The 60,948-nt window shown below is 33.4% G+C and overlaps 6 protein-coding genes and 1 pseudogene across 18 annotated transcripts; 4 read left to right on the top strand and 3 right to left on the bottom strand.

Annotated features, from left to right (window-relative positions):
- Positions 1-14,077: 14,077 nt before the first annotated feature.
- Positions 14,078-19,109, bottom strand: LOC112326917 (uncharacterized protein At5g49945-like; annotated as a pseudogene).
- On the top strand, positions 19,024-22,237 carry LOC18111180 (nifU-like protein 2, chloroplastic). The gene is made up of 4 exons (XM_006389484.3): positions 19,024-19,306; positions 19,391-19,502; positions 19,745-20,055; positions 21,882-22,237. Exons 1-4 carry the CDS (start codon positions 19,208-19,210, stop codon positions 22,068-22,070), a joined length of 711 nt encoding a protein of 236 aa, XP_006389546.3. The 5' UTR covers positions 19,024-19,207; the 3' UTR covers positions 22,071-22,237.
- Positions 22,238-22,623: 386 nt separating this feature from the next.
- LOC18111181 (WEB family protein At3g51220) lies at positions 22,624-23,772 on the top strand. The gene has a single exon (XM_024597529.2). The coding sequence runs from the start codon at positions 22,889-22,891 to the stop codon at positions 23,594-23,596; it is 708 nt and encodes a 235-aa protein (XP_024453297.2). The 5' UTR covers positions 22,624-22,888; the 3' UTR covers positions 23,597-23,772.
- A 529-nt stretch (positions 23,773-24,301) lies between these two features.
- LOC18111182 (uncharacterized) lies at positions 24,302-26,962 on the bottom strand. 6 transcript variants are annotated; one of them, XM_052451392.1, is made up of 5 exons: positions 26,847-26,962; positions 26,107-26,177; positions 25,270-25,382; positions 24,942-25,066; positions 24,302-24,836 (listed from the first exon to the last, which is right to left on the bottom strand). In XM_052451392.1, exons 3-5 carry the CDS (start codon positions 25,352-25,354, stop codon positions 24,597-24,599), a joined length of 450 nt encoding a protein of 149 aa, XP_052307352.1. In that variant the 5' UTR covers positions 25,355-25,382; positions 26,107-26,177; positions 26,847-26,962; the 3' UTR covers positions 24,302-24,596. The 6 variants fall into 6 exon arrangements, with proteins under 6 accessions (XP_052307352.1, XP_052307351.1, XP_006389548.1 ...); XM_052451391.1 differs by having other exon boundaries at positions 26,835-26,956; XM_006389486.3 differs by having other exon boundaries at positions 26,107-26,174; positions 26,847-26,934.
- Positions 26,963-27,952: 990 nt separating this feature from the next.
- Positions 27,953-36,950, top strand: LOC18111184 (ribosome biogenesis protein BOP1 homolog). 2 transcript variants are annotated; one of them, XR_002980654.2, is made up of 19 exons: positions 27,953-28,254; positions 28,572-28,655; positions 29,034-29,138; positions 29,255-29,409; positions 32,028-32,145; positions 32,267-32,368; positions 32,567-32,723; positions 32,810-32,918; positions 33,034-33,136; positions 33,242-33,392; positions 33,489-33,621; positions 33,707-33,813; positions 33,899-33,969; positions 34,090-34,150; positions 34,927-35,154; positions 35,249-35,333; positions 35,664-35,842; positions 36,296-36,490; positions 36,691-36,950. XR_002980654.2 is itself a non-coding variant. In XM_024596312.2 (18 exons), exons 1-18 carry the CDS (start codon positions 28,102-28,104, stop codon positions 36,379-36,381), a joined length of 2,187 nt encoding a protein of 728 aa, XP_024452080.2. In that variant the 5' UTR covers positions 27,953-28,101; the 3' UTR covers positions 36,382-36,664. The 2 variants fall into 2 exon arrangements, 1 of the variants encoding a protein (XP_024452080.2); XM_024596312.2 differs by lacking the exon at positions 36,691-36,950 and having other exon boundaries at positions 36,296-36,664.
- A 12,260-nt stretch (positions 36,951-49,210) lies between these two features.
- Positions 49,211-54,989, top strand: LOC18111185 (probable magnesium transporter NIPA4). Of its 5 annotated transcripts, XM_006389490.3 has the most exons (9): positions 49,212-49,748; positions 50,502-50,558; positions 50,835-50,925; positions 50,997-51,157; positions 51,273-51,400; positions 51,502-51,639; positions 53,513-53,605; positions 54,283-54,388; positions 54,570-54,989. In XM_006389490.3, the coding sequence occupies exons 1-9, from the start codon at positions 49,586-49,588 to the stop codon at positions 54,671-54,673; spliced, it is 1,041 nt and encodes a 346-aa protein (XP_006389552.1). In that variant the 5' UTR covers positions 49,212-49,585; the 3' UTR covers positions 54,674-54,989. The 5 variants fall into 5 exon arrangements, 4 of the variants coding, with proteins under 4 accessions (XP_024453214.1, XP_024453215.1, XP_024453216.1 ...); XR_002980925.2 differs by lacking the exons at positions 53,513-53,605; positions 54,283-54,388; positions 54,570-54,989 and adding exons at positions 52,143-52,239; positions 52,365-53,003 and having other exon boundaries at positions 49,211-49,748; XM_024597446.2 differs by lacking the exon at positions 50,835-50,925 and having other exon boundaries at positions 49,211-49,748; positions 50,972-51,157.
- A 304-nt stretch (positions 54,990-55,293) lies between these two features.
- On the bottom strand, positions 55,294-57,955 carry LOC18111186 (uncharacterized). Of its 3 annotated transcripts, XR_002980926.2 has the most exons (3): positions 57,747-57,891; positions 57,094-57,183; positions 55,916-56,057 (listed from the first exon to the last, which is right to left on the bottom strand). XR_002980926.2 is itself a non-coding variant. In XM_006389491.3 (2 exons), the coding sequence occupies exons 1-2, from the start codon at positions 57,830-57,832 to the stop codon at positions 55,952-55,954; spliced, it is 192 nt and encodes a 63-aa protein (XP_006389553.2). In that variant the 5' UTR covers positions 57,833-57,955; the 3' UTR covers positions 55,294-55,951. The 3 variants fall into 3 exon arrangements, 1 of the variants encoding a protein (XP_006389553.2); XM_006389491.3 differs by lacking the exon at positions 57,094-57,183 and having other exon boundaries at positions 55,294-56,057; positions 57,747-57,955; XR_002980927.2 differs by lacking the exons at positions 57,094-57,183; positions 57,747-57,891 and adding an exon at positions 56,731-57,087 and having other exon boundaries at positions 55,909-56,057.
- Between the last annotated feature and the right edge of the window lie 2,993 nt (positions 57,956-60,948).

Genomic DNA, 60,948 nt, shown 5'->3' on the forward strand with positions numbered 1-60,948 from the left:
TCACCTGATTCACATGTAACAACAACTCTGTTAGACTAAATTAGCCATCATCCAATGATGGTTTGCCCATGAACTTGACCCTTTTGTCCGTTGTGGCTAGACATGATGACACGCCATAATACACCTAATTCTTAATTAGAGTTCCGTTTGTCTAAAGCTTATAAGCCAGCTTTTTGGACAAAAAGCATCTTGCTTTTCCATCTTTTTTTTCCTTTTCAAAAATCACGTTAAAAAAAACCTTAGAAAAGCAGCTTCAGATGGTTTTTGAGATTGTGGTAACGGTTGCTTTTTAAAGTAGTTTTTATTCAGAAATGTATCAAAATAAAATTTTTATTTTTTAAAAATTATTTTTGATACAAACCCATCAAAATGATTTGAAAACACTAAAAAAAAATATTAATTTGAAGTAAAGAAAAAATAAAATAAAATTTAATTTAAAAAAAACGTTTTTAAAACACAAAAATAAATAGGACCAATGTACCAAAAGTTATCAAATCCGGCTAAGTCATGGGCAGGTAAATTAACTTGAAACCATTCAGAATGGTATTGTTTAAAGATTTTATTTTGAAAAAATTAAAACAATATTATTTGGAAAAAATCAAAACAAGTTTTGACTGGGTCAACTTGTAACTCAATCGAGTTGCGAGTTTCGTCGTCAAGTTAATCGAGTTTAATCAAATCAATTCCAACCTGAATTTATTTTTTAAAAATCTAATCTGAGCTTAATCTCAAGTCAATCGAGTCCTGGATCGAGTCACCAAGCAGCCATGTTTAATAATACCAATAATTACTTACCATAATCAAGCATTACCCACAATGTAAAACACAAAAAAGACCACAGAACTAAATATTCTTATATGTTTAGGCAACAACTTAGGTTGTTTGGATCATGTTTAAAATGATTAATTAATGAGATAGGAGCAGCTGTTCATTAAACTTCCAGTTTCCTAAGTCTGCTCGAAGATGTATGACACGTGTACAAAGAAAACTAATTGGTTATTTTTCCTAAATAATGTTACGAGCTTCGTGGTTGTTTGATGAATTGGATTTTTTTTAAATTAATTTGGTTGTTTGGTCGAGCTCGTGTGTACCTTGACTAATCTCACGGGTCCTGAAGTTAACGATCATGTAAGCCTCCAATGACCCTGAGGAGACTCGAACTCGTGATCATTGAAGAGTAAATCTAAAATCTGACTAGTTGAGCTACTCCTAAGGATTGATGAATTAGAGTTTTATGGATAAACACTACAAGATTTCATAGTTTTATCGACGGAAATATTCCGTCGGTGTGTGATTAGCATTTCATCGGTGATTTATTTACCGACGTCATCACCGACGGATTACGTTCGTCGGCTTTTCTTTCATCGGTGATTCCCCATTCCGTCGCTATATCGGTCGGCAAAACAAAAAAACCATTTGCCGATGGTTTTACAGACGGAATTTGCGCGCAAAAAAAAAGATTCCCGCTTGAAATATACCGATGGAGTTTTATTCCATCGGTGATATCGTGATTTACCGACGGCTATTTACCGTCGTTAAATCTGTCAGTGAGTGTATGAAATACCGACCGAATATATCCATCTGTGAATTCGTCGGTAAGTGTGGCAGCTACTGTCAAATGCCGACGGATTAAGTCCGTCAGTAAGGCTGTCAGTGAGTGTTTAAAATACCGACCGAATATATATCCTTCTGTAAATGCGTCGGGAATGCCGACGAATTAATTTCGTCGGTAAAACCCTTGGTAATATTTTCTAAAATTTTTTTTAAAAAATTATTTAGAATATATAATATAAAACTATATAAATTAATGGTAATAAAAACCAATTATGCAAATAAAATTTATATTAAACATCAAAAAAAAAATCAAAGTTAAATAATATTCATTACAAACTGAATATGTTTCAAAAAAAATATTAAATGAAGTTTTAAAGGTAAATAATGTTTATTACAAATTAATATAAAGGTGGAGCTGGAGGAGGAGCAGGAGATCCTGGAGGAGGAGGCTGGTGGTTATACGACCAAAAAGGATTAGGCGCACATGTTCCACTATGTGTTGCCATGTTCATGACCATTTCGCGAAGCTGGTCATAAGCAGCCTTTTGTTGTTCATAAGCCGCTTTTTGTTGTGCTTGAGACGCTTTGATTTGCTCAGACTCCGTTTTTTGCTGTGCATGAGACGCTTTGAGTTGTGCGTACTCCACTGATAGGTGGTCGTATTTGTCGGTGAGCTGAGCCGTGTGTTGCTGCAAGGCCACGAACTCCTTAAATTGGGAGCTCGATATTGATTGGGAGCTCCCAATGGTTGAAACACTATGGGCGCACATGTTCCACTATGTGTTGCCATGTTCATGACCATTTCGCGAAGCTGGTCATAAGTAGCCTTTTGTTGTTCATAAGCCGCTTTTTGTTGTGCTTGAGACGCTTTGATTTGCGCTTTGATTTGCTCAGACTCCGTTTTTTATTGTACATGAGACGCTTTGAGTTGTGCGTACTCCACTGATAGGTGGTCGTATTTGTCGGTGAGCTGAGCCGTGTGTTGCTGCAAGGCTACGAACACCTTAAATTGGGAGCTCGATATTGATTGGGAGCTCCCAATGGTTGAAACACTATGGGTCGACCGCAAGTTGTTGGCCGTAGTGTTGGAGAGCCCGTAAACCTGATTTTTATCGGGTCCACCTGACGATCCAACCTCCATCCACAAATCCGGATCGAATTCCGGATGGGTCAAAGTATCATCCCCGTATCTCTCCCTCAACCGATTATTATAGGTCTCCTGAAAATAAAATAAAAATCATCATATTCAATTCAATAAATATAATAACTTACAAAATAAAATGGTTGAACAAACATACCACGAAATATTGAGCATGGTTGTCAATGAACTATTGCGCCCCCTTCTGGCGGTCTTGACTCCGCACGTGCGTCTCCACAAACAGCTCCATCGGGCTCGGCTCACGTCCAAGAGACGCAGCCTATAATGAAAAAAGATATATTAACAACAACTTAAATTAACGATGTATTTCATTTAAATTAATCTTACCATCCGTTTCGCATGTGCAGCAAACGGAACGGAGCCGCCAGTGTGCGTTGTCACCGAGCCATGAATTGGCCGATTCTGGTTGCCAGCACCGGACTGTGAGCGTCGTGTGAATCGCTCAGACATCACGTGCTCAAGATAGTGCGGCCATATATCTTCCGGGATGTATACCGGTTTGAAATCCCTCCAAACCGCAACATCGTTCCAGCCTTGGAAACCCCTATGCCTCACGGTTTTTTTTGTCCTTTTTTGTGCTTCATTCCAAAAATCACGCAACCTACTTCACGCAACCAAAAATTACATTTCAAAACATAAATTTTTGTCTAAAAAATATCTTGTATTGTTTTCGATCTTACCTAGTTGCCGCGTGATTTTCCCACACCCTCCTCACAACAGTGTTATGCTCATTGTCCCAGCAGAATTTGTGCTGTGTATCAATAAACAAGTTTAAATAAAAATAATAATTTATTTACAATTATATTAATAATTTATTAGAAATACGCTGAAAATTATAAATTAACACCAACCTGAAATCTGTCAAACCATGCATTGATTTGAGGCATCCATTTAGGATGCTTGGATATCTGACTCCATTGAAACAATGGAATCTCCATCGACGATTTAAACACCGATGATATTACTCGGGCGGCCTCAATGTTTGTGAACCTGAAATAAATGAAATAAATTAAATAGTGATTACTTCATAAATTATGTTGTGATTTTTTTTAAAAAAATAAAACCTTAACCAACTTACATTGAAAGGTCGTCCTTCCACTGTGCCTCGTACTTGCGGGTAAATTGATTCCGTTGTGAAGGCACCCCGCCTCTACGCTGTGAAGAAACGCTGGAAGAGGCAGCATCGATTGACGGCGCAGGTGGTGTAGGTGCCTCTTCTTGAGAGGCACCTAAGGAAATATCATCATCGCTGCTAGACGAACTAGCTGCGACCGTACGTGAGCGACCAGCTCTGGTTTTCATTCTGCGCATCTCCATAATTTTATACAAATAATTATATAATTAAATTCAAATGTTAAAAAAAAATTCGACAGCACCTCCCCTATACTGGATACTACCCAAATCCACAAACCTGCACATATTAACAAAATCCACAACCAATTGACCCAATCTATACTAATTATTCCAACATATTCAATTACTAATCCTAAGGTAAATTCAACATTAAGAATTACAATTCAACAAATTATTCAATAATTATGCCAATACAACAATAAAATATATTCAATAAATAAAAAACAAACTGTAGACTAACAATTAAAATTAATGGAAAAAATTAAACATAAATCATGCAATAATAAAGTAAAATTAACAATTATTTCAAAATATACAATTACTAATACTAAGGTAAATTCAACATTAACAATTACAATTCAAAAAATTATTCAATAATTATGCCAATACAACAAAACAATAAATAAATAAAAACTCTAGAATAACAATCAAAATAAATGGAAAAAATTAAACACAAATCATGCAATAATAGAGTAAAATTAATAATTATTCCAACATATTCAATTACTAATTCTATGGTAAATTCAACATTAACAATAAATATTCAACAAATTAACTAATAATAATTATGCCAATACAACAATAAAAAATATTCAATAAATTCAAAAACAAAAATATAGACTTTAGCAATGAATTATGCAAAAAAAAACTATAGACTTTATCTACATTATAAAAAATACACCAAAACAAAAAACATAATAAAAAAAAATAGCAATAAAAAACCCTTAAAGTAAAATGAAATAGAAGAAACACATACCTTTAAACTGATGGAGATTCACGAGAAAAGTTGCTAGAGATTGCTGGTGAAACCTTTGAAGAATGGAGAGGAAAAGAATCGGTGAAAAACTAAGGAGAAGAAAAAATGAACTGAAGTGGCGGTCAGGGGAACTTATATGGCAGTTTTACCGACGGCTTCACCGACGGATATAAAATTAATTATTATTTTAATTTATTCCGTCGGTGACGTGTCAAAAATCCATCGGTAATTTTTGAATTTCACACCAAAATTTTTAATGACCCTCCATATTTTTAGTGGTCCGTCGGTAATTCTGTTGGCAAGATGACGCGGTCAGAGATGCATTTAATGCACAACCCTTTGGAATTCGCGCAGTCCGTCGGTAATGTTGTCGGTAAAATTGACCCGCCGACAACTTACCGACGGACCTATATCTGTCGGTATGGATGTCGGTGACGGTGGCATTTCAAGTAATTATTTTCGAACTCTCTGTGAAATGCCGACGGACTTACATCTGTCGGTATGGACGTCGGTGATTGTGACATTTCAAGTAATTATTTTTAAACTCTCTGTGAAATGACGACGGACTTACATCCGTCGGTATGGACGTCGGTGATTGTGGCTTTTCAAGTAATTAACTCTCTGTGAAGTGCCGACGAACTTATATCCGTCGGTATGGACGTCGGTGATTGTGGCATTTCAAGTAATATATCATCCATGATCTATAATTATTTCAAGTAATTATTTCGTGATTATGGCATTTCAAGTAATAAATATTTCGTGTTACAAAATATATCATCCATAATCTTAATTACATGAAAAAAAGGGTTTTACACAGGGCTTCATTTTGGTAGTTAGTCAGAATTTTCTTCTTCTTCATCATCAATTGAATTGTCATCACCTTTATCGCAATCTTCAATATGGATATCATCTTCTTCATCGACATTTGCTTGTCCGCTAGAGCTCAAAACAAAATTCAACTCCTATGCGTCAACATCAACGAGACTATCATTGAAAACACAAAAATTAAATTTTCTTCCAATTCAATCGAAGGAGCAACTCGATATGGTTCAACCAACTCACTAACTTGAAAGACTTCATCTCGCACACTTGTGTCTTCGTTCTCATCCTGAACAACCTCGACACGACCCCGGGGTTTTGTTTTTAAAACGGACAACCAATCCACTCTTGATCGATCCTTTCTAAATGAAGGGGTGTATGTGTAATAAACTTCTTGACATTGCTTTGCGAAAACAAAGACATCGTTTATGTTGCGGAGTCTAGCTTTTGAGTTGATTTCGACCAGACCATAGTGCGGATCAACTCTGATTCCTCTGTCAGTCGTGTCATACCAATAACATTTGAATAAAAACACTATATTCTGCTCGTTATGATATTACAGTTCGACGACCTCTTCTAATCTACCATAGTAGTCAACTTCTAACTCACTACTAGTGGATCCCTTAACACAAACACTGCTGTTGTATGTCTTTCTTCCTTGCCCGTATTCTTCAGTATGGAAAACATATCCATTGACAAAATACCCGTTGTAGCACTTACATTTTCTTTCAAGCCCAAGCTTAGTGAAGACAATGACTTAGGCGCACTCCTTCCCATTTGATAAACCTTGTATGTAATGTACATCAATAAACAGTAAATGAACGAGAGAATCTCATAATGACATACATACGTACAATAATTTTGCAAGTTAGAATGAGTTTGTGATAGTGCTTACATGTGTTCTGAACCACGTGGCAAACTGTTTATCTTGTAATTGAAAGATCTGAGATTCGGTCAGCTGTGAGTTATTGGAGAGCAAATATTGTCGATGTTGCCTATAAGTGATAATGAGTGTATGATATTACAATATATAATTAACAGTATATTACTAACAAAGTTTAATTAGTATAAACTTACTGAATAAAAGGTCTCAGCTCATCACAGTTAAATAGAACATAGTTGTGTGCTTGTTTAAACTCTATTTCCGATAAATATCTTCCTCTTACGGCATTTTTAGGTGTGGGTCATCCAGTATTGGAGAATATTGACAAGTTCCCACTGGAAGGCACTTCACCGCCATCATCATGCCGTGAAATACGATTGATTCTCGTTCTCAGATGAGGTTCGAAATAATACGAGATAAATGTTGAGATCTCCTCAACAATATAGGCTTCACATATCGAAGCCTCAACATGCACCTTGTTCTTAACCTTTTTCTTGAGATTAAACAAGTACTTGCATTGAAATATTAATCAAGTATTTTCAATTAAGAAAAACATATAAAATACTTTTATATATGAATTACATTGCAACTGTAATATCTAACCGTTCGAATCGGTACATCCATCTATATTGGACCAGTCCTCCAGCTTTTGCGTCGAACGGTAGATGTATAGGGAGATGCTCTATTGAGTCAAAAAATGATGGAGGGAATATCATCTCAAGTTTGCATAGTGTCTCGACGATATTCGTTTGAAGTCTCTCAATGTGATCAACATTCAACTTGCTGGAGCATATATCTCTGAAGAAATGACTGATCTCCGTGAGTGCATCCCATATTCCCTTTGGCAATAAATCACGAAAAGCTAATGGGATGAGTGTTTGCATAAACACGTGGCAGTCATGACTTTTCATTCCATACAATCTGCAATCCTCTATATTAACCAGCCTTGATATGTTCGATGCATGTCCATCCAGAAAACGCAGACTCTTAAGTCATTTGTAGACTAGCAGTTGCGAGTTTTTCTCTAACACGAAGCTTGCTCTTGGTTTTGCGACCCGTGACTCATCATAAACCAACTCTATATTTTTACGGTTACAGTATAAAGCTATATCCAATCTAGCATTGATGTTGTCCTTTGTCTTCCCCTTCACATCCATGACGGTGTTGAAAATGTTCTCAAACATGTTCTTTTCGATGTGCATGACGTCAAGGTTATGGCGGAGCAGATTGGTCTTCCAATAAGGAAGCTCGAAAAAGATACTTCGCTTTACCCAATTATGGGTCAAACCAAAACCAGAAAACTTTTGCTTACCTGATTGAAGGCCAAACACAATGTCACCGTACTCTGAGACAACATCATGCAATTCTTCACCAGAAAGACGCGGGGATGCAACATCTTTTTCAACTCTGCCAACAAAGAAATCTTTTATGTTCTTTCTGTACCTGTGATTAAGTGGCAAGAAGAGACGGTGACAGTAAAAAAAAGAAGCTTTACCTCCGTTTGCTAGCGTGAATGCCTTGTTGTTTTCCATACAGTATGAACATGCGAGTTTTCAATGCGTGCTCCAACCAGAAAGCATTCCATAAGCTGGAAAATCATTGATAGTCCACATCAAAGCCGCCCTTATAAGGAAATTTTGTTTCCTCGATATATCATAAGTCAGAGCTCCGGAGGACCACAACTACGCTAACTCATCAATCAACGGTCGAAGAAAAACATCTATATTACGCCCCGGGCTGCTTGGACCGGGTATGACAGTAAATAAAAACATGAACTCCGGCCTCATACACATTCCCGGTGGCAAGTTATAAACTGTGAGTATGACCGGCCAACAAGAATAAGGAGCAGCAAATGACCCAAATGGGTTGAATCCGTCTGTACACAACCCAAGACGCATATTCCTTGATTCAGCTGAAAAGTGAGGATGCACACTGTTAAAGAGTTTACACGCTTCGCCGTCAGAAGGATGCACCATCACTCCATCAACCGCATCATGTGCTTGGTGCCATGTCATGTGCTCAGCAGTCCTTGGTGACATAAATAACCTCTGCAGTCTAGGTGTGATCGGGAAGTATCTAAGTTTTTTATATGCCACTAGAGTCTTTTCCCTGCCAGTTCTAGGTTTGTAACGGGAATGCCCGCATGTCATGCACTCGGTCATCTCAGCATTTTCAAGGTAGTATAACATGCAGAAGTTAGGGCACATGTCAATTTTCTGGTATCCTAAACCGAGGGGTTTCATCATGGACTTCGCAACATAGAAGTTCTCTCTCAGCCTGTTCCTTTCAGGTAAAATGCTTCTTGCCCATTCAATAATCTTGTCATACCCGGCCTCACTCAACCCGTGATCTGACTTGATGGTGAACACCTGTGCTACGGCCGATAATTTACTGTGGTTCGTGCAGCCATCCCATAATGGTTCGTCAGAATCTTTCAACAAATCAAAAAACCTAGTTGCATCTGCATTAGGTTCTTCTTCTACGATTGGACATTGACTGACATTACCTTGATTCATTCTCATTGCATCCATAACCATATTTCTGTAAGGATTAGTGTTGTCATTTGCCGCTTCATGCACGTTGCTAGCACTAGAAGTAGACCCAACCACCGTTTCTTCCATTCTCCTCTTACTAACAAATACTTCTCCATGTGCATACCAACACTGGTAATTCTCTATAAACCCTTTATGTAGAAGATGCATCATTACAACATCTGGATGCAAATACTTTTTATTTTGACACTTCCTGCATGGACACCTAATACCGCCTCCAGTAAAATTTCTAGGAATAGATGTTGTGAAATTAATAAAACCCTGAACCCCGTTACAATAATCCATCATCTGCAATCCTTGGGGTGAATCTCGATACATCCATGAACGATCATCCATGACTTTTATCGAACCTCTATAAAATTATAATGACATCATATATTAATTAACTAAGTTAGGTAAATAAACTTGCAAAAATATTACTTTACCTCGAGATTATCCAACAAACCAATCACAACTTCTCATAAATATTAAATATTCATTATCATTTATCAACGTCCATACAAATTAAAATATATAAATTTACGGAAATTACCACTCCGCAATACCATTGATAAAACTTTAAACGGACCCATTAAGCAAGCTATTAATTATTTCAAAACAGCACATGTACTTCGGTAGTTCCATAAAGTTTTAACAATTTACAAACAAATACAATCTTACAAAATCTAAAACAAACCATAACATGTATAGAATTATACATTCATATACTACAAGTTTGTTTGAGAAATAATAATAAAACATGTACATCTACTAACAAAATACATATACTAAAAAAACAATAAAATTGACATTTAATTAAATGTTAAGATTTAAAAAGATAGAATTACTTACAAAAATTGATAAAATCCGTCGGTAAATCAGAACACGGATGCTGTGACCACAAAACTTCAAGAAATATAACTTGTCGTGCTGATATGAGGGAGATTTTTGTTTGGGAGGAGAGGGTCGGCAGAGCTGACATATATTAACTTTTTCCGACGGATTTTCCGTCGGTGATGCCGTCAGTGATTCTGACGGAAAAATAGACACGTCACCGTATGGATCTGCCATTTCAAATTCCTCGGTGATTCCATCGGCAATTTAAACGACGAACCGGTCACATCACTGTACGGGCTGTCGTTTTAAATCGGTCGGTGATTCCGTCGGAACAAATAACCCGCCAAAACCTCCACGTCAGCGATCCACCTTTTTTTTTTAATTCGGAAAATTTTCCGTCCGTAATTCACTCGGTAACTACCGACGGAAAGTTTCCGTCGGTAGTTACCGACTGAATTACGGACGGAAAAGTGTCCGTCGGTAATTTCAACCTCAAAGTACCGACAGAAATTTTCCGTCGGTAAATCCGTTGCTATTTAGCGAATTTCTGGTAGTGAAAGATGATGAGTTGTGAATTTGATTTTCAAAAATTATTTCTCTTAAACCTTTCCACCCAAAAGAAAATTTTTGATTTTTTATTATTACCGTGTTGTTTCAAGTTTGTTTTTTTAAAAATAAATCTAAAATAATATCATTTAAAAACAATTCAAAATAATACCATCTAATAAATCAGAGAGGAGTTGTTGACACCCAACATTTAGTTTGTGAATCATGTATATTAACATGTTTCAACTCAAATTATTTTTTTAAAAAATTATTTCTAACGATATTATTTAAAAAAAATCAAAATAAAGTTATTTTGACGTAAAATGATTACATTAAGAAAAATACAAAATGATTACATTAAAAAAAACATAAAATAATATAATTAAAAAAAATAAATTTTTATATCAACCGAATTAAATCAAACCTCAAGTCAATCAATTAACAGGTTAAAACAATGTTCATAGCTCCATGTGTGAATAAAACGCACAGGTCAAATTTAATAATTGCTCTCATTAATAAAGCTTGCCAGGAGGACTTGCTTTATGAAAACAGTTTTCCTTCTTTTCAGTTTTCACATTTTATCTTTCTCACGTTTTTCTAATGCATTACTTTAGTACGTAGACAGAGTTTGCAAAAAAAAAAAAAAAAGAGGTAGATGAGGTTTCTATCAAGAATTATCACATATATATATATAATAATTCCTAATTCATTTTTAAAACAATACTGTTGTCATAAAAACGAAACAAATATTACCAATAATTAACAAAAATCTATAGAATGAGAGGGTTTTATTGTACTCTCCTTGTAAAAACATTATTAATTTAAATATTGTTTTTTTTATGATTTTTTTATGATCTATTTTTTTTTAAAAAAAATATTAACTCTGTTGACTCGAGTTTTTTTTTTTCCAATTGATTTTTTTTTTCAATTTTAGTATTCAACATTGGGTTGATTGAGAATTAGCCTTCATGATTTGTTCTAGTTTGTTTTCTATGAGGTTATTCTCATCTCATGATTAGGTAATGAGTTTGATGGAGTAACTCAAGTTGATTCGAGTTTTTTTTTTGTGTTTTTTTAATTGATTTTTCAATTTCAATTCCATCTTTCAATATTTGGTTTATTGGGGATTGACTTACATAATTTTTTTTATTTACTTTTTAGGAGGTTATCCAAGTTTGATCACCCATACCATGGGTTAAATGAGTTAAATCGGTTGACTCAAGGTTTTTTTCTCATTTTTCTAATTGATTTTTTTCTCTTTTTTATCCTTTAACATTTGATTGATTGAAAATTAAGCTTTGTGATTTGTTTCGGAGTGCTTTCTACTATATTATCCTCGTCTTATAACTCGAGTCACAAGTTTAACGGATTAAACTGGATTGACTCAAGTCATTTTTTAGTGCCTTTTTTAAATAATGTTTTTCAATTTCATATTTAAACTTCAGGTTGATTGGAAATTAGGCTTCATAATTTATTTTAATTTTTTTCTATGTGGTTATCCTAACTGGCTAGGGTCAATTTTTTTTATTTTTTTAATTAATTTTTTTATTCAATTTCATCATTTAACATTGAGTTTATTGAAAATTAAACTTTATAATTTATTTTGATTTGCTTTCTATTGAGTTATTATAGTCTCATGAACTGTCACGCGGTTTGTAAGTTAACATGAGTTGACCTAAATTGATCCAATATATTACCGTCTCAATATTTATAAAAAAATAACATCTCGAATATTTATTTTGAGTCAAACTATATTTTTATTGGTCATTTGGGTTGCATTTGGAATTGCCAAGTCGACCAAATCACATCAAGTCAATCCTCATATGATTTAAATTTTTTTTATACTAGAAAAACGTTAGAAATGCTTGAATATTTTTTTTATATTAAAAATATTTTTGATCTGACCCACAATGTAGCGCAGACCAATAATAAAGTTATGTCTATACATTTTGTATTAGGCAACTTACTTGCGTTACGTTGTGGATAAGATTAAAAATTAATTTTTAAAGCAAAAAAATGAAGAAGAAGAAGAAAGAATGTGCACACGCTACAAATGTGTTTTCTAGCATTATAAAAGAAAATTTAATTTTGAGATGGAAATTTGATATGTGTATTTAATAAAATAAATAAATAATTATATACTTTAATAAATAAATAAAAATATTAATACTAACTAAAGCTAAATCAAGAAGCAAAGATCGATGAAAATTAAGATATTAATCTCGTGTCACCGTGAGTAATTTAAGAAGTTTTTATTTAATTATATGAGGATGAAATTGAATTTTTTGAAAGAAAATTAATAATTTAAAATCTATTAAAAAAAGTAATTTTCTAGTATAATCCCTCGTGTCCTTATTAATTTATTTGTTTCATAACAAATATAACTTTTTTAGATCTATGTAACATATTGGATAAAAACTCAAAGCAACTAAAATAAATATCCAAAAAAGTTTTTAGCAAATTAAAAAAAGTATTTTTTTAATTAAACTTTATATCTATCTTGTTAATTCACTCTTCTTTTTCAGACATTTTTTTTTTATCATAATCATTGTTTTTAAAAAAAACAACTTATCATAATCATAAAAGCAAGTTTTTATAAATAAAAAATAAATAATGTTGTCTTAACCTTAATTAACGTTGTTAAATATTTATTATGGTTATTTTTATGTTATTTTTAACCCCATTTCAATACCTAAATATTATTTTTGTACAAAAAATAATTCAGCCTCCCGATGATAAAGCATAACCATCAAAACTAGTATATAACAAATAAAGTTTATAACTAAAACATAAAATCCTCAAAACATGGTGACAAAAAAGTTTAAAGTAAAACCTTAAGAAACCAAGCTGTTTTTTTTTTATTTGCCCTCATAAACAGTAAAAATATAAAAAGTGTTGTTTTGTTTAGTGTCAAATATGATCCTGGTATTTTAATTTTTTATTCAATAAAATTAAATTTTTATTCTGTATAATTGAGCATGGATTCAATGTTAGAAATCTTTTTTTGACACTTGAAAACCTTATAGCATTGTAAAATAAAATAAATTATAAGACTTAAAACTCTATCAACGTAATGTAAGGGGATTGAGTTAAAAATAAATAAATTTAGTGACTGGAAGAGCAAGATTCGAGGAAAAAAAATAAAAATCACTTGGCTGCATTATTCGTATTCCAATTCACAACATAGCAGAGCGTGAATCTACAATAATTAACAGAGTGAAATCTTTAAGATTTTTAGTTTCTTTTTTAATTTAATTATGATTAAATAATTTATGAGGGTATTGGTGGATAAATACCTGAATATGTATCATATACAGAGTATGAGCTAATTCCAAAATAAATGTTCACTGGATAGATGGCCCCGCGTTGCTGCTGGTCGATTCATAAACAATATAAATAATTATTGTAATGATATATGGAAATTAGATTTGTGAACGTTTTAATATTATAATTAGACTTGGCAGCTTGTAAGGTCTATGCGTTTTGGGTATGACAAACATGTCAGACCTATGTTACTGTGGACTTTGCTAATCCCTAAGTTCAGACGCCTTGAGTCTGGCTTCGGACCCAAGTTATTTGCTGGCATGTTTGCAGATCCAAGGCGTCTGGGTCTGACAACCATGTCAAACTCAAGCGTCTTAGTTTGACAACCATGTCAGACCTACACGTCTAGTTCTGGCAACCACGACAGATTCAAGGCGCTTGATTCTGACAACCATACCAGATTCAAGGCGCTTGATTCTGACAACAATACCAGATCCAAGGCATCTGGGTGTGACAACCACATCAGACATAAGACGGGTGAGTTTGACAACCATGGGTCTTGCGCTAAACCTAAGCGTTTGGGTCTGGCAACCCCATATGATATTTACAATAAAACCATATGGAAATGACAAAAAATCCCTATATGCAACCTTGTTTCTCTTGAAACCCAAGAGTAATTTTGTATTTGAATTATTTCAATAAAAGAAAAGGATGAAAAAGCTCCTCAACACATTCATATTGTTCACCCCTTCAAGGACATGATTGTATCTTCACTGTTGATTTGTTTTGAAAAGATAAAAGAAGGCTTCAACCCAAAAGTTAAAATTTTGTGCCCATTAATTTGTTGTTCAAACTTTTTGTTACTCATCTCTAATCCTCCTACTTGAGTCTATCGTTGTTGCCATATCCAAGTAGTTTGGATCTGACGTGGTTCCCATACTCAAATTGCTTGAGCCTGAATGACTGCCAAACCCAAGTATCTTTCCTCTTGCCGATTCACTTTCATTCTCTTCAAGATCCGAGTTGTAAAATGTTAAAAGAAAAGGTGAGGGAAGAAGCAATGAATGAGAAGAAAAAGAAAGTCAAATAAACGTTTATCCGCACGTGAAAAAATAAGAAATTAAAATTGAAACTACTATTACAGTTCACAGTAAAATGTCTCTTAATCTACAGTAATTTTCCTACACCATTTAGCTTTTGTTATAATAAAGATTCTAATAATTTAGATTCTAGGAAAAATATATATTTCTTTAACCAAAAATTTATTTTAGTTATTCATTTCTTTTTAATTTTGATGAAAATATTTTTTTATCAAAAATATAGTTTTTAAAATAAAAAATTATCATAATCTGTATTGCAATCTTAAACCAGAAACAAAAAAATAATATTTCAATTGGTTTTATATGATTATATGAGAAAGTAAAGAATAATTCATTCATGGAAACAATATAAAAATAATAGATATCAATCAATGAGATATAGGCGTTAGGGATTGCGTTTGTAAATGCTTTTGGGTATTTTTTGAAAGTATTTTTAGCTTGAAAAAACATCAAGTTGATATAGTTTTGATGCGATGATATAAAAAAATATAAAAAATTTATTTTAATATATTTTTAAGTAAAAAAATATTTTGAAAAACACCTACATTACAGTTAACAAAAAGTTACCTCCCTAGAATAACTGACATAAAACGACATGGATAAAATAATTGTTTTTGCTTTGACGTTTCGACCACTATAATCTTTCCTTGGCAATTGCACAACAACTTTAGAGGTGTTTGAGAGTAAAGTAGCAGTTGCTTTTCAAAATATTTTTTGTTTGCAAATGCATCAAAATAATATATATTTTTTTAATTTTTTAAAAATTATTTTTGATATTAGCATATCAAAATGATCCAAAAACATAAAAAAACTAATTTTAAACAAAAAAAATTCAAAATTTGATAACTTCCGTTTAGAATGCACTACGAAACATGAGCTCAAAGCCACAACCCTTGGACCCAAAGACTAGTAACCTAACACTAGACATAAATTATCTGACTGGAAAAAGGATTTACGAGAACAAAATGTCAAAGTCTAGTAGGGGTGTTCACGGTCCGGTTTTAACCCAAAAATTCAACCGAACCGGAAAATAGTATTCCTTGTTAATATAACCCAGATTGAACCAAGAACCGGTTCAAACCGAACCAATTTTGTTTGGTTCGGGTTGATTTTTTAGCATTAAAAACCAGAAAAACCAGAAACCAATTAAGTGAGCTTGTTTTTACTGTTATCGTTGTACCAAAGCCCTCTAACTTCATTTCTCACATAGCTTCTGCATATCAGTAAGTGGATGCTAAAATAAATTGAGATCTTGGATTATTATCTCTAACATTAGATAATAGGATGAACCGAAGTTGAGAGAAATATTTAGATTTGCAAATGCATATGGAGCCATTACAACCACCATTGTCGGTGGTTGTCACCATTGTAGGTGGTTGATGATAAGAGTGAAGTAAAGGCTGTGAAAGACACTGCCATATGAGAGACTTGAGAGTGATTGTAGGAGAAGGTGGGGAGGTATGGTGTCAAAACTTAAAAAGATGATTTAATGTTAGGTTAACACTTAATATCAGAGAAAATGAGAGAGAAGAGCATAGAGGAGAGGGGGGTGGCTGGAAAGGGATAAAATGATTTAGGTTTAGGGTTCTTAAAGATGTTTCTTTTATATCTTTTTTTAAGTCATTTAGATTCAATTGAATCGGTCTGGTTTGGTCCGGTTCAATCAATTGAAGCTTTTTGAAACCGAAACCGAAACCGAACCGAATTAAGTGATTTTTTTTATTTTTAATCGGTTTATTCAGTTTTTTCTATCGGTTCATTTTTTTAAGTTAATTTTTTCTCAGTTTTTTTGGTTTAATCGGTTGATCGGTTTTTTTTAACATCCCTAAAATCTAGTGGAGTAACCATACCATACCAGACAGTGCAGCAGCTTCTATTTTTGAGATTACAGCAGAATTTAATCTGCCTTGCTATATCTCCATGCAGCTATAGCCTCAGCTATTTGCTTTGTGAACGACGAAGGAAACCATCCTGACAAGGCCCCCTGTCCTCTAACCATATCAATCACAGGTTCAACGTAAAAAACTATCAAAACACAAGGCATACTTCACTACCAAAATGCTCAAAATCATGTCAAAGCAAGAAGCTAAAGAACAGAAAAGAAAGTTAAGGCATACTCCAACCTGCTCAAGCGCAGCTTCAGTACTGATCAAATCCCCAGAAACCTCCTTAGACTCAGAAACAGCAGCCATCTCCTCAGCCACCCATTTCCTCCCTCTAGGCGGCTGCGCGACACTCCCCGCAAACCTCTGCAAACCTCTCAGTTCCTTCTGCATTCCTCTAGCCATGCACCTTCTTCCTCGCCAATGCAAAAACTACATGATCCATCGCATCATCATTCATGTAAACTTCAAAACTAATCCCAATATCCTTACATGGCACCACCATATTATATATCCTCGACAGCAGATCCTCCCTGCTCTTCAACTCCATTGTCGCCAATTAACAGCCCTCGACAATACCTCCGCCCACTCGCGTAGAATTTAAACACGGCCTGCCCTTCTCTCAACAACAAAGGCGAATCTTCGCCTTCCCCGATACCTAAAAGACTAAAACTCTTCTCAAAAATCGGATCCTTGGCAGCAAACTTGGCGGCCCAAGGCAATGCTAAATTCCCATCCTCACGTTTACCAGTGAAGTAATTGATCACAAGCATGATCAAGAAACTTCCGCAAACAATCTCTCATTTGACATTAAAAGATTGCAATATTATTAGATATATTTGCTTAAGTGTTGCTGTGATTTGTTAGACTAATTTGACAAGCACATGAAATATGATGAGAGCTTGAAGAAAAAGAATGGAGAACAAATAATAGTCTCTACTGATCCAATTCATCTGAAATTATGCCTAGCCATCACACACTCACTCTCTATTATACTCTCTAGTTGTAAAACTCGAATCACTATACTCGGGATTTTAATTAAAAATAAAAAATTATTTGGCTTTATAAAAAATTTGGGTTGACCTTAACCTGCCTGATCATTCAGCTTTTAATTTGTTGCTTTTTTAAAATAAATAATTAAAATAATATTGTTTTAATTTGTTTTTTTTAAATAAAGTTAAATAAATAATTTCATGCATATGATTATTATAAACAAAGAATACCAAATGTTTTTAATTCTACAACAATTATCCATAGTAGAGCTACTCAAGTTTATCTTTAAATTATTTATTACCAATTATGAAATAAAATCTATTAGATCACAATCTTATTTTATTCATAGCCATAGTATAAAAAACTAATCCCTTTTGACATCTTCTAATAAGAAATACATGTTTCATTAAAAAAAAATAAGAAAAAAGGGGTTTTCATGAAAGAAATACATTTTTTATTGTGAATTTAAATGATCAAATTTTTATAAATATTTATTTTTATCGGGTTAGTTTTTTATTGTAAAAACTATGTTGTTAATAAAAAAAATTAATATTTCATTAAAACCTGGAATATATATATATATATATATATATATATATATATATATATATAAGAAGTTAGAATTTTGATTAAAGAAATACATTATTTTTTTTAAAAAAATTAAATCTTTAAAACCATATTTTACTTTTTTTTATTAATTTTTATTAAGACCTTTTGTTTTAATCTTTAATTAGCTTTCATAAAACTTTTACAATTTTTTAATTTATGTTGAATTCATTATACTAAGCACATAAATAATTTTTCCATTTCTCGACTAATAAATTTCAACATATCATAAAAGGTATCCATAACTATGACACTTTATTTTCTTGCATTGAAATTAACTTGAAATTATATCTATAATGTGATATGGAAAAAATAATAAGTAATTAGTATTATATATAGTTATTAATTCTAAAAAGTATAGCTCAATTGGTCAGGTTTTAAGTTTAATTTCTAAAAATCTCCAGTTCGAGTCTCACAAATATTAGAGCCATTAAAAATTTACATATTCGTTAATTTCAGAATTCATAAGATTAGTTGAGATGCGTATAAGTTAACTCATATGTCTATTATAATAATAATAAAAAATAATCAAAACTTAATCAAGCTGAGTTTTAAATTAAAATAAAAAAATATTGATACAACTAAACTTAATTAAACAAGATAAATTAAGCCAGCTAAAACTGAGCCAGTCAACTCTAAGATATTTAAAAAAGAAAAATGAAAATTGAAAAATAGAAGAAATGGGAAGCAAAGGCACATTTGTCAGCTACTACTACTACTATAATTCTTATTATGCTTTCCTGGCAGCATCAGCACCCCAGCTTCTTTCATTTACCAGACAAACAGACAAAGCTCTCTCCTCTCCTCGCTTCCTTCTCTCCCATCTCCACAGAAAGCTCTACTCTCTCTCTCTCTCTCGTTTTGCCGATTCCGAAACCAATCTGTTGTTTTCTTTTTCTCATCAAGGAAGAGAGAAAGAGATATGCAATCGGTGGTGTTGAACCCAACTTGCTACTGCAGGGCTCAACAAGGCCTAGACACCTCCTGCAGCTCTCCTCCCCCTCCTGCTATTCTTTACAAGGTTTCCTCCTTCTCTCCCTGTCTCAACTTTTTTTTCCTTTTTTTTTGTGTGTTGACGTTGAATAACTGAATCCCATATTCACAGAGTCGTTCGAGCTTTTTTGGTACCCATTCGAGGAGCCCCGGTCACCTGCGGCGAGGCATACCTTGCCGTTCCTTGCGAATTCGATCGCCTTCTTTCACACGGAGGAGGCCAGGTTCTTTTTCTCTCTTTTCTCTCTTGTAATAATCGTGAATATAAATAATTCATCATGCCCTTTTTGTAATCTTTTAATTCGTAGAAATTAGCTAGGTACGCAGTTTCGAGTGGAATAATTGATGGGTTTAGTTTATTTTGTTAGAAAATAGCTAAGTTAATGTTTTAGAGTGAAATAATTAATGGGTTTGATTTATTTTATTAAGTGATGTTGCTGAATAAGTCATTTTTTACGCTGTGTAGTTGTTAAGGCTGTTGCTACTCCAGATTCAGCGGTAGAATTGCCGTTGACTGCAGACAATGTTGAGAGTGTATTGGATGAGGTTAGACCTTACCTGATTTCAGATGGTGGTAATGTGGCATTGCATGAGATTGATGGAAATGTTGTCCGATTGAAATTACAAGGAGCATGTAGTTCTTGTTCTGCTTCGGTTATGACGATGAAGATGGGTATTGAGCGTCGCTTAATGGAAAAGATTCCTGAGATAGTTGCAGTAGAAGCTGTAGCGGATGAAGAAACTGGGCTTGAGCTGAACGGAGAGAATATAGAGAAGGTAATCAAATTGAAGCCTTTATTTTCAGTGCTTACATATATTGCTTTGGAATGGAATTGAACAGTTTTTAAATTATGAACCACCTCTCGAAAGGATCCACGTTGTAGTGGTAAAAGGAGAAAAAAAAAAGATTCAAAGATGCTAAATTGCAGGATAAAAATTGCAAAAAAAAAAGAAGAACAGAGTGTATAGGTCTCTACTCCATTCGCTTATTACTCAGAGGAGCTTAATGCAGTTTTACAATCATGGATGGTGCCTCCTGAGAATAGTAAATTTTTTGTGTGCATGTGTATTTGCTTTCTGAAATTATTGTTCTATTTCTGTTAGATTACAGAGTAAACAGCAGTCTTATGTCAGTGAGTGGCACTCTTGGTGCTTGTAAATAATTTCTATGGCCCTCTACTTGCTTCTGGAACATTTTCCTCTTACAATTTATTCTTCCCAAGTGTGGTTTTGCATCAACTCTTATTTTAGCTCTTGGTATTTACTTAGGGTCTAGAGTGCTGTGTTTTCTATGACTCGTCTTAAAGTTCTCTAAACTAGGATGCACTTTGAGAGTCCCTTCTTCCGTGTTCCACCGTCAGCTTCTACTGGCTGCGCAGTTTCAACCCCCTTTTGTAATTTTTTGCTCCTCTTGGAGAACTTAAATTATGAGTGGTTACTGCACATTACCATCATAGAATTTTGAGGATGTCTAAACCTATGAAATCAACAAATGAACAGTGAATGGTCCCCTACTTTCTCATTCAAGCCTATATGACTCTAATGCCAAGGCTTACCTCCCTTCTAAGAGAATTTTGCCTTCGCTGGAAAATGGAATTGGAATTACAGGCTAGGTTCTTTCCTCAATGGCCTATTGTCAGATAATTAGCTTATGTGGCTCACAAACTGCCATCAAGGCGAACAGACAAGTAGTAGCTTAAACTGTCAATAAGATTCTACTTGACTTTTTTATATCCCAATAGGTTGCTGCATTTTCTGTGACGCGGTCATAACACATGATAGGTAACCATTATGTAACAACTTTGGCTGTGATGTCTATCAGTAATAGCCTCAATTGATTTTATACTTTGGGATAGGGTTTTCAAAGTATCTGGATATTCTTGAGTGTTCTATACGTTATAAGAGCTGCTTTTAACAAAGGTTTGAGGGTGTTGGGAATTTATAAGGAGGAAGTCTTGTGGTACTGTGCTTTGTCATTGATTTGGAATCTTTGGCAGGAGAGAAACTTTAGAATTTTTCAGGTTGGAAGCTCTTTTTTTTTTTGTCCTGCTTTAGGATAAGCTAGTTCTATTAGCTTAAAATTGGTGCTGTCACTCTCTAGAGATTTTCTTCAGCAGGTTTGCAGTGAAATTGGAGAGTTTTGATGTCTTTCTTCTGTTGTTTTTGGCTGGTTCTTTTCAGCTTTTGTTTCTTGGTGAAGTCTCTTTTCTCCTGTATTGTATGTCCTTCCCCTGTTCTCTGATACTATAGGGTACTTTTCTATCAATATACATGTTTGCTTCTGTCAAGTCTAAGATGGTCAGAAGCACAACGGTGTTTTTGTGCTGGTGTATTTCATTTTATTGAGGCCCCTGAAGTTACTGCCTTTGAGATGCAATGCCTGGTGAGAGATATTGAGCGGTTTCTGATTGGCAATGTTCTGCTTTTCATTAGGGCCAGTAACCTTATGGCTGTGGCGGCATTTTTGTATCTTCCTTTTCTTCCGCATATAAACACCCCTGCTCTCCAATCCCATAATAAGCCCAAAATGGAAGTATATGATGGCCATTTCCTTCTCAAACTTCAATGTTGTTAGGCTGCTTATATACTTGTTATTGTGCCAGGTACTGGAAGAAATAAGGCCATACCTTGTTGGGGCAGCAGGAGGATCTCTTGAACTAGTGGCAATTGAGGAACCAATAGTTAAAGTCCGATTAACAGGGCCAGCAGCTGGGGTCATGACTGTACGAGTGGCTGTCACCCAGAAATTACGCGAGAAAATTCCAGCCATTGCTGCAGTTCAACTCCTATGATACACTTTCAGATTTCTAGTCCAGAGCATGAGATTATCAAATAAAAGGAGTCATTGAACTCTTAATACCTGTATAAATACCACATTAGATTGTGTACAGTGTAGAAGGATGCAATCGTTGGATACTGATATTTTGAAAATCCAATTTGAGGAAATTGAATTTGCAAATCATTTTGTATTCACACAACCATCTTCACCATGTTCTTTGAAATTCAGCTGCTGATACTAACTAATTTAGTGTAGGATCCTCGTTATACTTTCTTATCTGTTGAGCATTGTTTTTGCCTAGCTCCAAGAAGATTGAATATCGATATCGGAAATGGACTGCATGAGAGAAGGTTTGCTAGTCCCTCTTGGATAACAGTCAAAACAGAAGGCGAGTTGCACAGCTCATCCATCCTTTGTCACAGGCCTGCAGATTTTGCCAAAAATCGATGCATTTAATTGTTTAACGAGTCTAGAAGTTCCTGTGTTATTGATTTTTAATAAATATATCTTAGTAGTTTTATTTGAAAAACAAAATTTGATTATTATTATTATTATTATTTGAAAAAGGACTGTATATATAAAAAAAATGGATGAAAAATAGAAGAATCCATGTTGTAGTGGTAGTTTTCTAGTCTCTGTCTTCCTTATACAAACTTTCTACATTGTCTTAACCTTGAAACAACAGCCTCCATCTCCCATAGCTTCTCCTTTTTGTACTCTGTAATATTTTGAAGTAAAAGCAAAGAAAACCTGGACCAAACCAACCCCGTCATCAAATATTCCCTCTCACCCCTCCAAAACACCACCAATGTCTAGTCATTCTTCAACAATATGGAAACCCCTACTCTTTCTCCAAAACCAGCAAAAGACTACAGCTCCTCGGTTGACACTTCTCGCCCATTTCGATCAGTCAAAGAAGCTGTTGCCATCTTCGGCAAGCGGATTCTCGTAGGAGAAATATACTCTTCGAAGCCTTATTATAATCCTCCTGGAGAAGAAAATATTTCATGGAGGTTCTTATCACCAAGTCCTAGCTACAGAAGCCCTAAAGAAGATCATCATCATGAACAAAATGAGGTCTTTGGTGCTCTAATGAAACTTGAGGCTGAACTTAAGGAAACAAAGACTGAACTGAAGTTGCTAAAGGAGAGAGAGTCCGAGACTGAAATTGCACTGGCTTCTTTGAATGCCGAGCTTCACAAGAATATGTCTAAGTTGGCTAGGGCAGAGGCAGCTGCAGCTAAAGAGGCGGTAGAGATGAAAGCGGTGAGTTTTGAGAGGGAAAAGAAGGAAGATCTTCTTCTTAAAGAGGAAGAAAGGATGAGAGAATTGATGATAAGAATGGAGAATTCTCCAACCTTGGCTCAAATATTGAGTCTTGGGGAGGAGAAAGAGTGCTTCAGAGGAAAGGAGGAGAGGAAGGCAATGAAAAAGAAGCCTATTGTTCCTCTTGTGGGAGACTTGTTTTTCAAGAAAAAAGGATCATCTAATACTCTTAATAACCCTCTATATGCATCTCCTGAAGTGTGTTTTAATTGAGAAAACTGGGTTTGGTTTTTATTTAGCTTTTTGTATGGAAAGTTCAAAAAAAGATAGACAACGTAGAAAAGTTTGTGCATGGAGTGTTGCAAGGTGAGTTGAATTTCTGAATGTTGATGCAATGTAATATGTTGTTTTGTGTCTATGCTATTTAAATGTTTTCCTATGCTTGTTCAGAGTTTTGCAGCCCTGCAAATTCTCAATATCATCCACAAAGGCAGAGAGCGAAATATTTTGAATTGCATAGACACTCTTTCATCAATTTTTTTGACGCATTTCTAGTGCTGGTTCAGGCTGTTTTAGGAGAGGCATAAACTTATAAATGATCAACTGAGAGCAGGCCAGTCCCCCAGAGAGAGGGTTCAGAATCTGTCCCTTCTCATCAAGGTTCATTACTGGATATCAATTCAAACTATATGGACAGAATTTAGAATCTCAACCAAGAATTACAATTAAAAATCAAGATTGTTTGTTGGAGATAAGCCCATAACAGTTGTTTACACATAACTAACCAGCTGACCTGATTATCGGCAGAGTAAGGGAAGAAATACTACTAAAAACCCAACATAAAATCAAGCCAAGTAGCATTTACTGAACCAAGAAACCACATCCTATAAATCTATATGCATTCTGTCCATGTGACATGCAGACATTAAGTTGTGCACACCTATAGGATAATTATTAGAGTGTTTCGACACATTCAACTTAAATAAACCTCATTTAATTGTAACAACATAATCCCAACTTGTTCAAATTCTAAGTCTCCATTGTCAACAGGAATATAAACATTATTCTATCACCAAAGAGACAGCATCACCAGCAAAAGATTTTCACAACTAAATCTGCTCTATTTGAACGTTCATAAAAATCCATCAGGTTTGCATTCCACAAGTTTGGACTTCAAGCCAACCCCTAAATCATCCACAAAGGTTTCCAAGAAAAACAAATCCAAGGAAAACAAGAGAACGTATATGAATCATGTAGAGGGAGAGAGAGCACTTCATGAGGCTGTTGTCACCTGTGCTGAATCACCACTTGCTTTTGTGTAAATAGGATGGAGCTCATATCCATACTTAGGCTCCACATGCACCCATTTGCGGCCTGTAAGCTTGTTTGTTTCAAACTTCACATTTCCTTCCTTCAAGGCAAAAAGCGTGTGATCTTTCCCCATCCCAACATAGTCTCCAGGATGAAAACGAGTGCCTCGTTGCCGAACTATGATATTTCCAGGTATAACCCTCTGCACAACATATTATAGCCAAAAAAATGAGAATTCAACATTCTCTAGTTGATATCAGTTATCAGAAGAGAAATAAAACAAGAAAAATTAGTGTCAAGCACTAACCTCTCCACCAAATTTCTTGACCCCTAGGTTCTTAGGTTTCGAATCCCGTCCATTCTTTGTGGACCCAGCTTGTTTTTTGGTAGCCCAACGTCTAAACATCAAGCTTAATCCACCAGAAGACCCATCTAAACCATAATCACAACGACACCATAACACAATTCACATTCAAATTCAAAGAAAGATGATACAAACAAAACAATGTTCTAGAAGGGAACAAGCATTACTAGTAATGCTTTCATAATCACAAAGACACCATAACACCATTCCACGCAAATTCAAAGAAAGTCGATACAAACAAAACAATGTTCTGGAAGGAAACAGGCATTACCAGCAATGCTTTCATAGACGGGGACATTGGTGACCAGTTCCTTCACAGTCAAACGTTTGCACAATATCGTTGTAAAATTCATCATGTTCGATTACCAAATAGTTATAAAAAACCTGCAAAAGAAAAAAAAAATCGCATCAAAACCCACAAACCACACTTATCAAGAAAATCCAAATTCACCTCAAATCAGCCTATATACTGATTTTACAAAAGAAATTATCATAAGCAAAATTGGTCTCATTTCACAAGTTCGATTACCAAACTTTGCTTTTACTGTAATGACACCTAACCTAGCAGTAATAATGCACTACAATTTGCTCCAACAAGAGTTCAAACATTCTGACAGCCTAACCAATTATATAGACCGACCTCCAGCTATGAGAACATTCAAGAAATTGGTAAAAGCTAAACAAACAGCTGAAATATTCTTCTGATTTGAGGTTTCAATCTATAATCAGTGTTGTCTTTAGGGTTTTTGCTTTCCAGCCAGGAAGCTAAAGCTAAGCTTACCCTACATGAGGGCAAAGTAATAGTATTTGTAAACCCTAAACCATAAACTTCGAGAATATTGAAGAAATGAGTCGACACTAAACAAAAAGCTGAAAAATTCTTCTGTTTGGGTTTTCAATATATAATCAGTGTTGTCTTTAGGGTTTTTGCTTTCCATCCAGCAAGCTAAAGTTAAGCTTAACATACATGAGGACAAAAGGATAGTATTTTTACACAGTTTCACCATTATCTTCCACAAAAAAATGCACTGGCAAGAAAAAAAAGAACAAAAATCAAAACTTGAAAAGAACCCATCATTGATATGGGAAAAAAATGGCAAATACACACCTCTTTTGCCTATGCAGAGACAGGACTCGGTGAGCTGTGGAGGGAGAGCACGCTTGAAGAGCCCTTGGCTGCTGCAAACAGCATCAATCAATATCAGAGAAAGAAAACGTTGTCTTCAGAAATAGAGCTGAAGACAGAAGGAGCCAGAGAGAAATAGCTCATCAAATTCAACTAGTCAAAGTCACATGTTGGCACAAGAAAGACGGAGCCAGAGAGAAATAGAGCTGGTCAAGGCCTCGGAGACATGTAACATGTAATTTGTGGCACATTAGAGTTGAAAACCAAAAAAGCGAAATTGCAAGATGGAAATGAATCACACAAGCAAAAATAATGAGATGCACACTACGGATCAACTTGAATACCCAAATAGAGACTCAAACAGCAAACTAAATCAGTGTTATTCTTCAGAAACATGAATTTATTTACAAAACAAAGCATGCGAAAAGCAACAGCACTGTGGAAGCTCACTGCTTAGCACCATTGACCAGCAAGAACAACAGCTCCAAGGAGATTTTGTGATAAAAACTAACAAATGACAGTAAAAGAATGTATGCAATATTTCTAGGGTTAATATTTTTGGGTTTTCTTAGACTAAAAGAGGACTAAAATTAAGTTAGCTCAAATCGCATAAAGTCAATTTCAATGGTATCAAAGAATGTGATTTGATTCGAAACATAGCAAAAAATTAGTTGATGTATAGCTGAAAGCCTGAAATAGAGAGGTCTTACGAGAGAAAGCACCTGGTGATGCAATGTGACGATGGTGAGAGTCTCCTCTCTGCTTAAACCCTGGCCTGCTGGATTGAATTTGAAAGATGTTCTGATCTCTGATACTTTCAAGCGAGACGAAACGTGGATCTCTTCTCTTCTATTTGTTTAATCGAAAAGCCCGGTTTCTCTCGGCTGTTTGGACCGGCCCAGGCCTCGGGATGTGGGCCAAAAATAAGACGTGAGCCCAAGAAAGGAATAACGGAGTGAGTGATGATCTGTTTCCATATATGCCATTTATTTGATTTATCCATTTCACTTGATTTTATCAATTTTCAAGTTTTTAAAATAATTTTATACATTAAATATATATTGACTTATAAAATTATATTTAAATCGTAATTTTTATTTTTAGTATAAACTTCAATTTTACCTTTATAAATTCATTAATATTACATTTCTATCATTATATTTTTAACTTTTCAAGTACACCCTTTGAATTTTTCTAAAATTTCAGTCATGTCATAAAATTTCATAAAAATTTAAATTGTTATTTTTTAAAATATATTTTAAATATATTAAAATAATATTTTTTAAATTTTAATATTAACACATTAAAATGATCTAAAAATAAAAAAAAATAATTTTTTTTTAAATTTAAAAAAACATGTTAGATGGCCTTCCCAAGCACTTAGATCTAAACCATTAATCTTTTATAAGTTAATTTTCTAATTTATACTATTTTTATTCCTTTAAAAATTTGTTTTGAAACACTTTTATTAAAAATATTTATAATTTAAATTCAATTTAACTTCCTTTTACCATAAATTATTTACAACAACAACTTTAACTTATGATTTAAAATAAAATAAAAATAATTTATAAATGATATCAAACACAACCTTCATCACTTACTCTATATTTTATCTCTTAATTGTTATATTGTTTTTAAAAAAATTAATTTAATTTTTTGAAATATTATTTTTAATAGTAACAAAAATTTTTGGTCAGTCATGAAAATCAATTTTTTTCCCCCTTCGATGAAGGCTTGTTAGATATCAAGCCTCTCTTTTTTGTTGGGCAATTTTTTGTGTATAACTGAGAATTCAGTCGGGCTAATATTAGTAGTCCGGCCCAGTTCTCTATCTCTATCTCTAAGAGACTAAAACCCTAAACTTAGAAATCCGGTTTCTTGCTTCAGGCAGCCTTCTCTCCGCCCGTAAGGTTCCAGCTTTAGCTCCTGGGGAGAGAAAAGAGAGAGATTTTGGAGAGTTAGACGGTAGAGGCAATGGGGGCGAGCAAGAAAGAATCAGTTGAAGTGGAAAAAAGGGAGGAGGAGAAGAAGAAAAGCAAAAAAACCCAACCCACCAAGAAAGAGAAGCTCAGTACAGAAGAATCCCTGCTTCATAAAAAACAAGAAGACACAGCAACTGATTACAAGGTATGCACCGTTTCATTTTTCACTGCTCTTTCTCTTCTGGGTCTTGCTGGAAAGAATGAAATATTTCTACTTTCTGCAGAAACAAAACAATCACAGTTCCTGCTCATGAAAATTTTTGGTTTTTATGCTATCACAGCTGTTACTTCTATGCTGCAGTGACTATTTTGTGATAAATACTTGATGGGCTATGGCTTTTTTGGTTGTTTGAATTGTTACTTGTTAGTGTTGTGTTTGTTGGAATATATGTTTTTTTCTATGCGTACCGTATTTATGTTCTGGATAACGTTAATGAGGTTTGTGTTACTTTTATATGGTAGGAATTTTCCGAGGATGATTCTTCTGAGGATTATAAATCAGCAGAGGAGTCAGAAGCTGGTGACAGCGAAACCTCTGGAGATGAGGTACATGGTAATTGCCTGAATTTGCTTTATTTATTAGCATACATTGTAAAGAAAAATGTAGTAATAAATTTTGGTGTTATCTAGCATTCGCTGTTTCAGAACAATGCAAGTAGAAGAGAAGGCTGGTTATGTGTAAAAGCTAGTCTATTCATCATGATTGGTTTAGTGGTGGTTGTAATTTGACTGGTGTCTAATCAAAATTAGGGTTCAAGATTTGTTTTTAGTGAAATCCTTTTTTCTAAATTTTTGGCTATTAAACAAGGGAAATATTTGTCTTTCCCTCTCCTTTGATATTATTAAATTTCATGTTTCACCTGGAAACTTTTCCTTGTTATTGTGATCATTTGTACTTTAATATCCTAATAATGACCATTGCAGGGCTTTCACAACACCGGTAGTAATGAGGGCTTGGCCAATGAAGGTCAGAGTGAAGACTCTGAACCTGATCTGGGAGGTGAAGAGAGCGACTCTTCTGAGGATGAGGTACATTTCTTTTTTCTCCTTCCTTTGATGCTCGAAAAATAATTTTAATTTACTCGGGTTTTTACTTAATTCCTTGTCAAATGGGATTTATTTGTTTGGTTATTTTCATTCAAAAGGTGGCTCCTAGAAATACAGTCGGTGATGTTCCATTGGAGTGGTATAGGGATGAAAAGCATATTGGGTATGACATTGCTGGAAAGAAGCTAAAAAAGAAAGAAAAACAAGATAAACTTGATTCATTTCTTGCGAATGTTGATGACTCAAAAAATTGGTGAGTTTTCCTATTATATTTATGCTTTTCTCATGTCAATACTTATCAATGGCAGCAAAATACTCAGTCCTTATTCTTCTTTTGTTATTAAGGTTTTTCCCCTGAACTATGCTTTAGTTGCTGCATTGTTCTATTTTCCTATCTCTGGAGTTATCTTAATGTTTGCAATAGTCTGTGCTTCTTTGTACAAAAACTGGGCAGTTGCTGTCATTTCCACATCAAAATCATGGTTTTCTTCTCTCTTTTTGCGATTATGACTAGTAAAATCCATTGCAGCACCTTGAAGAAAAGGCATCCTTCCAAAAACAAAAGTAGAAACTAGTACCAAAGAACCCTCAAATTTTCACTAATCTGGTAAGGAAACCCCAATAAATAACCAGCTTAAGAGCATCAGAGGTTGGGAAAACTATTTTATCAGATAGGAAGAAGAAGAACTTCACTTCCTTGAAAGATTCTCAAGTTACGCCATTCAAGAACATCAAAATATTGGGCAAATATCGCAATGCCATGAATTAGATAGGGCCCAGCATGTTTCTGCTTTATCTGGTTTGACTCGCCCTCCCATTATACTATTTATAACAAATAGTTGCATACACTAGGCAAAGAGGGAAAAAGGATTTGTCTTTAAGTTGGATTTTTAGAGGCTTGTTGGATGGGAAGGGATTTAAAGATGGGTGGAGGCTGTGAGTTAGAGATAGCTCTTCCTCCACCATGTCTTTTTTATGTTATGAGGAGCTTAAAGCATGGATTAATGGGCTTATGGTTTTGTGAAAATGATTCTTATTTGCTTTCTTATTCAATGTTGTTGTCAATGTTCTCGATAGATTTGACTTAGAGATGAGGGCAGTGGGGTCTTGTGAGAGGGATGCATGTAGATGTTCTAGATTTAATTTTGTTAGATTTTAAGATGTGGAGTGACCTATTTTGAACTCATCCCCTGTGGAAAGATTCTATGTCTTATAGCATCTTGGGATCCTATAGTTAAGAGAGTTATAATCTGTCTTGAAAAGTGACAGAGCGTTGTTTCTGTTAGGGTTTGCAACTTCGCATTTCCATTATTCAAGCGTGCTAGTTTTCCTATTTAGTGTGTGAGGTATAGATGCTTTTGTAGAAGTGCATTTGAGCTAAAACATCATTTTGGTGCTTTCCCATGTGCTTTTCAATAGTTTTGACACATCTTTATTTCAAAATCATCCAGAAGCACTGGTAAAAGCATCAATTTTATGCTTTCTCAGCCCAAAAGCACTTTTAAATGCAACTCAAACGCGTTAACAAACTCAGCCTGAGCATCTATCTTTGTTTCAGAGTTATTTAGGGGATGCTGAATAAAAGAGAGTGGTGAGGGATTTCCTTCAGTGACAGTGAGGAAAGGAAAGGAGACCAGTTGGTTTGTTGGAAGGTTTGACCTTAAATTGGAGAGTTTAGGACATGTTAATAACTCTTTAGGAAAACCCTTTTATGTAAAAGATCACATCTGAAAACAAGAGAAAAGGAAAGAAAGAATAAAAGAAAAAAGCACCAACCAACCTGTATATAGCTTAATGAGGAAGAATAGTCGAGTGCTATTTTTCTTATCTGATACTTGTTTCATGCTTAATGAGGATGGTGAATATCTTTTAGAATTCTTTTATTAGTAATAGATATGTTGATGGTAGAGTTTTTTTGAATCATTCACATCATTACAATATGTATATATTATGTAAGGGTAAGAGAATAGAATGCAGTATTATGTCGTAGTGTTCAATAATTGGTAATTACTTTGCAGATTACTAGATAGAAATTTGGAAGCATTTAAATAGCTTGGGCATAATTTGGCCCTAAAAACCTTTGTGCAATAGATAGCACAACATTCTTACCATTTCTTATTTTGGAAAACAAGTTATTAATGTTATAATTTTTTAGAACTATTTTGTGTGTCATAAGATAATTTGCTCTGTTCTGGTAGAAAGGTGTGTGGCAGGCATATGCCTGTGCTTCATTTCTGGTGTATAGGCTCCAAGAGCAGTAATGCATTACTGCTTTACTGTCCTGAGCTTTTTCTTCAACACTGGGTGTGAAATATCAAGGTTGCTTAGAATTATGCTATAGTTGTTGTGATTTTTAGTTTTTGGATTGAGATGAAAAAATGATCAATTTTTTTTTGTCAGCAGTTAATGTGTATGTGGGATATTGAGTCTAAAATGGACTAATTGGCACTCATTTTATGAATTGAAATGGTTGATTTCAACAGGAAAAAAAAAAGAAGAAGAACTCCCGGGACTTTTTAATGATTCTCTAGATTGTTTTCAGCATGATTAGACCACATTCATTCTTCAATATTTTGCACTTCCTTTTCAGGCGGATGAATCATTTTCTTCTCCTTTTCTCTCTTAAAAGAATTAATCTTTGAAGTGCACATGCTTGCAGAATTAATGATTAGACTTTTGAATGATTCTTTAGATTGTTTTCAGCATGATTAGACCGCATTCATTCTTCAATATTTTGCACTTCCTTTTCAGGAGGTTGAATCATTTTCTTCTCCTTTTCTCTCTTAAAAGAATTAATCTTTGAAGTGGTATCAACTTTAATCAAGTGTAATCTTAGCTAACTTGTTTGCTAATGTTGATTTTTCTTTCAAGGCGAAAGATTTATGATGAGTACAATGATGAGGAGGTAGAGTTGACAAAAGAAGAAACCAAACTTATTCGTAGAGTGCTCAAAGGAAAGGCTCCACATGGTGACTTTGATCCATATGCGGTCTGTAATTCAATTTCATTTCGAATATTTTCATACAAATATAATTTTTTATTATCTTTTTTCACACATATCATGCTTAATGTTATATGCTCAAAATTGATTTCTTTATGTTTTCATTCAGCCTTATGTTGATTGGTTTAAATGGGAAGATTCAAAGCATCCATTGTCAAATGCACCAGAGCCTAAGAGTCGATTCATTCCCTCAAAATGGGAAGCTAAAAAGGCAAGTAATATCATATTATATCGATCTTATATCATTTAGAAAATAAAGTGTCAACTTTTTCACTCTGGTTTTATTTGAATTGCCATCATCTTTTTAATGAGCCATCATTGTGAATTTTATTTGGAGGGGTTCATTTGTGAAAGTCCTGATGTTCTTCAATGCTTCATTTCCGGTGCCTTGTGTCTTATGAATCTACAGGTTCTTGGACTGGTTAGGGCAATTCGAAAAGGATTAATAAAATTTGACAAGCCAAAAGAAGAACCTCGTTTCTACATGTTGTGGGGGGATGATGCTAGCTCATCAGAAAAGACTGGGCATTTATCTTACATTCCTGCTCCAAAACCAAATTTGCCAGGTGTGGTCATGGTTTTTTTATTAATATTTTTAAATTTTAACATTGCTTGAATGAATGAGGCTTCTTCAACTTTACTTTGCTTTTAGGCCATGAGGAGTCCTACAATCCTTCTCTAGAATACATCCCAACACAGGAGGAGATCAATTCTTATCAGTTAATGGATGAGGAAGACCGACCTAAATTTATACCTAAAAGGTAACTTAACTAGATTTCATTCACTCAGGTTTATCAGTTAATGGTTGTGGAATTCTTTGTTTAATACTGATCATTTACATACACCTAGCATCTTAACTAGATTTCATTCACTCAGGTTTACATCTTTAAGGAGCATCCCAGCATATGAAAATGCTGTTAAAGACTCTTTTGAGCGCTGTCTGGATTTATACTTGTGCCCTAGAGTTCGCAAGAAACGTGTAAGTTACCAGCCCATATTGGAGATTGAAGTTAGTCTGCACGATACTTGGTTCAAAGTTCTACCCTCTTAAAGCTAATCAGAATCTGTACTCTTGATATTGCAGATTAATATTGATCCTGAGTCTTTGAAGCCTAAGCTGCCAAGCCGAAAAGATCTCAAACCTTACCCAGCAACATGCTATCTTGAGTATAGAGGGCACAAAGGTGCAGTTATGTCAATTTCCACTGAAGCTTCAGGACAGTGGATTGCTTCAGGTTTGGATGTTTATCTTCAATACTTGTAGTATCATCCCACCAAACATCAAATTTGTCCTTTGGATGTGGATCTTATGATTTCATGTTCTTTGAAAGGTTCAAGTGATGGAACTGTGCGATTGTGGGAGGTTGAGACTTGTAGATGTATTAAAGTCTGGGAGTTTGGTGAAGTTGTCCAATATGTAGCTTGGAATCCTTTGCCGGAACTTCCTATATTGGCCGTCTCTGTGTAAGGCTAATTGCATTTATCAATGGGGTTTAATTTTCTCAAACTTTTTATCATGCATACAATTAAAGCAAGAATACTTTGGCAGGGGACAAGATGTGTTCCTTTTGAACACTGGGCTGGGAAATGAAGAAACACAGAGAAAAGTTAAGGAGCTTCTGCATGTCGCGACATCTACAGTTCTTGATGGTTCTGGTCTGTGTAAAAATAGTTTCTGCATTGATTATTTTGTAGCCAATGAAAATTTTCTGATATTTTGCTATTTATTGTTTTTTCATAGGTAACAAGGTGTCCGCTTGGAACTGGCTTCAAGATGACAAACATGAAGGGATCAGGTTACAGCATTTTAAGGTGATTTTCTTTGCTTATTTTAAACACTGCTCAAATAAAGTAGTTTTCTAGTTTTAATTGAAGATGTTCATTTGAAATTATTCTTAGTATTGTAACACTTGCTCTCTTTGACTCTTGCAGACTGTATACTCAGTGGAATGGCATCGTAAGGGAGACTATTTCTCAACAGTGATGCCAGCTGATATCCTTTTTTTCCCACATCATTTGATTTTATTTTTGTTTCTAGAATGTATTGTTCAATGCATGAAGTCTGTTGGTCTCACTTGACTTTTAGGTGCTTAGTTTGGTGACTTAGATTCCCTTTATGTATCGTTTTCTCGCTCTTATTGGCTCCTATTTTTGTAAGACAATTTCATGGTTGCAAAGGAATGACTGTTCATTCATATTCAGTGAGGAATGTGTTGCGTTTAGTGCCATTGGTTGGTATATGAGCTGCATGTTAAGATGGATGATGTTTCTAAACTAAAAAAGCATGCATTTCTTTCCATCTCTTAATTATATTCATCAGCAGTTTTTATTTCTGCATTTTGACAATCCTGTGATCTTATTATTTCTCCAAGCTTAGAATTGTCATTTTGTATTCTAGTTTTACTATTTCATGGGATTTTCTTGCATCTGTTTGCCAAACCATGGCCATCATCTTCTGAAGTTCATCAATCTTTTATACTATATTCTGGTTTTGTTTTCATTTGATTACACATAGAACTGCAAATTCCCTTGTGAAACTATCACACGTGACAAGTGAAACTCTTTATCAAAAGTGTGGTATTCATTTGTTTGAGGCAGTACTTGAGTATATTTTGACATGTGCTCTTGTTTGCATGTCTAGTTTCATTGATATCTCAAAGTTGGTCTTCTATAAACTTAATTTTACCCCAAGGCTGAGTAATTTACTTAAAGCAAAAGGAAACAAGAATACCTATTGCCTTTGATTTGTAGCCTTGACCTATCGATTACGTGATTCAAAAGCAATTCTTATCCACCAGCTCTCAAAGAAATTTACGCAAAGACATCCATTTAAGCTGCATGGACTTCCAGTGTCAGCAGTTTTTCATCCTACTCGCTCCATCTTCTTTGTCTCAACAAAGAAGAATGTTCGTGTTTATGATCTCTTGAAGCAAAAGCTGATCAAGAAGCTGGAGACTGGATTACGTGAAGTTTCCTCTATTTCAGTTCATCCTGCTGGTCTGCTTCCCATTCTTGTTGGTAGATTCTACAAGTAGTCTTTTATATTTATTTAATTTACATTGTTCTTATTCCGGGGTTGACTTCCATGCAGGTGATAATGTAATTGTGGGAAGCAGAGATGGAAAGTTATGTTGGTTTGACATGGACCTTTCATCTAAACCTTACAAAGTTCTCAAGTATGCTGCCCTTTTTTTTGTTATTAGACTTTTCTTTTATAATCATCTTTCTTTCAAGTATTGCGTGACCATTAATGTACGTCTCAATATTTACCTTTGAAGAAGCAGTTACTAACATGAATTCTGATCCTTTTTTTTTTGGTCAGTTAATTTAAAATCAATATGAAATTAAAAGCAAGTTATGGAGTTCAAGCACCTAGCTAGATGAATCTTGCAGAAGATTTGTACATATAAAATCATGTGATACTCTTAAATTTGGTGTTTGTCCACCTTTTTCTGACATGATTTTGCTTTTCATGCTTTTTCTTATGTGGTTTACAAATTTCTCAGGTGTCATCCCAAAGACATAAACAATGTGGCCTTCCATCGTTCATACCCATTATTTGCATCATGCTCTGATGACTGCACTGCATATGTTTTTCACGGCATGGTTTATTCTGATCTCAATCAGAATCCTCTTATTGTTCCCTTGGAAATTCTCCGTGGACATGCAAGCTCAAATGGAAGAGGTGAGTTCTTCTTTGATATACATGTCGCATACATGCACACATCGTAAACTAAGGGGCAGATGCATCCTGTTTTGAATTGGGATTAAGTTGAAATTTAGACATACTCTACTAGAAGTAGTTACTCTCAGCAAAGCTGGATGGGGCATTTGTCTTTCCCTCATAAGCACTTGAAGGATATGACTTTTCAATAATAGAACAGCTTTAGCCAATCCCAGATCAGACATCTGTGCATGTGCAGCTATAATTGTTTCACCAGCTCTCAGTTGGGGCAAAAAAAGCTATATATTGCTGGTGGCAAGGGGTTGCTTTGTGGTTAAATCTTCTGTTTGCTGTTTGTAGCTTTTGTCATAACGTTTATGTGCTACTGCATTTACATACAGGTCTAATGAAGCCTTCAACATGAATTGTCGAGAGGAAACTTACAGTTGTAATTGATTCTGGATTGTTTTGTAGGAGTATTGGACTGCAAGTTCCACCCACGGCAACCGTGGTTATTCACTGCTGGTGCTGATTCTTTGATAAAACTTTATTGTCACTAAGATGATGCAAAAAGAAGCATGTGTTACTTCAGGCCAGTTTGAGAAAGATTGTAAGCCAGATGACAAAGGGATGAAAGTAGCTGGAGAGATGCTGGAATTATATCGAGTGGTAGAAACACAATCTCAGGCATTACAGATAGATTCGTATACTTTTATATATATAAGCATTAGCCGTGTTGCATATATATTATTTAAGCAGAGGCCTTGATTATGATTTTGACTCTGATACAAAATTTACACTTTGATCATCTCATTAATCCAATTCTTTTCTCTTTGGGTGGAATATCCCTCGTTCAATTTCTTTTGTAGCTTTGATTAATCAGTTAAATGAAGCAAGCAATGGTTTGAAGAGATACTGCCTGGAAACATGACAGGTGGTTCGGATATGGAAAAGTCAAGTGGGTATTTTAAGCTTCCTATTCTGGACTATGCTTTTAAACTCGGCTGTTTTCTCCTAAGCTGAGATTCCAGAACAGTACCAGGAGACCAAATGCTAGACATTAAGGGTTTTTAGTGACATTTTTGAATTTAGAATAAAGCTGGAAAGTGTGGTGTTTTCACTGTTCTCATTTTTACCGTGCATTCTCTTCCAAATCATGGTTGATAAAACCCTGAAAATAAACAAACAAACAAATAAATAAAAATATATTGGATGCATGTCTAGGCTTAAGTACAGTTGAATCTTAAAATACACCGAGATGGGATAATCAATGGGACGAAAACATCAGAAATTAAATGAAAGGGCATTGTAGTAATGTTAACAATCACTACACCAAGAGCAGGCGAGGGGAAGAAGAGAAAACCAATTTTTTGCAAGAAATTATCGTAAACTCCACAAAAAGAACAAAAAATATTCATGATAAAAGGGAGCAAAGGATTGTGGTGGTAGATTTAAGAGAATCAGGTACACAAAATTGAGGGAATTAAAGTTAGGAGAAGGAAGAAAGATTGAGGAAAACTTAGGCAGAAGGAGAGGAGGGGAGAAATCATCCAATCCTTCTCATTTTTCCTCTTCAAACCTTCATATTATAAGGTACCTTTACCTTATATTCATAGATTTGTTTAGATAGATTTAACAAAACAAATTCCTAACCTAAAACAACAGTTAATGACAAATAAAATAACTCATATTACCAATGCAAATAAAATAACCTAACAACATAAGGTCCTGACATATCATTTAGCATAAAAAAAACCTAGCAAACACAACGATAGAAGTGCTAAAAGAAACAGAAGAAAAAAAGAAAGCAATTGTTGTTACCATAACTAAACAAAAATATTGATCAATCTAGCAATCATTAGAGGAGCAACTTAAACAGAAATAAGAGTGGGAGAGCTCTAGAAGTTGACCGCAAAACTTAGAGTTAAAGAGAAACTAAACAATGGATGAATTACAAAAGAAAATTCAGACAGATTAGCAATCAAGCACTATGTTACCAGGTCTCCCTTAAAACAAAACCAAAAGAACAAGCTGCCAAACAACAACTAAAGAGCTGATTAGAAAAAAAAATAGCCCTCGTGGGACTAAACAAAAGAAAAGAAAAGATAAATATATTAAAACAACACGGAAAAAATTATAATGATAGCAGAAGCTCAAATATTACCTTAAATAACAAAGAGAAAACATGACAGATATAAGGAACAACCCGAGCACAAGCATGTAAGCAACAAGAGACATGAAAAAAATTCAAAATTCAGATCAAATAGAAACATGGCAAACCACCAGAAAAACAAAAAAAAAAAGCAGAAACAATAAAAAAATTGAAAAATTAAAAAGAAAAATAGAAACCTTAGCAGTCAAGGAAAAAAAAAGGATGTGAACTTACAATGTAACATGGCTCAAAGAATCCAGACAGTGAATCAACAAACATGCAAAACTGTTGACTGGAGCCACCAGGTCTTTTGCCCTACCCAGACCAGTCCAGCCACCAAGTCCCGGGTCGACCTGTTGGGCCGGTCCGGGTTTAATAACTATGGCATAAACATCATCATAGGACCCGTGTAGTGATCCCTCCAAATGTTACTCCTCCAGTGTCAACCATCAATGAACCACCAACACTAGTCAGGCCTACAATTAACTTTGAAGACTACATTCTTCATGATGAAGATGAACCTAGTTCTTCTGATAATACATAGGTGGAACAACATATTGATTGGAGTCATCTGCCGTATGACTCAAATGATGAAGTCGAGTATACTAGCATCCCTATCATTTATGGTCTGTATGGAGATAAGATTGATTATGACAATTATAACAATGAAAAAATATCTTCTGGAGAATCCTCTGGCAATTCATAAGAATCCACGACCAGCACTTCTACAACTAGTGATTACGCAGACTATCAGATTACCACACCCAATTCTGACATTGAACATATCAATCTCTCTTTTGTTATTAAACATATTGAGATTAATATTCTTATCTTAGGCTATCCTTTTTATCCCGTTTCATGTCTTTATGATACAGGTTGCAACATATTATTGGCCAAACATCTCTTACCTAAAGAAGTACGACAAGAAGCTACGCCAAAACTGACATGAAATAGGTAGCCAGTTATAAAACAAATAAATCACAAAGAAAACCAAACAACAAAAGGAATAAGAACAGGTAGAGCATGTAGGCTAGAACAAAGTAGATAACAACAATAACATAAATTGTACTGGAATTGAAATGGACGAACGACAAAACCTTAGTTATCAGCATGCTAAAAATCCAGAACCCAACATTATAATCCAGAAATGGTTCCATAAGAAACCATGAAAATCTTCTCCTTATTGATAACCAAAACCGAAATGATATTATCAGCCAATAAACAAACAAAATAAATCACAAAGAAAACCTAAAAACAAAAGGAAAAGGAAAAAGAAATAGCCAGAGCAGGCAGGCGATCCATCCCAAAAAAAATAGCAGAAACTAAGTTGGAATTGAAGACAAAAGAATTCATATGAAAGAAAAGTTTAACCAGAAAAAAATTGAAAAAAAAAATCTCATTTGCATGAAATGCCAACATTGAACAGAAAGTTGAAGGATTCTCACAACTTTCACTAAACCTGAGTTGAAAAATTCAAGGACATGAATACTAAGTAAAGCAAGCAATGCAACTTATCCAATTAAATGATTACTAACCTGACAATATTTATCAGCAATTTAAGAGGATAATAACACGGATAAATACAAAAGAAAAACTACCAACACTGATCACGGTAGAATGCTAGAAGAAGGGAAGGATCAAGAATAAGAAAACTGCAAGCTTAAGACTCCAATCAATACTTCTAAAGGTACAAAAGTGCTCTTTTGCTGAATGATCTATAACATGTGATTCTTAATATCTCACACGGTAGTTGATTTATAATCGCCAGTCAACAATTACCTGGACAAGAAGCTTATCAATAGAAAAATTGAATTCTTCTCCCCACATTGGATTTCTTGAACCAACAAACATTGAGCTGTGACAGCAACAAAGTAAAGATAAATAAATGGAGCAGAACAAAGTTAGAGACATAAAGCAAAAAATCTAAATGGACAACTTGTATCAAGAAGATAAGGACCTATGCTAAAACATTCAAAACGTTTTTGTGAGATGCGTCATATGCCTACAAGGAAAAAAATCCAGAATGGGTATGGGTGAGTGATTAGTCAAATGAAATGAGGAGTCAGTCACAAGCATAATATCAATGACCTACATGTCCAAGTTAGGAAATTAATACTTATAACAAAACAAATGCCCAATAGTTTTTTTCTTTCTTTCTTGATATCCTTATGTTCCATAAAATTTATAACATGACAATTAGATTATTAATCCCATGAAACACGATAGGTCCACCACAAGCACCATATTAGTATTCAGTCCCAAAAGAAGAATTATAAATTTGGATATATCATTTGGAATCCATGACAAGTTCATGAAATCCAAAGATGAAAACAGATCAAATAACCTGAATCGCTTTTCAGAATCACAGGTGATGAATGATTACATAAGAATCCAACAAGCCATTTAAATTTGCACCAATGAGATTCTTAGCTGCCAACAATTCCAACTAAAAAGAAATACCCATCAAAACAATATTAATTTCACTACATGCTAATCTTCATCCATGATACAGTAATAAAAAGAATAAAAAAAATCCATAGGATCCAAAGATACCTTGATTATAATGTAGAATTGGCCTGAGAATCTCCTTTCAACTGCCCCATTTACAAAATAAGTGCAGAACTGCATGTCAAAGAAGTGGAAAATTATTCCATGAAACAAGCAGCACACAAGTTTGCAATAGAACTAAAGTCTAATATCTGACAATACTGAGTGTATACATGATAGCTTCAGCTAACCATTTTAATTTTTCAAGTTTATAGAAAACCACCTCAAACAACCAAGTTAAGGGTTATATTTTGGTCTGAACTTCCAAGTACAGAAATTTCAAGCATTTCAAGCTTTCATTTCATTTCTCCTACCACAATCCTCAACAACAATAGAACAACTGCATATCTAAACAAACAACAAGCAGGGCATGTCAAACATAAAGTACAATCTCTCCCTGTAGCATATATAAGATTGCAAGAGGTCTGAATAAGGTACATGAACTGTCAATGTGAAACTTTTTTTTTCCTACTATGAACTCTCTAACAAATTAAAATCACAAAACTTAATGACCTTCCTTTCCAAGAAATCTGACATGTCATTCGTTTTTAAGAGCGAGGGATTTTATCATGGTTAATATTCAATAACTATGATTCTTGAGACAACAAAATTGTTCCTTCCCTCCACACATTTTATGATGGCCCCTACATCATTACCCCTGCTCCAATATGTTTCACTGCTACTATTGGTTTGCTTTTAGAATATAAGAACCAAAAAGTTTAAACCCACTAGAAGCTAAAGGACTTAAGAATACTTTAACAAAGATAATTACTTTAAAGAAGATGCATTCAGAGGACTTACTTCAATTTATACTACTTTTGGAACTAATTATCTAAATACATAAAAAATCAAATAAAAATAAAGAAAGAATCAAATTTTACATTTAAAACCCAAAAAACATTAAAAAATAATAATAATAACGTTAAGATATCAAGATTTCACACGAAATTGAATTCATGAAAACAGACTAAAAACCACAAAAATCTATCTTAGCACAATAAAAAAATATCATCGAATGAAAAAATCAAAGTTTACAAAAGATAATAATCAAGATTAACATAAAAATAATCAATAAACTATCCTTGCCTCCTTGCCTTTATCATCAATGTCATCTCCAGAATTCTCCTAAACCACCACCACCATCTCCGCCACCTCCACGAGAAAGACCAGTAAGCCACGATCATAAATATCGCAGCCGTCACCGTCACCTAGATCTTCTGGCACTAAAAAGTCAAGGTTGTCAATTCCGTTTCGGTAGGTGTTTTGTTTTTTCAATTGGAATGGAATGTTTCAGTTTTGGAATGTTTCGGCGTGCCGTTTCGGGGTTGTACTAATATATATATATATATATATTCAACAAACATAATTCAAATTCAAGATAAATTAATTATAAATTATGCAATGCAAACACAATGTCAAACAAATATAATTTTAAAATTTAAAATATTTCTAAATAGTCAAGATTAAATAGATCTTTAACTTAAAGTAATTCAACTTAAACAAAATATCAAAATATTATGAAAGTAAAATGTTTTAACACAAATATTTTAAATATAAAGTTTATATATATATATATATATATATATATATATATATATATATATATTCAACAAACATAATTCAAATTCAAGATAAATTAATTATAAATTATGCAATGCAAACACAATGCCAAACAAATATAATTTCAAAATTTAAAATATTTCTAAATAGTCAAGATTAAATAGATCTTTAACTTAAAGTAATTCAACTTAAACAAAATATCAAAATATTATTAAAGTAAAATGTTTTAACACAAATATTTTAAATATAAAGTTATGTCAATGTTATCAAGGCTAATGGAATCTAAAACATCCCTTATTTTACTCAAATTTCTACAAAGTATAAACATGAAAAAAACAACATGAATATAAACCATATATATTAGTGATAAATTTAATTTTAAAAATTAATATCATTGTTAATAAAAATAGTAATAATATTTTTCAATATTATTATTAATATCATTATTATTGAAAATAGTAATGAAAAATAGCTTTTTATAATTGGATGGTTTAATTAATTAAATTGAATAAGGTTCAATTTGATTCAACGGCTTTTCAAGAGCGGAACGGAACATGTGGAATGAAACCGGAACGTTCCGAGAGGAATTTAGCCGAAAAATCCAGAATGGACCGAGATTTAAAATGAGATGAAATTTGTTCTGTTTTGTTTTTTTTTTTAATTGATATGGAATGTTTCGGTCATTCCGGATGAAATAAAACAGAATTGACAACCTTGCTAAAAACTCTAACATTGCCGTTTCAAACATTCCGGCTCGCAGTTTCACCTCTCTCTCTCATTTTAGTCGGTAACTGAATCAAACATTGATAAATTAGGGTTTTAAATAATAATGAGAGAGAGAGAGCTTTAAAGACTTCTCCTTTTTTATACTGGCTTGAGAGAGAGCGTGTTTTGAAGAGTAAAATAGGAAGACAATTTCTAGAGAGAAAGTGGTATCTTCATTATTTTTTTAAGTTTTGTTTGAGAGAGAGAGAGAGAGAGAGAGAGAGAGAGAGAGAGAGAGAGAGAGAAGACCGTTGTTGATGGTTGAATTCTGGAGATTAATAGCAACAGAGAAGGTATAGCTCGGGAAATTAAAAAAAAAAGCAAATGACGTTGGGTTTTTATTATGATGGTCTTGCCCTTAGTACTATTTGGTAATTACGGGATGTTGGAAGCTTTGAAATGTATTGTTTGGTTGTTTTGGAGGGTAGTTTTGGGAGAGGGAGCTCAACGCGCTAAATGCCATGCTTATTATTTTATGCATGGCAAGGTGGTTGTTATTGTTACTGTTGGTGTTACTATTATTAGAAAAAATTAAGTATTCTTTAATTTGGTTCGAATTACAATTAATTGTTCGAAAGATTACATGATAAAAAATATATGGTCATTTATTTAAATTCTTTTGAAATAGAAATCAACACGATTAATATTTATTAAAATAAAAAAAGCATATTATACATGGTTGTATATATTAAAAATATTATAAAAAATAATATTTTTATTTCTGAAAGTAAATTTCATGCATATATAATATATAAAAATTATAAACGAATCATATTAATCTCTTCAAAAATTAAATATATTCAATATAATTAAAAAATATTATTATTTTAAAAAAGATAAAAAAGCAAAAAAATCACAAGAAAGTGAAATACAAACTTAAAAAATATTAAAAAGTTATAAATTAAAAAATATATATATATATATAAAAAAAAAAAACAAAGCCAGGCCAACCCCAGCCAGCAAAGTTGCATGTAAGAATTAACCTAACAAACTTGTATTATAGGTCATGGTATCGGGACAATTCAATAGAAAAAAAAATAAAAAAAACTACAAAGCTATTTTCTTAATAAAAAAACAATATCGAATGACAATATCAAAAAAGAAAATAAGACAAAAAAATATGTAAACCTTTAACCCGAGTCATCAGACTGGAAGCACCTTACATGACATAATTATGAAGACTAATCCCTAGGAAATGAAATGTTGAAGTATGAAATTAAAAAAACAATTACAATAAAAAAATCCAAAATCCAAAATAACAATTAAAATAATGAAGGTTAAAATCGAAATAAAGAATAAATTAAAAGCCAACAACAGATTTTCACTTTGAGATTTAAATTGAAAAGAACAAAAACATTAACAAAAGGAAAAAAAAAAACCAAAATAATGAGGATGAAAATAAAATAAAATAGAATATATTATCAACTTGGATTGAAAAGTGGAATTAAAAAAAATTAAAATTTTATAAAAAAAAATAAGAAATTACGAGAATAAGAACTAAATTGAAAACACCAATACATGATAAAAAAAAATTAAGCATGTAGAACTTTCTAACGTGTTTTTTTACATTAAAAAAATAATAAATACAAATCAAAAAACTTATGCACGCTTCCTCTTAAGTAAATCATAAACTATTGTGTAAATAAACAAAAAACAAAATCATTAACGATAAATAAAAACGTAAATGAAAAAACTGAGAGACAAATTAAAATATTTACTATTGCAACACAGGTTATTTACCTGTTAGGTTTGATAAATTTATTTATTAAAATCAATTTATAATACAAATCGACACACGTATAAAACTTATTTAATAAAATTAAAAAACAATTATGCAAGGCCGCACATATTCAAATAATTATAAAAACAAGTATTTAATCTAAATAAAATACATTAAAAAAATCACAGATGAATTATGTTAGCTTCTTAACAAATTAAACACACCCAGTATAAGTAAAAAATAATCGTTATTTAAAAAATGCTAAATAAGCAAAAAAAATCATAGATAGAGGATATTAATTAAAATATTAATTTATTTTAGAAAAAAATGCATATAAAAACATGTATTAGTTTAAAAAAATTTTAAAAAGAAAAAACAAATAAGGCTAGGCCATACATGGCCCATATAGAAAAGGCCTGCCAGTTTAGGCCCCGAGCCGGGCCGGTAATTTTTTATTTATTGTAAAGGGGCGGATGACATGTCATCCATCCTAATGCTTTTTTTATTAAAATAAAAAGACAAAGTATCATCTGAAATCCCAGAATCTGACCACTGTAGTGATCGAAAAAACAAGGTTAATAGTTTTTTTCCTTCCAAAACTCATTTTCAACTCGTTTTTTACCCAAAACATCTAGGAAACACCCTAAAAACCTTGTTAAACCAAATCATGGCCTCCAAAAACACAAAAAAAAAAGGCCAAAAACTTGAAATCAACCTGAAACAAAAAATATTCTCGAGTTCAGATTTGTTTATTATGTGTTTTAGGATTAAAAAAAACGCATAATCTTAACTTCCCTTCTTACATGAAAATATGTTGACACAAAAAATATGTTTTCATGTGGCCTAAAACTTCCCCAACAATAACTTTCTCTCTCTAAATCAGGATCTAGCGACCCCCTCTCTCTCCTCCACCCAAAAAATACTAAAAAAAAAAAGAAAATGATTTTTTATGCCAAATTTTTTTTTTTAAAATTATAGGGATCGGATACCTAATTGCTTAAAAAGATGGTGGAAAAAAAAGAAATTCTCACACAAATTATATACCTGCCATGCTCTCACCAATTTTACTCATTTTTGTAACTTCAGTTTCTGTCTTTTAATTCAACCCCCACCCTTAAGAAAACATGCAATTGGCTATAATTTGGGCTTAAAATGGCTTAATTATGCAAAAGAAAAGCTCTGAGGATTGAATTGAAATTTTTTAAAAAATTCACTATTATAATCCAAAATGAAATGTGAGAAGGTGAATATATCATTTTCTTTTCATGGGATTTTGTCGAGGGAGGCATTACCGCTTTGCATATCGCAACACTAAATTGACATGTTGGAAGCATGCAATTACTCTTGAACTTGGGGCACTGTCAAATTTCAAATCCAAAAATAAAGGCAACACATGCAAGAAATGGTGATCATAACCGAGCAATATCCATTGCCAAGATCATCTCTTGGAAATTGCAAAGTTGATGGCAAAGTTATTATATTAATATTGTAATGGCTCTTTAATTAATAAATGAAAAATTTATTAAAATTTATATATATTTTATTGATTTTTTGTTTTGCAATGATGTTAAGTGTTAATGCGGATAAATAAGTACAAGATGTAAAGTGTAATCTTTTGAATTATAGTAGGTAATCGCAATTCATATCAAATTATAAAATGATAATTTTTTCTTATTGTTATGGTTAATTGGTTATACCAAAAAAAAAAAAAAAGAGGTAGCTCTTCATCTTTCTTGATTTTTACTTGAAAAACTTAGGAGAAATCATGATTTAAGACATGGTCGGTAAGAGGATTCAAACATAAGAATAAAACGTAAATCAAGTGAGAAAATAAGGAGTTAGAGAGAGAAGTCAGAGAAAATGTGAGCAAAAAAAGAGAAAGGGTGGAAAAATTTTGAATGGTTATTTGAAGCTCATTTGATTGTCCGATAAAGAGTTTTAAACTCAATTATGCAAGTTTAAACAGAGAGAAATGAATTTTTACGTGAAATTCTTAAATCTTAATAAGGGTTCTTGGATGAAAATTAAGGTAATTATGAAACTATGGTGGAATGATGTAATTGGGGTAGATTAGGATATGAATAACTCAAATAATAAGTGATTGAAGAATAAAAATTTAGTATTTTGGTTAAATTAAGCCTGGTCATGATAGGTAAAAAGTGAGGAATTTATAGAGGTAAAGTGAATGTTTAATTATTATTTGTATTTAGCATCTGAAGATGTGTTAAAGATGATTATAATTGGATTAAATTAATTATCAAATTTTAATTGATTTTCTTGTTAGTATAATGTGAATTAGGGTATATATGCAAATATTGAAAAATTATGGTAATGGTTTATAATTGATAAATTGAGTTAGATTAATATGTTTAATGAAAATTTATAAACAATTGAAGATCCAATTATGAAAACAAATGAAATTTAGGATCGATCATGTATTGTTTTGCGGAAAAATTGGATAATTGTGATAATTTGTGTGTGTGTGTGTGTGTGTTATTAGGGTGGTGATAATAGAGAAATAATGGTTAGTTATTAACATCAAAATTAATATTAAGTATGTTTGCGTATTAAGATTTTTTTATAAAAGGATTGACGTATGAGAAATTTATCTTAGAATTTATAAATGGATATAAAATTTATGTTATGAAAAATATATAGAGAACATAAATTGAAACTCCCATTCAAGTTGAGGTTTGATATAATCTAAATATGAATATAAAAGAACATGAATAGTTAATTTAATAAAATTAAAAGTATGTGTGGAGAATGTATTTGAATGTTGGTAACGTTAAGATTATACATAAAAATTTAGGGAATTTGAGAACTAATATTTGATTATGTAAGTTAGTTGTTGGTAAATAAATAGTGGAATGTGAAATGAATAAAATGAATCGATAAGAAACGAATATCTTCCATGAAAAATAATAGGATTATAAATTAAAAAATCCTATAATTATATTCAGGTTCAAGTTAGATTTGAATAGTTATTTTAGACTCGGGTTCAAATATAAATAATATAAAGCATGAATAATGAGTATTCGTTTTTATCCCTATATAAAAAAAAAATAGATTTAGATAAGGAAAACAAATCGAATCATGTATATTCATAGAAACTTTCATATAGATCCTTTCATTTAATTTTTCTTTAATTCTTATCCTATTATCCACTTTTACCTTTTATTGAAAATTCTTACCCCTTGTCATACATTGATAAATAATTTTTTTTTTTGTTTTTGTAATATCAAGTAGAGCTAAATAATAGTTTTTTTTTAATTAAAAAAACAATATCAAACCTCCTTCATTTTATACTTTCTACCATAGTTATCATACCCGACTCAAGAATTAACTCAAAAAAAGATTTGGATTACTAGTTTAACTCATGGATCACTAGGTCAATGCAAATCATTTTTTTTAATGTCGTTTTAACTTGCGAGTCAATTTTTTTTAAAATAATATTATTTCATTCTTTAATTATTTTTTTAAGTTAACCAATCAGGTTAACGAGTCATTTAAAACTCGTCTAAATCAATTGGATTTTATAATATCAATATCTTTTTTTTAATTAATTTAAAACTTGATCCATGCTAGGTTTCATATCATAAATTTATCGGATCAACAAGCTAGACTTATAGATTTAAAATATTAACCAATTAGGTCAACATAGTCATTAAAAATCTGCCCGGATCAACTGGATTTTACTGAAACAATATCCTTTTCTATTTAATTTGAAACTCAATCCATGTGAAGTTTTGAATGGTGCATTTCTTGGATCAACATGCCGAATCATACCATGTTTAATGTTATAGAATCAAAATGTTAATCGATCAGGTCAACTGGATTATTAAAAACCTGATCAAATCAACTATATTTTATAGAATCAATATTTTTTCTTATTAATTTGAAATCTAATTTAGGTCAGGGTCCAAATCATGAAATTTTCAAGTCAACATGATGGACCAAACCAAGTTTAACATTATAAAATAAAAATGTTAACTAATAAGGTTAATTGGGTTATCAAAAAATCGATCAGATAAACTGAATTTTACTGAATTAATATTTTTTTTGATTTAATTTGAAATATAATCTAGGTCAGGTTTTGAACCGTGAATTTCTTGAAGCGACTAACCGATTAGATCAACTGAGTCATTAAAAATCTAGTCCGAGAAGTTAGATTTTATTGAATTAATATCTTCTTTAATTTAATTTAAAATCTAATCTAATTGTTTTAAATATCGAATTCTCGAATTAACATTATAACAAAAGCTAAATGGTATCGGGAAATCACTATAGATTAAGAAATCTTTTTACCGTGGATTATAATAGTAATTTTACTTTTAGTTTTTCATTTTATCTTTTTGCGAGATGTTTCTTTAGTTATTGATGTTTTTTTTCTTTTCTGATAATTAAAGCATACAATTGTTTTTTTTTTTTTTCATCAAATGAGGCATAATTAAAAGACCCAAGACTTTGAATCTAAAACATTGTTTAATAATCTTATTATTTTTTTATATTTTTTAAAAAATATTGAGCAAGCCAAGTCAATATACTTGAGAAAACAATAAAAAAAACACCATAATCTTAAAAAATAAAATAAAATAAAATTACAAATATGAAAAGTTATTATATAAACAAATAAAATAGGTGGGAAGCAGTGGCTTGATGAGTCAGACATGAGTCATCTTCTGGTAAAACAAATCCAACATACCTCTCTCTCCACCCTTCGCATCTAACCAATCTCTCTCTCGCAACCGCAACACAGACAGCTGGATCCACCACCACGCGCGCACCTCCACTCTACCTTTCTCTACGCGCCGACATCATCTTCCTTCCGCCTCTCAGATCCGCTCCTTCTCCTAACTCCACACAGTTGCGAGCTGCTTCAAACTCAGTTTCAACTCCGTCCAAGTAAGAACTGAGTTTGGTAAATAAAGAAAGAAAGAAATGGTGGTATGAAGATATAGCAAGGGTTGTTTGTTTACAAGTGGAAAAATAGGGTTTTGGTGTTTTTAACTGTAGAATTATGGCGATGGAGAGTGGGAGCTGGAAAGAGTCGTACAAGGGGATGTCGGCTGATAATATTAAGGGATTAGTGTTGGCACTGTCTTCCAGCGTCTTTATTGGTGCCAGTTTCATTGTCAAGAAGAAGGGCTTGAAGAAAGCTGGGGCCTCCGGTATCAGGGCAGGTATCTTTCTTTTCCTTTTTTTTTATAATGATTTTGGATATTTTATGGGGTTTTATTTTTAAGCTTGACTTTATTATTGGTTATCCGGTAACGGGTTGGAAAATCTCCTCAAGATTTAATCTTTTTGGCCATTTTTGGGAAGTATTGGCAGTATAAGAATGGTTGGATTAGAACTTGTCTCAAGCTTCAAGTAAATTCCAAGCTGACGATGTTCTTGATTAGGGCTTAGGTGGTGGTGGTGTACTTATGTTTGAAACTTGAGAGATTGATTTTGATGGATTTTTGCTGAATGTGTTAGGTTTTTTTTTATCGAGTCAGTTGGAAGTTTTGGAAAATGGGTTTATGAGGAGTTAATAAGATCTATCTATTTCTTTGTAATAATTGCATTTTACAGATTTCTTGCAATCCCTTTTGAACTCTGAACTCAACTTCCATGTATTTCGTTAATGAATTAAATATGGGTAACACTAGTTTTTGAATCCATATGTGGATACAAATTTGTTGGCAAGATGCGTGATTTTATTTTATACGGAAATTAATGTGTTACCTTTTGTGGTGATGTGTCTTGAAATCTATTTATTCTATTCTTTTTGGTGGAGGATCCGAGAAGTTACTATGCAAAAATGCTTCTGGAAATTCATAAACCTGAATTTTAGTGCCCTGCTTTGCTATTGTACCTTTTACAGTGTGCTGCTATGCTTGTATAGTGAACATGAATTCTCAGAAATTGACTCTGTTGACTTTAATTCACAGGAAGTGGAGGTTATACTTACTTATATGAACCGCTCTGGTGGGTGGGCATGATAACAAGTAAGTTTTACCATCGTCAAATGTGGTTGTTTCTTAAGTCATCTGCTTTTAGATCTTGAGATGATATGAATGTTTAAGTGCGACTCTCCTTTTCTTTCTCTGTGTTCTATGTGGATGCAAGTTATGTTTGATCTTTTTACAAAAGCCTCTGTTTAAACTCTCCACAACTTGTAGTACCTTTAAAATTTAACAAATTGGTTATCTGCTTATTTTGTCTGGACATCATAGCTGTATTTGCAACTAGTCCGCTCTAATCTTTGCCTGTTATTTCAACAGTGATTGTTGGGGAAATTGCTAATTTTGCAGCTTATGCGTTTGCACCAGCTATCCTGGTCACTCCTCTTGGTGCTCTCAGCATTATTATAAGGCATGATAGATCATCAACCACAATCTAATTTATATTTCTTATTCAGGTCTTAACATTTTGTTGGTTTGCAGTGCTGCTCTTGCACATATCATATTACGAGAGAAATTGCATATTTTTGGAATTCTTGGTTGTGTTCTTTGTGTTGTGGGTTCTACAACAATTGTGCTGCATGCTCCTCAAGAACGTGAGATTGAATCCGTGAAAGAAGTTTGGGATCTCGCTACAGAGCCTGGTAATAGATTTGTTTGTTAAAAATAGTGTGAAAATTGCATATTTATCATAATTCTAATAGACTAAGTTGCAAAGAAATGTGCTTAAGAAACAAACCTGTATCCCTTTTTTTTCAGCCTTTCTGTTCTATGCTGCTTTGGTCATAGCAGCTGTATTCATTCTCATATTCCACTTTATCCCTGACTATGGCCAGACGCATATAATGGTTTACATTGGTGTTTGTTCTCTCGTAGGCTCCTTGTCGGTATGTATTGTTATACTTTTGTTGGTTATTGTATTGTTTGTTTTCTTGCAAGGTTTTTTCCCCTTTTGTAAATGATCTTCTCAAACGTTGATGTTTGACAGGTCATGAGTGTTAAAGCACTTGGAATTGCGTTGAAGCTGACACTGTCAGGAACGAATCAGCTAATATATCCGCAAACATGGGTCTTTGCCTTTGTTGTAATTACTTGTGTGCTTACCCAAATGAATTATTTGAACAAGGTAGCAGCCGTTTCTTGTCTGTCATCTTAGGGTTTTTTTATGCACTTATCAGATAATTATCTATTTAAGTATATCGTTATACTTTGGATCATTTATTTAACTTCCTCTATGATAAGATCCTTGCTAGTTGGTGGATATTGTTACATTCCAATGAAGTTGATAATTTTCGCATTACGCCTTCCTGAGTTATTAAAATCTTTCCTGTCACGGTACTTTCAATGATGATGGAACATGGGAAAATTTGTGTTTGTTATCATGATGTGCAAATATGTGGCTATTGGCTTTGTTATAGAAGTTTTAAGGTGTCTTTCCTTAACTTTTCTTTTACTGGGCCCTCATATTCAAAAGCAGGGAAGGGAATTGTTAAATAAGAACTTAGCAAGAGATGATAAATAAGAGTTTAGGACAGAGATGTTAATTGGTGATAGCATCAGAGTTTTTTTTTTGTTGGTTTGTCATGTGGCTATCAATCTAATACTTTGCATTATATGGTCGTGAGGAAGTTGAAGGGGAGCATGTAGAGTGAAGAGCATATATCTTACAAACTTGGCTGAGGGACTGTCTCGCTATCAGGCATCATTCGTGTAACTGATCATACTGGTGTGAGATGCTGTCTCCTGTTGTGGATACTGTATCTATCGAATTCAGGAGTGTTATTTCAAGGAGTCTAATATGTTAGGTTGAACTGAGGCAAGGGCTAATCGGGGTTTTATTTTGCATGTCAGGGGAATGGCTTCAAAATCAGATCAGCTCACTTTGTGGAGTGGTTTTATCTCTTCATAAAACCTCTTAAAACTCTTCAGTGATGCTTCATGAAGTCCCTAAGATTTTCGAGTGATTTTGGAAATGTGATCTTGCTGATTGGTCTTCATCTCTTTGTTTTTCATGTATTTTGTTCTTGTGGTTGATTCAAATGGATAAATGCTCAAGTTTGCTATGATTAGCATTATAAGGCCAGATAGTATTATTTTTCTTAGGATGCTATTTGTTGGTGGTATCAAAAACCCTGTATGATGTGGGAAATCCAAATTCTTGATACAATGGATTCTGGGCTTGATAACAATGCCTTTTATTTTACCTGATATGTTTGGAGTAATGTCTCTAGCTGCGTATAGAAAATTGTATGGGTGTGTGGGTTTCTGTCGGAGAGATGAGGGTTGGGATTCCTACTTCAATGGATCTTTGGAACTGTTGAAACTTGGTTGGTGGTAGAGTATCTTTCGGTCTTTATGTTGTCTAGTGCATGGGATGTATGAAATATTTTGGAGGATGTGAAGAAATTATATTAATTAGCTTTTTTTTTTTTTGCTGTGATAAAATAAAATTGGATTGATTCTCGTTTAGTCATTTGATCACCAGGGGTACTTCCTCTGTCCTAATATTTTTCTCCCCTTTTGTGATTTTTGGGATGTCCCAAAGACTGTTCCTTAAAAATAAAATTTGTTAATCTTACAAATCTGTTACCGATTATGATTGTTAAAAGAGAGAGAAAGAGCTCAATCAACTATGCAGAAGCGCCACACTAATAGGTTGGCTGCATTGATCCTTTTTCTCCATTTGTTTTGTTCTGTGTCAAAGGAAGCATTGAGACATAAATGTAACATGTTCTGTTGTAAATTGATTATCCATCAGTCTGTCTGGTCCTAGAAGTGTAAAATTGGCTTAAACGATACTATTTAGGAGTTCAAATATCTTTTCTTGTTGAGGTTTGCACCTAAAATAAGGATTAACTGTAGTTGCATGGATTTGTATCAAGTAACATCTTGGATTTCATGTGTCGCTTGTCATCTGGTTGTGTGCAAAACTTATTGTTTTTTTATGGTGACAGCTCTCTCATTCTCCTTTGATTATATTTTTGGTTTTTCCTATGCAGGCGCTTGATACTTTCAACACTGCTGTTGTTTCTCCTATATACTATGTTATGTTTACATCACTTACAATTTTGGCAAGTGTAATCATGTTCAAGGTATGCTTTTCTACTGACTCAGAAAGCATCCTCTGTTATTTTTTCAACTTGATATGATTTGTTAATTGTCCGCAGTGGTAATGCTTTGAAAGTGCTTTTCAAAGTGTGTTTGGATCAAAACAATTGAAAATCACCCAAACAAGCATCAAATTGATGCCCTTTCAGCCCAAAACACAGCTTTGTACCACAGTACCAAACTCACACTAAAGCAGCCTGATTGAGGTGTCAAAGGCATGGAATTTATGTCTAAGTCTTGTAACCTCATTGCCTTTCAGTTGATCCCGTTTCAACCTGTTGGTGATTGGAAAATTGAACTCTCTTTGAACTTTTCAGCATTTAGTATTTTCTTGTCTGGTAATGGCTTCCCCTTTGTTTTTAGAATAAAGATAAATGAAAAGAGTTCTGAAGAGGTGAAGGAAAAATAAGCATATAGCTGATGGTTTTTATTTCCACAACTGAGTCATCATTGCTCTAAAGGATGGAATTTGGAAAAAAAATTCCCATCGTGCCTTCATTTGTGGTCTACTGGTGTTTAGACTCTTTTGGGGATTTGTTATATTTTGAAGTTTGACTTTAATTAATTTTTTCAGCATGATTTTACACTGTTTTTTAGTTAGCAAATTTGTGATTGATGATGAATAACCATTTTTGAATATCATCCTTTTTATTCTAATCAGGATTGGGATAGGCAGAGTCCAACTCAAATAGTCACCGAAATGTGTGGGTTCATGACTATCCTTTCAGGAACGTTTCTTCTTCACAAGACGAAGGATATGGCTGATGGTATATGCTCTGTATATCATTATTATTGTAACCATTATTAGTATTTCCTACCCGTGCCCCTTGTCTCCCACAAGCACTTGATGCACAGTGATATGGTTTCTAACTGCATGATTTATGAGAGATCCATGCCAGTATCTTTGGAATTCTTAACCTCTGATTGATGTTTTGAAATCAAATGTAGGATCTCCATCTCTACCCGTGCGACTCTCCAAGCACACAGAGGAGGATGGCTTTGGTACCGAGGGCATTCCTCTTAGGCGGCAGGATTCATCCAGAGCACCATAAAATTCATTTTTTGCTTGAGCTCGTTTCTTCAATCACACCTCTTTCAGGGAGGGAGTGAAAAAAAAAAAAAGAAAGCTCAAGGCACCATCACCTGTCCATTGTTGAGTCCATTTTCGTTTTGTTATACATTACAGTAAGAAGGGAAGGTGAAAATTTTCTCTTCATTAAACCCTTTTTAGGTGAGAGAGTGCATCAGCTGTTGCCTTGTTTACAGCTCCCCGTATTCATACAGAAAGTACTGGCCAATGTGATTTTGGATAGCATTGGTAATAGTGTATCATTCTTCCAATTTTCCCAAGAAAGAATCTTCAGCTTCCTTCTGTGTGCAGGGAAACAAATTTCTGGTGGATGCTTTATCTTCCACTTGGTCATTTTCTATTTTTTTTTTAATGGCATCGATGTGATCACCTGATTACTCTACTGGTTCTAAGTGATTGGTGGTGGAAAGGAAGATGCACGAGTTGTTCCTTTTAAGGATGAAAAAAATGTTGCAAGCCCCAAATAACTAATGTCAAATTTACTACATAAATCCTCACCAGGTTCACAAATAAATTGCTAGTTTCTAATGTCTATCCAAATTATGAAGATAGTGAGATAGATGATACATTCCTAGCCAGAAATACATTTTAAAACTATTTCAGATATATTTATTATATCTTTGTTGTTGTTCCTCCAACAAAATACATGTTTGTTTTTCCTTAAATATTCTAAAACATCAAGTAAAATGTCAGGCATAGAACGCAGAAGATAATCAATCAACAAGGAAATACTAATTAGCTTGAAGCAGTTCTAAAATGGGCAGGAACCAAAAAACCCAGCAGTTAAGTACCGAGTAGAGGCTCTCCGGGCGATCTTTCGACGCATTCTGAACCTGAAGACTGAATGCCCGGTATGACATCCAGTAGAAGCTCAGGGACGGAAGCAGCTGTTATTCGAGCTGCTAAGCATTCTAATACACAGAAACATGAACATTTCTATTGACTGTGGTTCCATGACAAGTTTTCGAGCTTTATTCTAGCGTCTTTTTTCTTTTTTTCTTTTTTCCCTTCAAAGAATACAGAATAGTCTATGGCTAAATATTCTCTTCCACAATTTACAGCACCTGGCATAGAATCAGATTCTCACATATACCTCTACTTGGAGAAACAGAACATATTGAATTGCAGTATCCCATGATGTAAAACTCATGTGACATTTTGATGCTGTTGTATTCCTCTAGATGAGAACAGACAAGACAGCAATCCCTTTCCTCTAGATGGCAATATGAAGATTTTGGCCTCACTTGGGCATTTGCTTCAGAAGGCCAGACACCGAAGCACAATGTGTTGACTTGTAATCGCATTTCACACAGCAAGACTGCAGATTTTCTATCACTTTAAGGCACCTAGACCATTTCAAAATGCCAATTAGAAACTATGAATACGAGGAAAATCAGATGCATCAGTAGCATAGGATAGCACAGAAGGTGAATAAGTTGACAGTTGTCTAACATGTAGATGGACTGGATCATGTTAATGAGTAGAAATAGATTGCGGAAACACATTATAGCATCAATTAACCAAAAATACACCAAACCACACAGAAGGTCTTTTAGCACACAGAGGTTTGCTAACTGGTTAGTTTTATGTAATTAATATCAATAATAATCCCTACTCTACAGATTCTCAGCACCATATATAGGGCTACTAGGCAGCACTAGCAATCACTTCCTCGTCCTAATACATAGAGTATTGCCAGCAACAACTAAGCTGGAGGGTCGCCAGCCATCTGACAACTAAATTACCAGTGGGCAAAAAGAAAGAAATGACTGAGAAAAGAAAGAGGATGATAATCATGGCCAGTGAGATTGCTCAAGAAGCTAATCAGCAGAGGCATTTTACATGTAGATAAGGATTCAACCGTGATTTCAACCAACTCCCACAACCAATTTGACCAGTCACACAGTTAATAAAATCAATTAGAGAAACAAACATGTTTTAACCTCGCTCCAAAAGAGTTGTACCTGCTATTCCAACTTGCTTCATCAAATAATCATTCAACTACCAAACAGAACCTACCTACATGACAAAGCAACTTCATCTAGAAAGAAGGTACTGTTGAAGGTTTCTCAAATCCAGTCACTACCACACGCTCCATCAGTTGCATAGAATTCAAGACAAACACACCAATCAGGCCCTCATCGCATTTATTTTTGCAAACATTTATGGAGCACAAAAATATAGACATTTTTTGCCGGCAATTTGAAACATATATTGCATGCTCTCAGGTTATTAAGTGGCAAAATATTCAAGAAAGCATCAGAGAATTTGAAAACTCCAATGATGACAGACTAAAAACCATGACTTTTTAACAGTCCAGGAGGAGCATAAGCTGTAGAGGGCTTCATTGAAAAGACGCAAACTGAAACTTTAGCACTACACCTGCTCAATCACATATCAAGAGCTGGAAGCATTGGAAGTTAAGACTCGAAACCAAGGAAAAAGGTCGCCCGGTAGAAGTTAGAACATCAACTAAAACAGCACAGCAAAGTCAGGAAATAAGACATAAGCTGAGGAAATCAAGAAACATGCTTCACATTTTTCGGCCTAAATTAAAACTGGGTTATTAAAATCACAACATTAAAAAAAAATCAAGAAAGATACAAAACAACAGAACTCTTAAGCAGTTTCTAGTTATAAGTGATCACCAAAACCTAAAAATGCTTCAAATTTCTTTCCCAGAGCAAATTATTTTGCATTTTGGTCAAGGAATATTTGCTTGCGCCCATCACAAATCAAGTTTCAACACCTTCTTATCAGTCATCTTCTTTCTCTTATTAATATCTAAAAGACAGTGGAAAGATGGGAAATTTTTGCCTCAAGTAAATCTCATAGAAAATTGCTAAGATGGAAAAAACCCCATAAGCATGCAAAGCACAAAGGGTTGAAGCCCTGTAGAGCTGAATATCTAGAAATTTGATCTTCATTGAAAACCCATGAATTATATCATATTTTTGGAGACAACAAGCCAAGTTTACGAATTCCAGACATTAGAATCAAAGAAAGATGAAACGAAAAGAACATCACTTGCTTACTTCTGAGGGAGGAAGTTGTTTTTGGAGAGACAAGCTTGAATATCGCAAGCTTCTTTCTTGCACGGCTCTTTGCTTGCTTGTGCCATTTCTTTCCTTTTATTTTGAGAAAAAAATTGGCACCCGATCTATATCGCTTGTTGTTGAATTGAAAATTAACTGTTTATGGTCAGACTTCTCCTCCAATGGCGGTGCCAAATATTTATTTAGATAAAAATTGTACTACTTTTGTCTTATAAAAAGTAAAAACACCGTCGTAATTAGTATTTGAGACTCTGGTAGTAGTAGCGGTCGATAATTTAAAATAACTTTTATTTTAAAATATATTAAAATAAAATTATTTTATTTTTAAAAAATTATTTTAACATTAATAAATTAAAACAATTTAAAAATATAAAAAAATTTATTTTAAATAAAAAAATTTAAATTTTAAAAAAACATAGTTTACACTGTATTTCCAAACACACTCTAAAACTCGATCAGACACCTCATTAGGTCTAACTGAGTTTAACTGAGTTTAAATGAGTTATAGGATTTTCAAACCAATTTAAATATAATTTTAGCTTGGGTTAGTTAGGTTCGAATCAACAAGTTATTAAGAATGTATTTATAATTATAATAAAAAAAATTAAAAAAAATACATTAAAATATAAAAAAATTATTTTTAACATCAACATATCAAAAAAAATTAAAAATTATTTTGTTTTTCAAAAACATATCCAACCATAATCCTAAACAATACCCAACTTGAACTGACAATTAAAATTGGTTAACCATATAAAATATCAATGGATATATAAATCTTAAGATAGAACTCACGCACAACATTGATAATCTTCTTTATAATATTTATAATATTATTTTCAACCGTCTTATTTCTTGAAATTCAATTCTAAACCAACTTTAAGTTAATTTATAGAATTTTATCCTTTTAAAAATATCATAGTTTTAGAGGTTGATCTTAACAATGCCAATGTTATAGGTTGGGATAGTTAAGCTATTTTTTTTTAAGGATCAAAATAGCGTGGTTTTGATCAATTTTTTTTAAAAAAATTTGATCAATTTTACCCAAGTCAACTAAATCATGGGCCAATTCAGCTTTTTGACAGGGTTTGACTGGTCAATTTCTTTTGTAAATTTTTCTTCAATCTAGATTAGTCTAGACCCTGGATCAGCCTTGTCTAAGTCAATCCACCAGATCTCGTTCAAATGTTGTAACGGTGCCAAAAAATGCTTATTGTTTTAACATATATATTAAAACATGCTCTCATGTTATCATAACTAGTTCGATAAAAAAAGTTATTTTATGTTTAATTATCGATTGATATATGTTTGAATTGGAATGAACATTGCTCCATTTTTTCTATATCTCTGCCTTTCATTTCGTTCTCAGACCTAGAAATCTCATACAAATTTATGCCACAATATAAAATAATAATAGAATGAGAGAACATAGAGGAATTACAATTGTGTTGAAAATATTATATATCACCATGACAATACTTTTTAATACAAGAAAGGTTCTTATAAAATTGTAGTATAAAATAATAGCTAAACCATAGTGCTTTAAATTTCTAAATAATGATTAATATATCAAATTACATTATCTTCCTTAATCTTCTCCTTCATATCTAGTTGTTGGCAGCTAAGAGTTTATGTTGTTGACTTGGTTTCTAACTTAATAGTATCATCCCCTATGCGCCCCCTTAATCTAAAGAGTAGTTGCCAAACATTCAAATTGGTTAAGACAAGTTAAAAAACACAGGGGCTTATTGGTTCGATCAAAGGATCAGCTAGCTGATCTTTTCTTGATATGAATTAAACAACAAGTTCTTCTTTCTAACCTGGTTACATATATAATGAAAGTTTATCTTGATATGCTTGGTATGCACATAAAACATAGGATTAACCATAAAATATGTCACTCTAATATTGTCACACCATAACATAGGTGATTGTCGTGGTGTAAGACTAATATCTCTCAAGACAGATTGTGGCCATTTGATTTCAAAGGTTGTATCATCAAGTAACTTATATCTAGCTTATGCATTACTTCTAGAAAATGTGAATTGCTGCTTACAGTGCTAAAAGATAAGATTTTTTTGTATAAAAACACATTATGCACCAATTAATCGACGATCATCGTGATCAGCTACCCAATCAAAATCTAAAAATGCTTGAAGATTAAATGATGATGATTGCTGAAGATACATACCAGTTAGAATGGTATGTTTAAGATATTGTAATATCCTCTTAACATCCTACTAGTATGTGTCTAATAGGTTGTGCATGAACTTGTTGACGTTATGAACTAAGAAGGAAAGGTCAGCTTTTGTGAAAGCCAAGTATTGTAAGTTGCCATCAACTTATCTCTATAAATGTGGATTTAAGTATGGAGTCCCCTCAATTGCAGTCAATCGGCATGTAGTAAATATATAGTTGGTGGAAGGTTTGGTTGCAATCATATTTATTTTAGTAAGAAGTTTAGCAATGTATTTGCGTTAAATTAAATACATACCATTATTGCTACGTAACACCTCAATACCTAGAAATATCTAAGATTACCAAGGTCTTTAACAGCAAATGCAAAGTGCAACTCCCGAATAAGATGTTGTATGACAGAGATAAAAGAACTTGTAATGAGAATATCATCATCATAAATCAAAATGACAATAAGAACACCATTTTTCACCGAATAAATAGTGAACTATCAGCAAAGCCAAGCTCATGTAATCTATCACTGAGGTGTGAGAACCAAGTTCATGGAGCCTGTTGGAGACCATATAAACATTTATGCAATCTACAAAGATAATGAGGGTACCGGGGATGAACAAAGCCTTATGATTAGGACATATAGACCTCATACTCTAACCTGTCATTTAAGAAAGCAATTTATATATCTATTTGCTTAAGAGTTTATTGCATGGAGACATCCAAGGACAAGACAATATGAATGGTTACATGTTAAACAACTAGGTTGAACGTCTCATTGAAGTTAATAACCATGCTTTATAATGTTCTGGAGAACCATTAGCCCGTCGTTTGATTTTGTATGCCTGGTGGCAGCCTATAATGTTGCCACTGGGAGGAGGAGCAACCAAGGACTATGTTCCATTACATAAGAGAGCATCAAACCCAGTGTTCATTATTGTACACCAGTGCTGTGATTTAACAGCCTCACTATAACAGATAAATTCCACCTCTT

The sequence above is a fragment of the Populus trichocarpa genome, chromosome 3 (assembly GCF_000002775.5).
Source record: "Populus trichocarpa isolate Nisqually-1 chromosome 3, P.trichocarpa_v4.1, whole genome shotgun sequence".
Classification (NCBI taxonomy): domain Eukaryota; kingdom Viridiplantae; phylum Streptophyta; class Magnoliopsida; order Malpighiales; family Salicaceae; genus Populus; species Populus trichocarpa.

Excerpts from the sequence above, each read along its gene's own strand:
- LOC18111180 (XM_006389484.3), top strand. The coding sequence starts at position 19,208 with ATGCAATCGGTGGTGTTGAACCCAACTTGCTACTGCAGGGCTCAACAA. Across the intron at positions 19,307-19,390 it reads CTCCTGCTATTCTTTACAAG|AGTCGTTCGAGCTTTTTTGG; the intron begins GTTTCCTCCTTC and ends CCATATTCACAG. Across the intron at positions 20,056-21,881 it reads ACGGAGAGAATATAGAGAAG|GTACTGGAAGAAATAAGGCC; the intron begins GTAATCAAATTG and ends TTATTGTGCCAG.
- LOC18111181 (XM_024597529.2), top strand. The coding sequence starts at position 22,889 with ATGGAAACCCCTACTCTTTCTCCAAAACCAGCAAAAGACTACAGCTCC.
- LOC18111182 (XM_052451392.1), bottom strand. The coding sequence starts at position 25,354 with ATGATGAATTTTACAACGATATTGTGCAAACGTTTGACTGTGAAGGAA. Across the intron at positions 25,067-25,269 it reads CGTCTATGAAAGCATTGCTG|ATGGGTCTTCTGGTGGATTA; the intron begins GTAATGCCTGTT and ends ATTATGGTTTAG. Across the intron at positions 24,837-24,941 it reads TCAAGAAATTTGGTGGAGAG|AGGGTTATACCTGGAAATAT; the intron begins GTTAGTGCTTGA and ends TATGTTGTGCAG.
- LOC18111184 (XM_024596312.2), top strand. The coding sequence starts at position 28,102 with ATGGGGGCGAGCAAGAAAGAATCAGTTGAAGTGGAAAAAAGGGAGGAG. Across the intron at positions 29,139-29,254 it reads GCGACTCTTCTGAGGATGAG|GTGGCTCCTAGAAATACAGT; the intron begins GTACATTTCTTT and ends TTCATTCAAAAG. Across the intron at positions 32,146-32,266 it reads GTGACTTTGATCCATATGCG|CCTTATGTTGATTGGTTTAA; the intron begins GTCTGTAATTCA and ends GTTTTCATTCAG.
- LOC18111185 (XM_006389490.3), top strand. The coding sequence starts at position 49,586 with ATGGCGATGGAGAGTGGGAGCTGGAAAGAGTCGTACAAGGGGATGTCG. Across the intron at positions 53,606-54,282 it reads CAAGTGTAATCATGTTCAAG|GATTGGGATAGGCAGAGTCC; the intron begins GTATGCTTTTCT and ends TATTCTAATCAG. Across the intron at positions 54,389-54,569 it reads GACGAAGGATATGGCTGATG|GATCTCCATCTCTACCCGTG; the intron begins GTATATGCTCTG and ends AATCAAATGTAG.
- LOC18111186 (XM_006389491.3), bottom strand. The coding sequence starts at position 57,832 with ATGGCACAAGCAAGCAAAGAGCCGTGCAAGAAAGAAGCTTGCGATATT. Across the intron at positions 56,058-57,746 it reads AACAACTTCCTCCCTCAGAA|GTGCCTTAAAGTGATAGAAA; the intron begins GTAAGCAAGTGA and ends GAAATGGTCTAG.